Genomic DNA, 70,646 nt, shown 5'->3' with positions numbered 1-70,646 from the left:
GAGCAGAATGTTTGGGAGTCTCGGTAGACTATCGTCTCTCTTTCCCACCCACTTTATACTCTTCTAACGCAGAAGTTCCAACCAAGTAGTCTTGCTAACTAGTTCCAAATAAGGCAGACTAGGATGGTTTCCTCCGCTAGAGTGGGGAGAGTGGAAAGTGGCCCCGCCCGCTTAGTCTGGTTGCTATGGCGACAGCCGCGGGGTGACCCGAGTGCTCCTCCCTCCCTCCTCCCAAACCCGGAGAGATGACGGCACCGCGCTGACTGCGCCAAATTCCAGCCAATGGGCGGCTGCTCCCGCCTTCCCTTCCGCCTGCTCTCCCTTTTCTCCCCCCCGGGAATTCGATTCACAAATCTGGACTGGGGATTTCCGGCTCCAGGCCGGGTGCAAGGGCGCTGGGCCGAGGTCGAGGGAGAGTCGCGTTCTGTCCTCTTAGGAGGGTAAATGGAAGCCGGCATCCTAGGTTATCCTGCCAGACTCCTGCAACTCGCCACCAGAAGAGACCACAACCTACTCCCCAAATTATCCGGAAAATCTAGTTGAAGCTGAGCCTGTAACTCCTCCTGCCCCTACAAGCCCCCACCCTGCCCAAGCGCGCCGGTCAGCACCACGGACAGCGAACCCGGGCCTAGTCTTTTCAGGCCTCGCGGGGTTCTGACTCCAGCTGCTTGATGTCTGGGCGGCTACTAGGGTCAGAGACGCCAGCGCTCTACTGGAGCCAGGCCTCCTCGGGCCAATGAAACTGAATGGGGCGTTTAGCCACGTGGCTAAGAAGGCAATGGAACAGGAATCTCAGGCTAAAGAGCTTACTTCTGTTCTTTCAACCCCAAAGAATGGCTCCTGTCTCCCAGACTGCCTGTGTCCTACCTAGCCTCCCTGGAGATAAGGGGCCAGGTTTGAATCTTAAGCAGGGATGGACTTCCCAAGGCTGTCCTGGGTGGGCGTGTGACTGAAACGGCCTTGAAACAACCTAGCATGATGGAAGAAGGGTGTGGAGCTGAGTGTGACAGTCAGGCCCCACCTGAGAGTGGTGAGCACAGACTTAGGCCTGACTGGACTCTAGACAGTATATATAGTGGGGAGAGGTGGAGGAAGAGAAAAACAGCAATCATAACTAGCTAGTTCTGCTTCAGTGGACTACTTTGTAAAGGGAACCACTTTTGCTGTCCTCATCACGTAATCCCTAAATAGCCTGTGCATTAATGAAGAGCTAGATGAGACAAGATGGAGGTGGAGTGGGTGAGGGGATTCAGCTTTATCACCAGGCCTCAACCTTTGGCTACTTTACTCTCTGTAAAATGGAAGCCAATGCGGGGGGCGAGGGGACGGAAAGAGTAACAGTTCTCAGGTACCCACCTTCCCCACGAGGCCCGTGGGGGTCCTCCTGCCGTTCCTGTGACAGTTTCACTCCTGCTCCCGCTCCCTCCCTCCTGGGGCCCAAAGAAAGGCCGGCGCAAAACCATCTGCAGGCGCTTCCAGCGCTTTATAGTTCTCTCCGGGACAGACGGACAGACAGACAGTGCAGCCCGCGCCGTCGGCCCGCATCATTGGCACCTTGGACACGGCACCAGGCCCAACCCAGTCCCTGGTACCCTCCCGGGAGGATTCCGGTCCGGCCTCAAATCAGCACCTCAGACAGCTCCCAGCCCAACACCCATCCCTCCCCCCTCCCTCTGGAAACAACCAAATAAATTAAAAGGTGGGGGGAACAAAAACACCTAAGGATAAGGAAGAGGAGGTGCCCCTCCCCCAGTGTAAGAAGAGTTTCTGTCTCCTCCCATCCTTCCGCTGAGGCGCCGCCGCCGCCGGGGTGGCCTCCTAGGTTGATTTTGCTCCCAAACCTCAGCCTCTTGAAGCCGGCATCTCCCCCACCCCCCAACTCCCGGCATGCAACACGTTGGAAAAGGTAGGGAGAGGAGGTGGGGGTGGGGCGAAGGACCATCCAGGTGGTTGTCTGGGCTCCTAGGGCTGCAGTTTCTCGCCGCACCTCAGTCCGTTCAAATCAAGAATTAATAGTCCCTTTGGTCTGGGAAGAGGGATATGAGGGCTCAGTCGGGGGAAGAAATGCAAGCTGACATAGGTGGGGGTGGGGGGGAGCAGACAGGAGGGAAGATGGTGACACATGCCAGAAGGGAGGGAAAAAAGAGAACAAGAAGGGGAGCTGGGGACACAGGTGCAGAAAGAGAAACGGGAGCAATGAGAGATAGTCAGGTGGGGGGTAAGATGGAGACGGAAATACACACCCAAGGTACCGAAAATGGAGAGGCAGAGAGGGAGATGGGAAGGCAGACCGGAGGATGAAGGTAGAGGAAGAAGGCCGGGAAATGGTCAAGACCAAGGGACATGGACTTAGAGACGCACACAGAAAGGAAGGAGGAGACCCAGGTAGAATTGAAGACGTGGGGCACAGGCAGACAGAAAGGGTGAGGTTGGGGGTTCCCCTCCCACGCGCATCCCCCACCCTATGCCTAGCATATTCAGAGCCGCGGCCTCTGGCGTCCTGGCCTCCACCTTCCCCTGCGGGACAGGGGCGGCTCCTCCTCCGGCCGCGGCGCGGAGCGGCGATAACAGCGGCGGCGGCTTGATGGTCCCGGGGGCTCCGAGTGCGTGTCAGGGGCTGGGATGGGGGTGGGGGGCGGGCGCGGCCCTGGGAATCCCTTAGCGGTCCAGGTTCATAGTCCAGTGCTTGGCTCCGGTCGCGCAGCTGTCCCTGGCGGCGGAGGAGGAGGAGGGGGCCGCGGGCGCGCCCCCGCTGGGTGGACCCCCGGCGCCGGCGGCGGCCTCGCCCTCGTTCTTGAGGTCTTGAAAGACCTGCGTGAAGAAGTGGGGGTCGGCGTTGAGCCGCAGCATCTGGGGGCTGAGCCGCTGGATGAGGCGCAGGCAGCGTTGCCAGAAGCGCTCCTTGTCGGGCTCCACGAGGAAGGGCTTGAGCGGGTATGAGATCTCGTTGCCCATGTAGGAGTAGGCGAGGTAGAGGCAGGTGAGGAAGGCGGCCTGCAGCTCGGCGGCCGACGCCAGCTCATCCCCGCGCAACGACTCGCGGCACAGCAGGTACACGAACACCAGGTTGGCGGGCGTAATGAAGGCCTGGTCTTGCCAGCCCTGCAGCAGCAGCGAGCGGTCCACTCCGCGGAACCAGCCCACCAGCTCGCCCGGGCTCAGCTCCTTGAGGCGGTAGCAGCGTCGGCACACGAAATCGCCCAGGCAGCGCAGCAGCTCGCCGGTGGACGCCTGCACGATGACCCGCCGCGGCGAGCCGCCAGGCACCGGCGGCGCCGCCTGCGGGGCTGGGGGTGGCGGCGGTGGAGGCTTGCCCCCACCGGAACCCGGCGGCGGGGCGGCCCCGCTGCCCCCCGACGGCGGCTCGCAGGTGGCAGCGGCCGCGGGCACGGTGGGCACCGGCACCGCCAGTGGCTTGGTGGCGCCGCCGCCGTCGGGGGGATCCCGACCCTTGCGGAGAAGGTTCTCGCGGTTGCGTTGCTGGACCAGGGGGTCAGGGCCAGTGGATGCCGGCTTGGGCGTCACCTTCTTGCTGCCTTTCTTCTTCTTGGCAGATGCGGCCACCAGGCGCTTCCAGGTCAGCGCCGAGATGAGCACTGACGGCCGCTTGAGCCGGCTCTCGCCTTTGCCGCCCTTGCCTGCTGGCGGCGCCCCGTAGCCCCCCAGCGCCTCGTCCCCCGCGGGCGGCGCTTTCTTCTTCTCTTCGGGCAGCCCGCCGGGCCTCCGGCCCTTGGCCGAAGAGGCGGGGGATAGAGACAGCACCGTGCCCATCCTGCAGAGCGGGGCCGGCGCCCGGGCCCCGGCGGGAACCGCGGGCGGCGCCGCTGTCGCCGCCGCCGCTACTGCAGCCCCCGGAGACCCGGCGGTTGGGGGCCTAGCCCCGGCCCGGGCGCGGGAACGGGCAGGGGAAGGTGGTTGCTTGGCTGCTCCGCGGCGGTTGCTCGGGGTCTGAGCTGCGCCAGCTGCAGCGTCAGCCCCACCCCTTGGGCCCGGTCTTTAGCAGCGCCGCGCCCCGCGTCACGCAGCCAATCCTCGCCCGAATTGCCCTTGTGACCGGCAGCTCCTCTGACCAATAGAACTCGCATGCCTATCTCAAGTCCCGCCCCACCCCCTACCCTCTGTCTCTGGTCCTTTCCCTTCACCAGAAAGGGGAACGGAGGAGAAGGTGGCCCTGGTTCCAAGGGCCTCCTCAGGGTCAGAGCTGGGGAGAGGGGACTGGCTGCTCTCCCCCGCCCCAAGTCCTAAGGCCCTGGGTCAGCTTGTTTTAATGCAATGGATCGTGGTAGCAGAGAAGCAGTGGGAAGAGACTCTCCACGCTGTTGATTATGTGTTGGGGGGGCAGGGTGGGCAGTGAGTACCTTAAGGCGCCCGGGCACCTGCTGGGTCGAACTGCTCTGGCTTCCCCAATCTGGCCATGGGTAGATTATCTCTTCGCTGTCCTCCCCTGCCTTTGTCCCATGAAGCCACCACCGGGGAGGTTGTGGAGGAGTGCAGCAGGTGCATTCTTGCTCTGCCTGTGATGGGGTGCTAGCAGGGCCCCGACCTTCCAGCAGGTCACAATCCCCTCCTTGGGGGCCTTTGCTCTGGGGATGGCAAGACCCTCAGATATATATTCCTGAGTCTGCTGTTTGCTGGCCTGATTGTCTGCAGCTGAGTCTGTGGGGAGAGGCCCTAGGCTTCGGTCCCTGGGTGGCTCCTCTTGTGTTCTTCTCCCTCACCAACACACCCTGATCCCACATTTGGGTGGGTGATGAATGATTGGTTCCTGGGGTAAATGCTAGAAATTGGATAGATTGGTCTCCTCGGGCTCAGACAGCAGACAGCGCCTCCTGTGTAGAGGGAGGCCCAAGCCCATGAGGTTTGGCCCAACCTTCAGCCCAGCCCTGGGTCCAGGTTGAGATGGGTTTTCGTTGTTAAATTCTTCCTGCCATTCATGTCTGAGCTGTCCCCACTCTCAGCTGCAAGATATTAGGCTAGGTCCTGCCCATTGCTCTCTGGGTCTCTCTGTTTCCTCCTCAGCACCCATAAGGCCTTGTCCTCTGGGCCTTATCTGCACATCCAGGCTGGTTCTGGGTCTGTTCTGTCTGCTGTATGGGACAGTGTCCACTCTTCTCCAGGCTTGCTCCCTGTGGCTTCCCAACACAGAAGTCTTCAGTGGGCCTTGGAGGTAGGTATGATGGGGAGAGAAGCTCTTGCTTAGGGATTCAGCAAAATCCTCAGAATTATCCCTGGAATCACCTCCATGTTCTTCATAGACCACCAAAATGACTTCCAGGGACTACCGCTGTCAGGGTTTATGTGTATGAGTATGTGTGAATGTGGTTTGTTCCGTATAGGCTGTTCCAGAATCGTCTTGGGCTGCAGTTTCTGCCACCAGAGGCACTGGCTTTTCTCTGCTCTCCCACAGCCCCTGCTCACTCACACCTTCCTGGAGGCCTACGGTGTGGCTGTCTTGTTTCCCTATCTCTTTACCACCATATGTACACAGACTTGTACCCCCTTCCTGACTCAGCACCCAGTGAGCACTTTCTCAGCAGAGTCTCTCCTGCTCCCTTACATCTGATCATTATACTTTTGCAGCCCAGATGACCTACCCAACCTCTTCTTCTCCCCCTAGTTGCAGAAAAGTGTTCCCTCTTTTCAGCTTCTATAATTGGTCCCACTTCCTCCTATAAGGGCTTCCGAGTCAGCCTTTATCTGGCACCCAAGGAACAGTAGGCTCACCAGTAGTTAAGGACAGGTCCCACTGAGACTGAGTTGCCCTAGCAGAAACACGTGGATCTGAACGGCACGTGGATCCTCCCAGTTCTGCTCCCGGGAGTCCCTCATTGACGCAAGGCCTATTACTGGTGTCATGTAGGACAAGATCTTCTATGCAGCACCCACAGATGTTGCCATCATGGTGCCTCCACTCCAGGCCCGGTTGTGACTTCCTATTGTCCTCTGGGTCAGAATCAAGAATTTTCTTCCCTGCTTCAGGGTCCCCAAAACAGATGCTTTAAAAGGTCTTACTCCCTTTCTCATTTTTCACCTTGTCCTGCCTCAGACCCTCTCTCTGGCTCACACACTTTCCACCCTCCTCCTTTGGCTATCCCTCTTGAATCTCTGAGCAACTACCCCTGGGCCAGAACCCTCCCTCAAACTACTACCTTGCCTTCTTCTGACAAACTCTTGAAAATCCACCTCTTTCAAGAAGCCTTTTTGGACTGATCGGAAGGGACCTAATGCTCTTCCTGAGGTCGATCTTTCTAAACTCTTTCCCCAACAGCAACTGCTACATAACAACTTGGTTAATTAAAGGCTGAGCTCTGAGTCCTGAATCAAAGATACGCAAAATGAATATGGATGAAAAAGTTTTTAAGTTTATTTATCTTGAGAGAGAGAGAGCAGGGGAGGGGCAGAGAGAGAGGGAGAGAGAGGATCCCAAGCAGGCTCTGGGCTCCCGATGCAGAGCCTGACCGAGAGCTCAATCTCACAACTCAGAGATCAGGACCTGAGCCAAAACCAAGAGTCAGATGCTTAACTAACTGAGCCACCCAGGAGCCCCTATGGATGGAATTTTTAAAGGACAAGGAGACAAAATAATCAAAACAGATCCTAAAACAACAGCATTTCTGTTATTAAAAAAAAACAACAACATTGGGATGCCTCGGTGGCTCAGTTAACCGTCTGACTCTTGATTTCAGCTCAGGTCCTGATCTTATGGTCATGAGTTTGAGCCCAGAGTCCAGCTCACTGACAGCTCAGAGCCTGGCTGGGATTCCCTCTCTTGCCCTCTCTCTCTCTGCCCCTCCCCACTCTCTCACTCTCACTCTATCTCAAACTAAATAAATCAACTTAAAAACAAACATTTACAGAGGAGAGAAGGAGATTATGTCTCTACAGGGTGGAGGCCAAGGGGAATAGGTATAGTGAAAAGAGAAAAACTTCAGGGAGAAGATGGGCTTTATAGAAGGGTGGTGACTTTCCCACCGCATCTGCAAGTGTACTTTCTAGTTGGGTTATGTTTAGGGTCTATATTCTGTGATTGATTCAATTATCTGTATTAATATCTGTATGTCACGTCTCCTCTGTCCATTTCTCATGGATGTGGGTGCTCCTCTGGGACAGTGCTGGCTGTATTAGACTCCCAGAGATGAGAACCCCGCCTCCCCCAGACCAGGCTCCTTGTCTGTCTCCATCACTCTGTAGATTTCCTAGAACAGTGCCCTGTCCAGATAAATGGTTATTCCTGCAGCCTCTTTAAGGCAAGAACTGCAGACCTCAAAACAAGAATTGAAGGGCTTAGACCAGGGTATTAGCCTGTGTAGGAACACAGCCTTATTGATGAGGATTACCACCAATTTCACCTGAGAGATGAGCCCTTCACTGACCCCCACCCCCGGGAAGATGAGCCCCATCTTTAAGGCAACATTTCCAGGCAATGCTGCTCAGACTCTTCTACCCTTTTATCTCCTTTTCTGAGAGGCCATAGTCCAGGAGGCAGGAGGCAGTTCTGGTCATTCAGCTCTCTGGACCTCCTTTCCTTCATATTAAAATGCAGGGATTCTATATATCTTACTTTTATTATTGGACAAAAAAATGAATATTAATGAAAGGAGATAACATCTTGGGGATTGGACTTAAAAATGATTCCTAAATCCTCTTCCAATTCTACAATTCTGACTCTAAATAAAACTCATCCTCTGAATCTGTTTCATTTTCTAGCTCCAGCACTGTCTGGTTCTCCCTAGTCTGTTTCTGCCTGACGGGCTCAGTCTTTGTGTGCACAGCATCCATGTGAGGCCTGCTTTTCTGCAGTTCAGCCCAGGAGATGAAGGGGAGGTGCTCAGGCTCACAGGTCTCCCTCCCCAGATCCCTCCAAACTTTAGTGGGGCCCCTGAAAGGTTCTGAGACAAAGGGCAGGATGCCAAGGCAGTCCAGGGTCTCCCCAGTGAACATTAAGGCTGGAGGCCCCAGGACCTAAGGTCATTGCAACCTATGTCTCCAGGGGGCCCCTACAGAGAGGCTGATGGCAATAAAGTTCCTTAAAACAGCCAGGGTGGAGACTCAGCCTGGGCATCTGAATGCCTGGACCCTGCTGCCTCTGACTCATTCACCAATCCAGTGTCCCCCACCAGGGTCTCACCTCCTGAGGTGTGCAAAGGGGAAGGATATGCACCCTCCCAGCCCTCCTTCCCTCTCCTGAAGCTCTTAGTCCAGGAGAGCTCGTGTGGGGAGGAGTAAGGTCCGGGGAGGCAGCCAAGGGAAAAGACTTCCCCGGGCAACAGTGGGGAGTGGGAAAGGGGATGAGCAGAGAGGAAAGATGAACCTGACAAAGGAGGTGCTGCCAGCTGTCAGGAGGAAGACCCCACCTTCTCACCTCCTTCCCATTCCAGCAGGCCCCTTGTTAGGATCTAACTGAGGAGGCCCAAAACAGGTGTTTTAGAACAGAGAATAGGGTTGGAAAGCACAGCTGAGGAAGAAGTGCCCTGGGGCAGGGAGAGAAGGGACTGATGTCTAGATACTGGAGGCCCAAGATTGGGGTCAGGGGAGGATGTGGGTGAGCTGGGAGCTCCTTTTCCTTGCCATAAGCTCTGCTTCCTTCTTTCATAAAAGAAGGTCTCCCTTCCAGTTTACTGATGCCAGCCCTCCTCATCCTCTCACCCTCACCCCTCGATCTTCTCTCCCTAGCTCCCTGGCCCCTGCCTTCACCTCCTTTGTTGCCCCCTGAGCACAGCTCTCTGGGCCCAATCCTCCCAGCTCCCTCCAGCTTTATTTGTCAGCTCACCTTGTCCTGCCTCCACCAAGCCCTTTTCCCCCTCCTCCCTTTCATACCCACCCCAAGCATCACCCCCCACTCTATCTCCTCCCTGCCCCTGCTGGCACCCAGCATAGCACTCCAGATGTAGGAGCAGATCAAGAAGGGCGGGGGTGGTGGCTGTTGCTTTTCTGGGATATTCTTAGCCTGTCTGGGGGCTGGAGCTGGAATCAGTGTTTCCATCTCAACCAGGCAGGTGGCTGCAGGGAAGCTGCTGCTGTGGCTGGGTCTTCATCTAGTTCCATGTCCCTTTCCCTGTCCTTCTATGTCTCAAGTCCACTCTGCGAGCACAAGACCTCTGTGCCCTGGGTAGGTGCTTCTGTCTGCCCTGGCCTAGCCCCAGTGAGGTCTGAAAACTCTGCTCTTGGAGACTCTTGGGGGGAAAAGAGGGCCTTTGGGAACTCCAGATCCGATGTTCCCTTCATCTCCCTGCCCCAAGGTGTGCTTTCTTCTGCCCCAACAACCCCTGCTTGGTACTTGGTCCCTAGACTCTAGTCATGACCATGAAAGCCTTTGTTATCTCAAAACACAGGAAGCATCCAGGGGCCCTGAAGTTCTAGGAGCTGTCTCTTGAGTGAGTCAGAGCCTGGCGTCCAGGTCTCCTTTGGGATTGAATAAGGGGCTCACTGGCCAGATTCCTTTGTTAACAGACAGAGGGACCAGGGAGAGATCTGACTTGTTAATAAATAGCACAGAATATATTTGTCACCTTAAAAGAGACAGTGTAGGGATTCCTATGTGGGTTCTAGAGTCATAAAGGTCTGGATTCAAATACATCTTCTCCACTTATAAGCTGGGAGACTTGGGACAATTTCTTAATTCTTTTGAGGTCTATAAAAGTAGACCATCACAGGGTTGTTGTAAGATTTTATTGAATCTCACAATGCTTGTATACTACACGGGCATGGTGGTTGGTGTTCATAAAATGTGAATTATTACAAATTACATTGCCACCATTATTTTTACAGAGCAGGAGAGGTTTACTTGAGTTGTACCATGACCACGTTTTGTTTTGTTTTTTCCTCATTAGAACATTCTTCATTGAGGCCAAGGCAGTATCATCATTTCTTTGGTTTGGTTTTTGACATCCAAGTTTACAGCTGTCCTTTCTTTTTGGCTATTGTGCTGGCAGCTACTGCGACTCAGACTGTCCCTGGGGGCTTGTTTGATTTGATTCCTGAGGTAATGAAGACCTGACAGCATATCAGTTCCCCTTCTCTGGTCCAATGCAGGCCTTGCTAATTTTGTGAACCTCTATACACCTGCTATGTTCCAGGCACCATACTGACCCCATAGTTTGACTGTGGCTTTGAGAAAATGTCCTGCAAAATTATAAAATCCAGGGGCGTCTGGGTGGTTCAGTCAGTCGAGCATTGGTCTTTGGCTCAGGTCATGATCTTATGGTTTGTGACTTGGAGCCCCGCTTTGGGCTTGCTGCTGTCAGCATGGAGCCCACTTTGGATCGATCCCCTGTCCCCCTCTTTCTGCCCCTCCCCCACTCATGCTCTTTGTCTTTATCAAAAATAAATAAATATTTTAAAAATATAAAATCCATATTAGCAAATACTACTTGAGAAACTATAACCTACGAGGTTACAGTATAACCAACTGGGCTGGGTGCTGGGAACAGGAAAACGTGTGAGTTTGGGTTTCAGCCTTCAAAGAACATACAACAGAGATGATAGAGACGTGAGCAATAATAATAGTGGTAATTGATCAGTGTCCTATGATCAGTTACAGAGGATGGAATTGGATGATTTGGCTAATCCCGCCCATCCCCCTCCACCTTCCACCGTTGCAGCTAATCCAGCTTGTCCTGAATCCTCAAGGTTAAGCAACTACTGGCAGGGAGTTAAAATCAATTTTTAAGTAAGGTCCAGCTCCTCTGCCTTGTCTTGGGTCTCTCCAATCCATGGCCTTCCCTGTCTGACTCTAAACTGTGATGGTAGTATACACCTTTTCCAAGGCAGAGCCAGGCCTCAGCAACTCCCTGGTCGCAGTGACAGATTATTGCCCTCAGAGCAGGAGAGTTAATGAGTTACTGTGTGTGTGAAGAGCTCCTATGGGCCTGCTACCTGGTCCAACATCTTAGGAGCCACTTCTATTTATCTCCTATTTGTCCAGCATTAGGGGCAGGTGGGGGATGGGCTTTGGAATAGGTTCATTAATTTATACTTTCATCTCCTTGATCTCAAAATATAAAGATAATCCTTTATTTTCACCTCCTCTGAGTAAAAAGGCAATTCTAATGTTATAAGCTTGAGCCCCATATATACTCACTTGTGATTTTTAGTGGGGAGCAGAGTAAGAAGGTTGTCCACTAGATTAATTAGTAGTTCCTAAACTACTCTACTCAGCAGAACCACCTCAGGGAACTTTGTGAAAATACTGTTTCTGGGCTCTGCTTCAGATCTGTGGAATCATAATTTCTTCAGGTGGGCTTAAGGTGGCATCACTATCAGAAATTATTATGAGGGAAAAGAAAATGCCGGGAAACGACTAGATCCCACCTGTTCTTTCTGTTTTGCTCCCTATGGTTGCTGCTGGCCAAGCATCCTCTGATAAAAAACAGAAACAACAACAACAAAAGACCTTATTTGCCTTTGGGAAACCTGCTTCTTCCACACTCCTAATCCATGTGGTTTGCCTGCCTAGATCCAAGATAGACTCAAGCAGTTGCTGTCCTGGTCACAATGGATCAGGCACGGGCTGGGGACTAAAACCAGTCCAATGAGACTCAATTCTTGGAGCTTTTCTAGAACTACTGGGAATGAGGTGCTTTTATCGCCCTAAGCTGGTGGGAGGAAAGCCTTGAGGAGACGGTGACTCTCTGGCCCCCATATGGAGAGAGGTCATCTGAACTAATACACAGGAAAATAGAGTCAACAGATGGAGGGAGACATTCCTGATGTAATTTTAGCTGCTGTATCCAGCTGGGCTCGATGCAGGTCTATGACCCATAAATGCCCCTCCTCCCCACTTTTTTCCTAATCTTAAGGTAATTTGAGTTGCAAATCTAATATCTGCCAGCTAAAAAAATCCTGCCTAACAAGCTTCCTTCTGGAAATGCGTTGGTAACATCAGAGAAATACATGTTTAGTCTTAATGGCTGAGGAGGGTAGTCTCTCACATCCAGCTGCCAGTGAAAGGCTGAATCTGGAAGAGGTACTGTTGACCCAACGTGAATTCTGACCCCAATGCCTGTTTCCTGCTACAGTCCTCGGACCTCCCTGTCCAAAGCAGAGCTGGTGATTGGAGTTCTTCATCATGGCCCTTCCTCAAAGTAAAAGCCCTGGGACAGGAAAGCCCTTTCCCTACAGCCCACGCGACTGTCAAATCTTCTTTCTGGACTGCTGCCAGGTTGCATTCCTTAGGTATCAATTTTCTGCTGAAATAAGAAATTTGATGCTTCACCCTCCATCGTGGTTCTGAATCAAGTTTGCCTCCAACCAGTGTAAGAGGCAGCTGTGGTCACATAGAACCATTTGTTATCATCAGGGCCATTAGCACAGTGTCTCTGGAGGGCCAGGGAAGGGGTGGGCTTGAGCTTTAAGCTGCCCCAGGATTCTTGGCCAGAACTCCAGAACTTTGTCTGTCCTGCCTCTGGGGAGCTCTCTCAGGGGAGGGGCTGGGGCTCCAGTCAAACCAAAATTTTCAGTTACTGTATGACTCATGTCTGTCTTTTTAAAAAATTATTTATTTATTTATTTCCAGAGAGAGAGAGAGCGCGTGCTAGAGAAAGGGGCAGAGAAAGAGGAAGAGAATCCCAAGCAGGCTCAGTGCAGAGCCTGACTCGAGACTTGAACTCATGAACCATGACATAGATCATCACCTGAGCCCAAGTCAAGAGTCACCTGCTTAACTGACTGAGCCACCCAGGCATCCCTGTCTTTTTTTTTTTTTTTTTAACTCCAAGGTTTTTTACTTTCAAATTGTGGATTATTCTTTAATGGGACAATATTTTCCTATCCCACTCTGTGGTCCAAAAGCACAATCTTGATGGTGATTCTATGAGACTTGGGCATTCATTCATAATTCATCTCTCCATTCATTCATTTATTCATTCGCTCAACACAAATTTGAGTACACAAAATTTTTCTTCGTCTTCTTCTTCTTCTTCTTCTTTTTGTTAAATTAAATCCAACTTGTAGCATGATCCTATTGGGTGGAATGAAATTCAGTCTTAGTTGTCATGGGGACTCCATCCTACTCCCAAAGTTTATAAACCTTTCCAGAAAACAAAAGGTGTCTAGCACAGTCCTTTGGGGGAACACATTGTCCAAGCCCAAAGAGCATCTCAAAGTCTGTCATTTGTACCATTTCTAGGCTATGACTGAGGGTCAGAAATCTTTAAAATTGTTATGTGATAAGTGACACACAAAAAGTATAAAAAATAGGGGGGTCTGGGTGGCTCCGTCGGTTAAGCGCTGGGCTCCCGTCATGATCTCACGGTTCATGAATTCAAGCCCCATGTGGGGCTCTGTGCTGACAGCATGGAGCCTGCTTTGGATTCTCCGTCTCCCTCTCTCTGCCCCTCCCCCACTCACACCCACACACACACACACACACACACACACACACACACACACACATTCTCTCTCTCTCGAAAATAAACATTTAAAAGAAATTGTAAGCAAAAAAATTTTTTTCAGGTATAAAAGATAAAATAATATATCTACCCCCTAGTTCAAATAAAGTATTGCCTACACAGTTTAATCCCCTTATCTTCTCCTTCCCAATAGCCTCTTCCCTATCACCAACCACTCAAGAGAATAAACAACATTCTAAATTTGGTGTTTACCCTTTCCATGTATTTTATTCTCTTGCTACATGTGCAGGTCCTTGATTAAGCAAATGTGTGTGTGTTATTACTACATAACATTTACCACAAACTTACACATTTAGAGGCTTAAAACAACATCTATTTATTAGCTTACTTCTGTAGGATAGAAGTCCAGGCGGGCTTGGCTTGGTTTTTTACATACAATTTTATAAGGACTGAAATCAAGGGCGGTTTTCTTATCTGGAGTCTCTGGGCAAGAGTCCGCTTCGAGGCTGATTTAGGTTGTCAGCGGTACTTAGTAGTTACAGGACTGAAGTCCTCATTTCTCTGTGGGCTGTTAGCCCGAGGCTGTTCTGAGCTCCTGGAGGCTACCCACAATTGTGCATAGAATCCTTATCACACCTGGAATATCTCTTATTTCCACTTCCTTGACCAGCTGGAGAAAACTTCCTGCTTCTGAAGGGTTCGTATGATTAGGTTAGTTCACCCAGATAATCCCCCTATTTTAAAGTCAACTGATTAGTAACTTCAGTTGCATCTGCAAAAAAATCCCCTGTGCCATATAACATAGTGTATAATGTACTTACTCATGGGAGTAATGTGGAGAAGGAGGAACATGGAGGCATCTTCGAATCCTATATATCTATGTATCTATGTATTTTTCTATCTCTTGAAGGTCAGTTGTCGATATTTTAACATTATATAAGTGAAACCATACTATATTAATCTGAAACTTGTTTTTTTTTTTTTTTTTTTTTTTGCTTTATGTTAAGTTTGTAAGATTTATCCTTGTTGATGTTGGCCTTTGCCACTGCATAACATTTCACTGCATGAGTAAATTTTATTTATCCTCCTCGTGACTGCTTTTTAGGTTGTTTTCAATTGTTTATGATTACAAACAATGTTGTTATATTTTACATGTCTCTGGTGTACATGTGCAGTCATTTCTCTAGGAATATACCCAGTAGTGAAATTGCTGGGGTATTGAGCATGTACATTTTCAACTTTGCTAGACATTATTAAATTGTTCTTTTAAGTAGTTGTAATTACTCACACCACCCCCCACCAGCAATGTATGCAAGTTCCTGTAGCTCCACATTCTCATCAACTTGTGATATTGGCAGATTATGTGAAATAACTCATTGTGGTAATATATGAACTTTAGATATTCAACAAATAAATATTTATGAAGTGGCACTACCTGCCAGGCAGTGAACAAATTAGACAAGATCTTTATCCCATAGAATTGCATCCCATGGAAAAGGCAAATACACACACACACACACACACACACACAGCTCACTTGAGATCTCCACTTGGATGTGTAGCATCTTGATGCGTCAAAAACCAGCTCCTGATACCCTCTCCCAAGCTACTCCTGCTGTCACCCGTATCTCTGTTAACAGCCTTTCTAGTCTACTAATTGCTTAGGGCAAAAGTTTTGGGATTATCCTTGATTCCTCTTTTTATTTCATGCCCATATGTAATCCCCTAGCAAATCTGAATAGTTCCGTCTTCAAAATATCCAGAATTCCACTTCTCACAATCCCTCTGTCTCCACTTTGGCCCAAGCCACCATCATCTCTTGTTTGGTTTATCGCAACAGACTCCTAACTGGTCTTCCTACTTCTTCCTTCCCTACAGTTTGTTCTCAAAATGACAGCTACGGTGGTCCTGTTAAATGGAGGCCAGATCATGTTACTCCTCTGCTTAAAACCCTCTAATAATGGCTCCCTGCTTGTTCAGAGTAAAAGCCAAAGTCCTTGCTATGACCTACAAGGGCCTATGTTAAAGATGGCCACAAATTCCTTGCCACTCCTCTCATCGAGAGGTGTGTTGGTGCCCACCACCACCCCTTAAATCTAGGTGGGCTCCATTACTACTCTATTAGAACATGGCAGAAAGTGCCACTATACCCATTTCGGGGGTCAGGCCTTAAAAGACTGGCAACTTCTATTTCCTGTCTCTCAAAACATTTGCTCTTGGCACTTTGAGCCACTATGCAGGAAATCCAACTACTCTGCTGGAGACACCACATGGAAAAACCCTGAGACTACAGAGAGAGGAAAAGGGGTCCAGCTTCCAGTCATCCCCACCAAGGCACCAGACATGACAGTGGAAACATTTGGGGACCCTATGGACTGACACATCTGCTAGCTGAACACTGCTGAGTGACCTCAGTTGATGCCACATGGAACAGAAAAATCACCCAACTGAGTCCTGTCCAAATTCCTGACCTATAAGTTGTGAGATGTTTAAAAAATGATTGCTGTTTTAAGCAAATTATTTGAGATAATTTCTTATGCAGAAACAGATAACCAAAAGAGCCTAACTACCCTTGCCCCTATCCATGATCTCTATGACCTCATCTGCTACCTTTCACCTCCTTTACTCCTGTCTAGTTCTAGCTGCCTCCTTGCAGTTCTTCAAATCTTCCAGAAAAAGCCTCTGCCCAGGACATTTGCATGTGCTGTTCCCAATGTTAATTCTTCCGTATACACTTAAGTAAAGCTGGATCAAACTGTAACTACTATTTTGTATGTTTTGTGATAGATAATACTCACCTTCTTATTAGAGTAAATATCTCACCAAAACACTTAAAAAAAATTTTTTTTTTTCAATGTTTTTATTTTATTTTTGGGACAGAGAGAGACAGAGCATGAACGGGGGAGGGGCAGAGAGAGAGAGGGAGACACAGAATCGGAAACAGGCTCCAGGCTCCGAGCCATCAGCCCAGAGCCTGACGCGGGGCTCGAACTCACGGACCGCGAGATCGTGACCTGGCTGAAGTCGGACGCTTAACCGACTGCGCCACCCAGGCGCCCCGTCACCAAAACACTTTTAATGGATGCACAGTGTTTGATTATGCAGATATTTGTTTTACCAATGTTTTTTATTAAAATTTTCTAATACAGAAAAAATGAAAGAATGCTACAGTGAAAATCCACATATTTGCCATCTACTGTCTATAATTAACCTTTTACTATATTTGCTTTATCACATATTAATCCTCTATCCAACTTATTTTGTTAAATACACTTCAAAATAAGTAAGGCCAAGGCTTTTTGCTAGCTTTGTTCATTACAGTATTCCCAGCACCTAGAACAGTGCGTGGCAAACAGTAGGCATTCTATAAATATTTGGATCAATAAACTCAGGAAAACTACAAGAATTAACATACCTCAGTAAACCATCCAGTTATACAGACATAATGAGAGTCTCCAGTTAGATGTCACCCTCTCCAGGAAACCTTCCTTGAATGAGCCCTATCCCGTCAAGCTAGGCTGAGGATCCTTCCCTGTGCTCCTATAACATCTGGGACACAGAGTGCCCACCTTGTTGCATTTAAAGTATTGTATTATAATCATTTTGTATATCTATTTCCTCTATAGATGGTGAGCTTCTTGAAGGCAAGAACCATTTCTCATTTGCCTTTGTGCCCCAATGCCTAGTACAATGCCTTGCCTAGGAAATCATAAAATGGCCAGTACATATTGAATACTTACATTGGGGCATCTACTATTACATGTGTTACATGTATCATGCACTTTATATGTATCATGTTACTTAACTGGGTCAATAACCCTATGAGGTAGATAATGCTTTCATCATTCACATTTTACAGAGAGAGAAATTGGGGAACAGAAAGTTTATTTGTCTGAAGTCAACAGCCAGTCATAAAGTCGGGATTTGAACCCAGGCCATCTGGTTCTGGTGCTTGTCTTTATAACATTATACTGCCTCCTACACAGAGGTAGCTCCCCTGTAAAACTTATTAAATGTAAGCCACAGGGGTTCTCACTTGGCCAGACCCTTCCAAAGTCCTGGAGAGGCCCAATCATGTAGTCAGAGTTATATACCTTTTCTAACCCAAATTGGTTAAGACTGCTGTCTTGTGGTGCCTGGGTGGCTCAGTTGGTTAATCGTCCAACTTCAGCTCAAGTTACTATCTAGCGGTTTGTGGGTTCGAGCCCCGCATGGGGCTCTGTGCTGACAGTTTGGAGCCTGGAGCCTGCTTCAGATTCTATGTCTCCCCATCTCTCTACCCCTCCCCCGCTCCTGCTCTGTCTCTCTCTCAAAAATAAACATTAAAAATTAAAAAAGACTACTGTTTCTTTCCACTCCAACTTCGCTTCTATGTTCCCTTATGCAGAAGGTATTGAAGTTCTATGGTGGTTTTTGGGATCGAGCTAAATTTGGGACTCAGTGGCTGTTAGTTTCTTAGAACCGCTTTAAGAAATTACCACAAACTTGCTGGCTTAAAACAACAGATATTTCTCTTTTAGAGTTCAGAGTCCAGGTGTTGGCAGGTTTGATTCCTTCTGCAGACTCAGAGGGAACATCCATTCCATGCCTCTTTCCTAGCTTCCAGTAGTTGCTGGCAATACTTGGCATTCCTTGGTTTGTAGACACTTCACTTTAATCTCTGCCTCTGTCTTCACATCAACTTCTCCTCTGGCTCTGAAGTCTCCCTCTACCATTCTCTTGTAAGGACACCTGTTACTGGATTAGGGGCCCATTCAAAATCCAGGATGATCTCATCTCAAGACCCTTAACTTAATTACAACCACAAAGACCCTTTTACTAAGTAAGGTCACATTTACAGGTCTTGGAGGTTTGGATATGGACAAATCGTTTGGTGGGGGAGTTTAACCTATGCTGAACTATAGTTGTGTAATCTAAAGGCATCTCTCTGTATAGTTCATTTTTAATTCATTCTGGTGTGAGACTGTCTTCCAGAACGATGACCAGTGCCCATTCACTATGCCAACAAATTCATATGTCAGATCAGAGCTTATGTTGCAAAAAGGACATGTCCTATAGTACCTAGCACCAGAAGTGTGTAAGGAAGACAAACAAGGTTTGAAATGTGGGGACCCAGAAGTTTGCCTGTGGAAGATTCTTCCAATCAGGTGTGTAAAACTATAAATGGAGAATTCAGTTCTCAGACACCAAAATGGAACTTCCCTCTTGTCAGGAATGTATTTGACTATGTCCTGAAATCATATGGCTCATATATGAAAGAAACATGGTAGCAGTTTTTCCAAATCAGACAACAATCTTAAAAACTGACATGACAGTATCAGTTTTGAAGCCAGAGCCAATTCTTTAAAGCTATGAATAATAAAAAAATTATTTTAATCACCCATTCTAGAGGAAAGACTACATTCTTTCCAGTCTTTCTTAGACACTGATACTATAAAATTGTTGTCATGTAAACATGTGACCACAGAGTATCCAATCAAGAAATGTGGAACAAAAATATTATAGGATATTAAAATATTGTTAATTTTTCTAGATTTTGATTTGTGTCAGCTTTTTAGAATTCATAATTTGTTATGATTTTATTCTAAATATTCACTTTCCTGCCTAATATTATACTCATAATTTTATAATCTTTTTCTTAAGAAGGACTCCAAGATTATATAACCTTTAGGCCCCACCAAAATCTATCCTTGCCCCTTTAAATAAGATAATGGCATTTTCACTCCTAGGTTTATACCCAAGAAATGCACATATGTTCATGATAAGACATATATTAAGCTTAGCAGGGATACTGAAATGGCCTTATACTGGAAACTACCCTAATGCCCATTATATTAGTTATCTCTTGCTGCATTAAAAAAATCACTCTAAAACTTAGTGGCTTAAAATGATAAACATTTGTTATCTCCCAGCCTCTTAGATCAGGAATTTGGGAGTGGCTTAGCTGGATGGTCCTGATTAAGGAAGGGTCTCTTCTGAGGTTACAATGAAGGTTGCAAAGAGGGAAATGCAGTCATTTGGAGACTTGAATAGGGCTGGAAGACCCACAGCCACACTCATTTAATGTGGCTGTTGGCAGGAAGCCTCAGTTCTTTGGGGGTTTGGTCTGAGGCCTCACTGTAGGGGTGGGTGGGGAAAGGGGACACACGCATCTATCTGTTCTGGCCCTTGCCTTGATTTTCCTCCTCAGCGATTTCTATTTACTGTGCATTGAGCCTTACTTGCTTATCTTCAATATTTGTAATTTTCCTTCTTTGAATCCTTTTTCTCTTTAAAATTTCATTTCTAGGGGCACCTGGGTGGCGCAGTCGGTTAAGCGTCCAACTTCAGCCAGGTCACGATCTCGCGGTCTGTGAGTTCGAGCCCCGCGTCGGGCTCTGGGCTGATGGCTCAGAGCCTGGAGCCTGTTTCCGATTCTGTGTCTCCCTCTCTCTCTGCCCCTCCCCTGTTCATGCTCTGTCTCTCTCTGTCCCAAAAATAAATAAACGTTGAAAAAAAAAATTTAAAATTTCATTTCTATATTTAATGTTTTCTTCCTTTTCACCCTTCTACTTCTCTTAAGGTATTATCTGCTTTGTTAATTCACTCAAGCATTTTTCCAATGCAGCCTTTCCTTCTGAAATTACTTTTTTCTTTCATTTCTAATTCTTTTCTGAGTCCTATCACCTCATTTTAGAGTGTCTCTAACTTTGATTTAGGTTGCCCTTTTATGTCTTGTATTATTTTTAACGTCTTTTATCTCCTTTCTAAATAGCTATGGTTACAGTTTTTATCTGCTCTGTGGGCATGTCTTCCTGGCATGCTTTCTCTGCCTGTAGGTAGTATTGTGGTTCTGCTTCTTATTTTCTTGTAACTGTAATTGATTTGGGCCCAATACTTTTGTTGCTTATTTCTATGTGAAATTAATTTTCCTGAGCTTTTAGGGACAGCTCTTCTAACATCACAGAGTTCCCCTTCATGTTATTTTCATGTAGTAATAAAGAATATGGGGAATGCCCAGATGGCTTGGGTGCCTAGGGGCTCAGTCGGTTAAACGTCCCAACTTGTGATTTCAGCTCAGATCATGATCTTATGGTTCGTGGGTTCAAGTCCTGCATTGGGCTCTGTGCTGACAGCTCAGAGCCTGGAGACTGCTTCAGATTCTGTGTCTCCCTCGCCCTCTGCCCCTCCCCCATTCGCGCTCTGTCTCTCTCTGCCTTTCAAAAATGAATAAATGTTAAAAAAAATTTTAAATAAAGCATAGGAAGCATACTTTCTAAGATTTCTTGGCTCTCCTACCCTCCACATTTTTGTCTGATCCTTATCTTTTTATTTTATTTTAAGGAAAAAAAGAGAGTGCACAAGCTGGGCGGGGCAGAGAGAATCCCAAACAGGCTCCACACTGTGAGCGCAGAGACCAACAGGGACTCAATCCCATGAGATTCCCTGACTGTGACGTCATGATCTGAACCAAAATCAAGAGTTGGACGTTTAACCAACTGAGCCACCTAGGCGCCCCTTTATTTTTATTATATCTATCCTGCTCAATGTTGATTCTTCCCCCAGCAGTTTCTTCTTAATGTGGGATCTTATCCTGGCAGAGAGCCCTGATGACCAGTCTCGAGAGTTCACAAGGGCTACAGTGCCCCAATTATTTCAGACCTTGGCTCAAGCTGCTTGTACTCACCAACTAATAGTTAGGCAAAAACCCTCCCAATTTCTGCTGCTTTCTCAATTTGACCCATGAACACCTAGTGCTTATTTTGGTGTCCTCCTCTTCTCAGTTCCATCAGAAGCCCACGACTTTCCTCTGCTTTCTTTTGCATATATGCCAATTCCATGAAGGTCTTATTGCCTTGTCTACACCCACTTGTATTTTGGGCTTCATGAGGATATCTTGCTACCTAATTTTGTTGTATATCTTATCGTTGTGTTTTTAGTTTTACTATCTAATTGTTCTGTTTGGGCTTTTGTTGTTGTTTTCTTTTTGTTTTGGTGGGTTTTTTGGTAGAGATTTAGAGTAAAACACTATGCCTCTGCTACAACTATCTTCACAGAATTTCAGTTGTCAATATCTTCTTGTGAATGGTGGTTGAGCATATTATTCACTTTGTACAAATTTATTGAACTGTACCCTTCATATTTGTGTACTTACCTGTACATGTATTATATATCCATAGAAAGTCTACCCCTGTACTAGGGTTCTCCAGAGAAACAAATCTAATAGGATATGTGTGTATGCATATATACATAGTATGTGTATATAAATATGTATATATACATATGATATACATACACATACATAGAAACAGAGGGAGAGGGGAGAGATTTATCTTAAGGAACTGCTCATTTATCTTAAAGAAGAGTGATTATGAAGGCTGGCAAGTCCAAAGTCTCCAGGGTAGACCAGCAGGCTGGAGACCTAGAGAATAGCTGATACTACAGTTGCAGTCTGAAGGCTACCTTAAAATTAACCATACACCCCTTAAAAAGAATCTCAATATGAATTTATAGATGAGACTAAGAGAAGCTAAGTAACTTGCCCAAGATTGCAGCTACAGAAGAGTGGATTCAGAACTTAGCTCTCCCTGAGGCCAGAGTCCATGGTATTTTCCACTATACCAGGAAAAAGGTATTCCAATGGGGTCTAGTCCCATCTTCACTAATACTTTGCAAATCCAAGATATTATCCTCCTCCATAAGGAGCTGCAATGGCTTCTGAATGTTCTGTTTTTGCTTTCCACACAGCAGTCAGAGTGATTATTTCAAGATGGAAATCTGATTCCATCATCTAGAACACTTCAATGGTGTGTTACTGTCTTAGTCCATTTGGGTTGTTGTAACAAAAATACTATTGACTAGTGGCTTAAACAACAAACATGTCATTTCTCACAGTTCTGGAGGGTGAAAAGTCCAAGATCAAGGTGCTGACAGAGTCAGTGTCTGGTGAGAGCCCATTTCCTTATTCATAGAGGACCAAGTCTTCTCACTGTGTCTTCACATCACGGAAAGGTTGAGAGCTCACTAGAGTCTCTTTTGTAAGGGCACCAATCCTATTCCTGAGGGCTCTACCCTCATGATCTAATCACTTCCCAGAGGCCCTACCTCCTGATATCATTAGGAGTTAGGATTTCAACATATGAATTTTGGGGAAACAAAAAAATTCCAACCATAACAGTCTAAGAATATAGGTAAAACTTCTATATAAAGACCAAAAAGCTGTAGTTTAAACAAGTTAGAAGTTTATCAGTTTGTCAGATATACTCTAACAGTCCAGGGCTAGTATGGCTACACCATGGTGATGGGGATAGTTTTCCTCTATCTTGTTGTTTTGCTGTCCTCAGCATATGGTTTCCATCTCTTGGTCTAGGATAGCTCCACCAGTCCTGACCATCATGTCCATAGAGAAGAAAATAGGAGGAAATGGAGGCCTGCCCTTCTGCTCACAACCCATTGGTTAGATGTGGTCACATGGGCAAACCTATATGCAAAGAAATCTGGGAGATGATCTTCAACTGGATAGGCATGTACCAAGCCAAAATTCTGGGGTTCAAATATTAAAGAAATAGAGGGAAAATGGACATTGGGGGACAACTAGGACTTTATGTCATGTATGGTTTTCCATCAATCTTATAATTACATGTCTCTTGGCTTTGCCTTGCCAGGCTATAGTCTCACCTCCCAGCACACCCCCGTCATTCTCCCTCCAACCACAATGACCTTCTAGTTTTTGAGTGTTCTGCCCACCCCCCCCCCCCATCACCACCCTGGGCCTTTGCAGGAACGGCTCCTTCTGCCTGGACTGCCCTTCTCCCACATTGCCTAGTTAACCCCCACCCATTCTTCAGATGTTAGCTCAAATGTCACTTCCTCAGGCAGGCCTTCCCTGATCTCACTCTAACATAGGTACCCACTCTTACCTACCATGAACCCTTCCTCTATACTACTCAGCTGAGTTGTAATTGTGCACCTATTTGATATAAGTAGTATTCAACTAATTGCCACCCCGTCCTCTAGACTATAAATCAGTGAAGGCAAGGCCATTTCAATTTTGCTCACCATTGTATCCTCAGCACCTGGCAGAGTACAGGGGAAAAAATATTTTTCTTGGAAAAAAAAAAAAAAGGACAAGTAAGTTACTGTGAGTCCTTAAAATTGTCTGAATGATACTGACAGGACAATTTCAGTTCTCAGACCACATGGCTTGATCTAGAGACTTATCACCTCTTCAGTCACAACAGCAAGTCTGGATTATCTGGATCCTCCTGTGGGTAGAGTATGGGTTGTTCGAATTCCAGGTCATAGGTTTGATTCTAGCATCCCATGCGTTGCCATCTTGCCCCTCTGACTGCAAATAGATTCTACTAGGCTTTTAACTGTTTTGCTTTGATCAGGTTATATTAAAAAAAGTAACCAGACAGGTTGAATCCTGCCAGATTGCATCCCTGTGCAGAAACCCCCATAGCTTTATCATGGGAATGACTGCCTGCTCTGAGGTCCAGAGTTCAGAATACCCAGAGGGAAGAAGCGCCTGGGAGTTCCCACTGAAGTTAAAGTGAAGTAAACTGGAGAATTTCTGCGTATCACAGATTTAACTCCCTCTTCCACATTATTCCAGGTCTAAACACAAAGACCTCTGCAGACCTCAGAATTATGTGTCTGAATACTTTTGGCTACAAGTCACATTAGGTGTCTGAATGCTTGTAGCGTAAATTTGGCTGGCTTAAACTGTAAAGAGTTTCTCATCAAATATCACAAGAAGTCTGAAGGCAGGGAAGTCCAGGGTTCTTTATTCACTGGAACACTCCACAGAGGACTTGAATTCTTTCCATCCCCATTACATAAGAGTGGTTCTGCCCCCTTGCTGTTTTCATTTGACTATCATTCCAAACAGTACATAAACAGCTACCTTATTAGTTTTTAAAGAATGAATAGTATCTCATTTTAAAGAGATATCATAATTTAACCAACCCCCTCTTGATGAACATTTGTTTCCAGTCTTTTGATATTACAATGATGTGACACATATTTGTGCATAAGTTATTTCATGTGTGAGTGAATGCGTCTGAAGATAAATTCCTAGAAGTGAAATTGCTGGGTCACAAGATATATGCAGCATTTGTAATTTTGATATATGTTGCCAATCTGCCTTCCAAACAGGCTGTGCCAATTTATATCCCTTCGCCTAATGTGTACAGCAGGGCTTTAAGTCTTTCTGACACCATAACTTAGAGTGGAAAAACCATGGTAGATGTCTGAATGGTTTCTGGGTAGAGAAACAGTAGGAGGGTTGCTTATCAACTCAGTCATTTTAACTGGTAGCAACATAAGCCTTGATCCTCCTTTCCATAAATCGTTAATCCCTGTGGACACCCCCACCCCACCATTGCGTGTCTAGGCCTAAGTGTCCTTGCGTAGTCCATATTTTAGAACTTAGCCCTGTAACTTGCCTGTTCTATCCACAAATGACTCCTCTCTAGTTGTCTTTTCTCCCCATCTCCACCTGGCCACGTCCTAGCCTTCTCCTCCATTAAACATTATGTGACACCTCCAGGCAGAATTAGTCACTCTACTCCGCTCCTACAGAATTTTGTTCACACCTCAGGCATAGCATGAATCACCTATAACATAATTATTCACTTACCTGTCTGTCTCCCACTATGCTCCTCAAGGATAGAAACTTCACCTTCATCTTTCAACCAGCGCCCTCACACGTGGTGCCTGGCACATAAGTGGCTCACAGTAAAGGTATGCGGAAATGAAATGAGGCAAGGACACAGGCGTGTAGTACCTGGTCACAAATGTGACAGTATTTATCATTTTCCTTTGCTGATTGTGGTGATGAGAGGGTAAAAATATGGATGTTTCTGAATATTTTTATGTTTCTGGACTTCCTCCTTATTCTGGAATCTGTTCTGTTCTCTGCTCAGTGGCTAGAACAGTGCTTGGGAGAAAAGGCCTTTCATAAATAAATTGTGAAGGAACGGATATCTCTGATCAGAAAGAATGTCTACAGTGCAGCTGAGACTTTTTTTTGCTGTTTAATGTGGCCAGAAGGTATTTCTAAGTCTTTCCAAAAGCCTCAAGCTTGGCCCCTCATGTGTATTTAGGGTTGTGTATCTGGGTTTTATTTCACATCATTAATGCATGTAAAAGGGCTTAAAAACAGTGTTGGGTAATTAGTACACAATCAGTAAGAGTTGACTATGGTTCTTATTATTATCCTCACTAGCCCAAGCATGCTCTCATCAGTTCACCCCCTGTGCTGGTCCCTTCATCTCTCTCCCAGCAGATAATGTGGACTCAATCCCTGGAAAATATTCCATTAAAAGCACAGGCTTCAAGTCACCAGCTCTGTGACCTTGAACAAGTTAATGTCCCAGAGGCTCGGTTTCTTCATTTGGACAATAGGCATTATATTAATGTCTACCTCTCAGGTTGTTATGAAGATGAAATGAGACAATCATGGACCCTGCCTCATTCCATGCAGGCTTGGAGTAAGTGCTCAACTGCCTTCATCATCTTCGTCCTCGTCCTCAGTATTGTGGGCCTTTCATCCCTTCTTTCTGGAGGGACTCATTCCCACAGCTCTTCTGGTCGACTGGAAACCTTTAGTTGGTTCTGGAGTTGGGAGCATCATCAGAAGGCTTTTTTGACCATGTGTGGATGAAGTTCCTGCTCTTCCCTCAATGCCCTCCTATCTGAATATTCTATTTCATTCCCATAAAAATATTTTGTTCGGACCCATTCCTAAGAGCTGGTAGTAGGCTGTGGGAACTTCAAATCAGAAGAATAAAGTTGCCCACTCTCTGTGACCATATCCCTGCCCATGGGGAGTATTTGGCTGACACTACTAGGTGCCCCAATTTTGTCCTAATTTTCATAGATTCACTTGTACCTTTGCCCTGTAAACTTCTTCTGTGGACCTTTATCTAAGGCAGCAACTAGGCACTCTCCTTACTGATCCAATTTTGTGCATGTAACTCAGTTTTATGAAACAAAACAATATATGGGAGAGGAATACAGAGGTGTTACAAATTATAAGGATAATTGTAGATACTAGAAGATAACTAACATAGAAGACTGGTAAAGGTTGTCTCTATGGAAGGGGAAGGGGGAGATAATTGCAGAAGAGCCCACAGGGAGCATATGAGACCCTCATAATATTCTGTTTCTTAACTTGAGTTAGTGGGTACATGGAAGTTCATTGGGCTATTAATCTTTAAACTATACATATTCATGTAATACACTTAAGTGTGCATGATGCATTTCCTAATTTTTTTGATAAAGAAACACATTGTAAAGGAGAAAGGAAGAAAGAAAGAAAACAGGAAGGAAAGAAGGAAGGATGGAGGGAGGGAGGGAGGAAACTGGATCTGTTAATAGGAAAGAACATGTCAATGTCAAATTCCCATTTTTGGCTAACATCATTCAGCATCTAAGAGGATACTCTCAACAATTACTTAGTGAATCCGTTTATTTAATTTATGAACTATACATTAATTCATGCTCAAAAATCAAACATTTCTAAGCTTCTTTCCTCAGAATATCTTCCAGACCAAAATTATCGATATCATGGCTTTAGGGGATAGAATTTCCTCTGGAATCTTCACCTTCTCGTAGTTGCTCCTACAACCACACATCACAGCAGAAAAGAATCACTCTTTAGTTCTCATGTTAAAATAAACTCTTCTCCCCCTCCCTCTGCCCCCCCCAAGTTAACTATCACCTTCAATACTCCCATCTCAAACAAAAGATACTCTTGCTGACAAGTAATACAAAATATCACTCTCTCAATACCAGGATTGTTAATTTTGAATTGTTTTCAACTATATCTGTCAAACGCCTTGCTGAAACAAATTATTATCCCCCTGAAGTGGCCATGGGGTAGAATGCATGGTATGTCCATAGCCCCCAGTTTCTGAAATATGCATCTCCATCCTGGGGTGCCTGGGTGGCTCAGTCGGTTAAGCATCCAACTCTTCATTTCGGCTCAGGTCATGATCTCATGGTTAGTGGGTTCGAGCCCCGCATTTGGCTCTGCCCTGGCAGCTTGAAGCCTGCCTGGGATTCTGTCTCTCTCCCTCTCCCCTGCTCATTCTCTCTCTCTCTCAAAATGAATAAACATAAAAAAATAGATTCCCATCCTCTCACCACTCTATGACCTTGTCCTCCACTCCACACAAACATAGCTATTAGATCACGATTGGGCACCTACCTTATAGAGAGACAATCTAGAGGCTGGCTAGTGGCCTATGCATAGTTGTTAAATAAACAAATGAATGGATGACTATGATGTAGTCTGGCACAAGAGCTTTGCCCAAGAGAATCAACCATGTCTGAACTGAATCATTATCAGATTCACTCTCCTGTGGAGCTGAAATTGAGATGCAGCAGTTGAAGCTGATGACAGGCTGAGAAACTGAACACACAAAGAGATGACAGGTCACAGAGGTTTTGAAGCCACCAGGAAGCAGAAGACATGAGTAAGCAAAACCAAGAACGAACAAACAATATTCAGAGAAGAGTTTGAAGAGTTTGGCTGCCAGCAGGAGGAGTAGGAGAATCAAAAAACCAAACCACACTAAACCAAACCAAGCTGAGTTTCCATAATGGCAGGAAACTGAAGCCCTTCTGATGTTGAAGGCATTACAATTATAACCCAGTCACAAATTTTACTTAGGGTCCTAAGTCATCTTGTAGTTCTCAAATTATGTCCCAGGCTGTACAAGGATGAGCTGTTCTTGGGACACCTGGGTGGCTCAGTTGGTTAAGCGACCGACTTCGGCTCAGGTCATGATCTTGCAATCCATGAGTTTGAGCCCCTCATTGGACTCTGTGCTGACAGCTCACAGCCTGGAGTCTGCTTTGGATTCTGTGTCTCCCTCTCTTGGCCCTTCCCTTGCTTGTTCTGTTTCTCTCTCTCAAAAATAAAACATTTGAAAAAAAGTTTAAAAAGGATGAGCTGTTCTTGGTTTCTTATGAAATATATGTTCATTGATCTTCCTGCCATATGTAATTTTAGAATAAAATGTCATTGGGGCTCCTAGGTGGCTCAGTTGGTTAAGCGTCAGACTCGATTTTGGTTCAGGTCATTATCTTACGGTTCATGAGATGGAGACCCACGTTGGGCTCTGTGCTGACAGCTCAGAACCTGCTTGGGATTCTCTCTCCCCTTCTCTCTCTGCCGTGCTCCCTCTCTCTCTCAAAACTAAACTTTAAAAATAAATATACATATATATGTGTGTGTGTGTGTGTGTGTGTGTGTGTGTGTGTGTGTGCATATATCACTCTATTCTCTTCTTGCTTGCATTTGCACGATTTCCATGCTTGCATGGAAAAGTTGGATGTAATTCTTATCTTTGCTTCTCTATAAGTAAGGGGTTTGTCTGTTTTGGTTTCTTTCAGGATTTTTTCTTTATCTTTGAATTTCTGTAGTTGGAATAAAATATACTTAAACGTGGTTTTCTTTGTTATTCATCCTGCTAGGTGTTCTCTGAGTTTCCTGGATCTATGGTTTAGTGTCTGACCTTACTTAATTTGGGGAAAATTCTCAGTCATTTCTTCAAATCTCTTCTGTTCCTTTCTCTTTCTTCTTCTGGTTTCCCCTTATGTGTATATTACACCTCTTGTAGTTGTCCTACAGTTTTGGAAAGTCTGTTCTGGCTTTTGTCAGTCTTTTTGTGTTTCCTTTTTAGTTTTGGAGGTTTGCAATGAAATATCCTTAAACTCAGAGATTCCTTCTTCAGCCATGAATGTCCAGTCTACCTATAAGCCCATCAAAGGCATTCATTTCTTTCTTTTTTTGAATTATTTTTTTAATTGAAGTATAACTAACATGGCATTCTTCATTCCTATTACAATGGTGTTTTGTTTTGTTTTGTTTTGAACTCTCTAGTATTTCTTTTTGGTTCTTTCTTTGAATTTCCATCTGTTTACATTGTCCCTCTGTTCTTTCATGCTGTCTGTTTTATCCATTAGATGTCTTACCATATTAATCATAGTTGTTTTTAATTCCCAATCTGATAATTCCAACATGCCATATCTGAGTCTGGTTCTGATACTTGCTCTGTGTTTTCCAACTGTGTTTTCTTCTTTCTACTACGTCTTGGGTGCCTGGGTGGCTCAATCAGTTAAGTGTTCAACTCTTGGTTTCAGGTCAAGTCATGATCTCACTATTGTGGGATCAAGCCCTGCATTGGGCTCTATGCTGAGCATGGAGCCTGTCTGGGATTCTCTCTTTCTCTCTCCCTCTCTCTCCCTCTCTCTCCCCCACTCACCTGCACATGTGCTCTCTCTCTCCCTCTCTCTCAAAATAAATAAACATTAAAAAGGAGTCACATTACTGGACTTCAAGCTGTCTTACAAAGCTATGATCACCAAGACAGTATGGTACTGGCACAAAAACAGACACTCAGATCAATGGAACAGAATAGAAAACCCAGAAATGGACCCATGAACATATGGCCAACTAATCTTTGACAAAGCAGGAAAGAATATCCAATGGAATAAAGGGTCTCTTCAGCAAGTGGTGCTGGGAAAACTGGACCACTTTTTCACACCATACACAAAAATAAACTCAAAATAGATGAAAGACCTAAACATAAGACAGGAAGTCATCAAAATCCTCGAGGAGAAAGCAGGCAAAAATCTCTTTGACCCTCAGCCACAGCAACTTCTTACTCAACACATCTCTGGAGGCCAGGGAAACAGAAGCAAAAATGTACTATTGGGACCTCATCAAAATAAAACCTTCTGCACAGTGAAGGAAACAATCAGCACAACTAAAAGGCAACTGATGGAACGGGAGAAGATATTTGCAAACATATCAGATAAAGGGTTAGTATCCAAAATCTATAAAGAACTTATCAATCAACACCCAAAAGACCTCCAGATGGCCAACCAACGCATGAAAAAATGCTCAACATCACTCATCATCAGGGAAATTCAAATCAAAACCACAATGAGATACCACCTTACACCTGTCAGAATGGCTAACATTAACAACTCAGGCAACAACAGATGTTGGCGAGGATGCAGAGAAAGATCTCTTTTGCACTGCTGGTGGAAATGCAAATTGGTGCAGCCACTCTGGAAAACAGTATGGAGGTTCCTCAAAAAATTAAAAATAGAACCACCCTACAACCCAACAATTGCACTACTAGGTATTTATCCAAGGAGTACATAGGTATGCTGTTTCGAAGGGGCACACGCACATCCAATGTTTATAGCAACACTATCAACAATAGCCAAAGTATGGAAAGAGCCAGCAAACGTCTATTGATGGATAAATGGATAGAGATGTAGCATATACATACAATGGAGTATTACTCGACAATCAGAATGAATGAAATCTTGCCATTCGCAACTACGTGGATGGAACTAGAGGGTATTATGCTAAGGGAAACTAGTCTGTCAGAGAAAGACAAATATCATATGACTTCATTCATATGAGGACTTTAAGATACAAAACAGATGAACATAAGGGAAGGGAAGCAAAAATAATATAAAAGCAGGGAGGGGGACAAAAACATAAGAGACTTAAAAATGGAGAACGAACAGAGGGTTACTGGAGGGGCTGTGTGAGGGGGATGGGCTAAATGGGTAAGGGGCATTAAGGAATCTACTCCTGAAATCATTGTTGCACTATATGCGAACTTGGATGTAAATTAAAACAATAAATTAAATAAAAAATTTTTAAAGAGTCACATTATTAAATATATATATGTCTTATGATTTTTTTTTTTTTTTAATGGCCAGGCATGATGTACTGGGCTAAAGGAACCATTATAAACAGTTTTTAAGAATGTGGTAAATTATAGGGGGAGAGAAAGCATTCCACAGTCCTATGGTTAGGTCTCAGTCTTTTAGTGAGCTTACACCTCTGGACTGTGAACTTCACATGTGCTTCTCAGTCCCTCCTACTCCATATTAGGTGGGACAGGATGGCCAGAGGGAGCTGCGGTTAGGTATTTCCCTTCCTCCAGGTCAGTTAAGCTCTGATAAACCCTAGCAAGTTAGACTCCAGTTAAATAGTTTCTCCAGAAGCCAACCTTGCTAAGACAAACAGAATGCTCTAGTGTATTTCAAAATGGTTCCTTTTCCTCCTCCCCCTGGCAGAAGCATGCAGAAATTTTTCTATTTATTCACTGTGAGATCTGGGTTGAATTACAGAAGGTAAGGGGCTCCTGGGTGGCTCAGCCAGTTAGGCATGCAACTTCAGCTCAGGTCATGATCTCACGGCTCCTGAGTTTGAGGCCCACATGGAGCTCTCTGCTGTCAGCACAGAGCTCACTTCAGATCTTCTGTTCCCCTCTCTCTCTGCCTCTCCCCCACTCTCTCCCTCTCCCAAAAATAAATATTTTTTTTTAAATAATTTGAAAAAGTAAAGAATTACAGAAGGTAAAACTCACAAAAGCTTGGGGGCCTCTGGATGACTGTGTTCCCCCCCGGAGTTTCTAACTCTCAGAATTGGTCATACTCAGCTCTGAGCAAATCATAAGCTATAGCTCTGGTTCCCAGACCCCAGCACTGGTTCCTACAGTGGTTTCAGCTAATTGGGTTTCTGCCCACTGTCAGCTCTGATTCTCTTCATTTGCTCATTGGTTCTTGCCAATGTGGGGGGGGGGGGGGGGGGTAGTGGTTTGCCCTATGACCTCACTTCTCTTACAAATCAAAGGCTTGTTAATTTTTCAGTTTGTTTAGCTTTTTATTTGTTGTTAGGACAGAGTGGTGACTTCTAAGTCCAGAAACCGGAAGTCTAATATTTTATTATTACTGATTTCCAGCTTATTTGTCAAATTTTAATCCTGCAAGATTTGCAAAGATTTCCTTTATGGTCCAATTTAACCAAGACTTGGAAGGATCAAACTGTTACCAAGTAACTTAACTGCATCCCAGAACAAAGTTCAAACATAATTAAAGTTAACAGAAAATAACCCAGCACCCAATAAAGTAAAATTCACAATGTTTGGCACCCAAAGATTACCTGGCTTACAAAGAAGCAGAAAAATGTTATCTAAAAGGAAGAAAAAAAATTAAAACCAACCCAGAACTGATACAGATTTTAGGATTAGCAGACAAGGGCATTAAAACAGTTATAGTAACTATGGGGCGCCTGGGTGGCTCAGTCGGTTGAGCATCCGACTTCGGCTCCGGTCATGATCTTGCCGCTTGTGAGTTCAAGCCCCGCGTAGGGCTCTGTGCTGACGGCTCGCGGCCTGGAGCCTCTTCAGGTTCTTTGTCTTTCTCTCTCTCTGCCCCTCCCTCGCTCACACTCTGTCTCTCTGTCTCTCAAAAATAAACAAACATTAAAAAAATTAAAAAAAAAAAAGTTATAGTAACTATATTATAGATGTTCAACAGTTAAGTGAACACATGGAAGAAAGTTTTAAAAGACCTAAATTGGGGTGCCTGCGTGGCTCAGTTGGTTAAGCGTCCAACTTCAGCTCGGGTCATGATCTCATGGCTCATGAGTTCAAGCCCCACATTGGGCTCTGCGCTGACAGCTCAAAGCCTGGAGCCTGCTTTGGATTCTGTGTCTCCCTCTCTCTCTGCCCCTCCCCCACTCACACTCTGTCTCTCTCTCTCCCTCAAGAATAAATAAACATTAAAAAATTTTTTTAAATAAGTAAAAATAAAAGAACTAAATTAACCATCTACAAATGAAACTACAATGTGTGAGACAGAAAGAGATTAGGAACAGATTAGGCATTGCAAAAGAAAAGATTAGTGAATTTGAAGACACAGACAGTGATAAGTTCAAGATGTGTACTATAAACCTCACAGCAGCCACTAAATTAAGAAACACAGAGTTATAGCTAATAATCCAATGAAGCAAAGAGTGGAGTAACAAAAAGTACTCAATCCAAAAGGTAGAAAAGGAGGAAAAGGGAGCAAAGAACAGATAGGACAAATAGAAAACAAATAGCAAGATAATAATCAACCTAACCATATTTAAAAACCACATTAAATGTAACTGAATTAATTAGGGGCGCCCGGGCAGCTCAGTCAGTTAAGTGTCCGACTTCAGCTCAGGTCATGATCTCACGGTCCGTGAGTTTGAGCCCCGCGTCAGGCTCTGTGCTGACAGCTCAGAGCCTGATGCCTGCTTCAGATTCTGTGTCTCCCTCTCTCTCTGCCCCTCCCCTGCTCATGCTCTGTCTCTCTCTGCCTTTCAATAATAAATAAACGTTAAAAAAAATTTTTTTTTAATGTAACTGAATTAATTAAATGGCAGAGATTGTCAATTTGGATTTTTTAAAAAAGATTCAACTATGTGTCTCCTAAAAAAAAAGAAAAAGACACTTTCAACATAAAGACACAGATATTTTGATAAAAACTAAAAGGGTAGATAAAGACATATCCATGCTATCACAAAAAAAAAAAAAAAAAAGCCAAAATGGTTATATTAATACCAAAGTAGATTCAGAGAAAAAATATAACCAGGAATATAGAAGGTCATTATATAATGACAAAGGGATCAGTTCATCAGGAGAACACAAGAATCATAAGTGTTTATGCACCTGAAAGCAGAGCTCCAAGATTCATGATGCAAAAACTAATAGGACTGCAAGGGGTAATCCGGAATTATATTCAGAGGTTTCAACATCCCCCTGTCAATAAGGGATAAACAAGTAGACAAAATTCATAAGGATACAGAAGGTATAAGCAACACTATCAACCACCTTGACCTAATTGACATTGATAGAACACTCAACAACTGCAGCATACATATTCTTTACAGTCAGATAGGCAGGTCTGCAGCTTAGAAGAGCCTTCTATGTAGGAAAGAGACTTGAGAGTCATTAGCTTTAAGATGATAATCAGAGCCTTGAGCGTGGAGGCAAAGAGAGTGTGGAGGGTGAGAAGAGAGGATGAGTAAAGGAAGAAGAACTAGCAGGGCAACCTAAGGAGCAATCCAGACATAGAAGCAGGAGAGTGGGTGTAATCAAGACCACTGAAGAGTGTTTCATGCAGGTACCAGCCCATACAGTCAAGCCTGTATTTACTCATTCAATAATTCTGAGCACCTGCTACATAGCAGGCACTGTGCCGGGGACACAATGGGGAGAGAAAAAGCAGACTTCGACTCTACTGTCCTGGAGTTCACAATCTAGTGGGGAAGACAATCAAATAAATCTCACCAACAAATCTGTAGTAACAAAGATGGTTGTGAGAGCATACACCAAAGGAATGGGAGCTTCCTGAGGAAGTAACATTTGAGCAAGATGAAGACAGGCAGGCACTAGATAAAAAGCACAGGCAACAAAAGAAAAAATAGGTAAAGTGGACTTCATCAAAATTAAAATTTTTTGTGCTTCAAAGGACATCATCAAGAAAGTGTAAACACACCCTGAGCACAGGAGAAAATGTTTGCAAAACATGTATCTGAAAAAGGATTTCTAACTAGAATATATTAAGAACTCCTAAAACTCAATAATAAAAAGACAAATAATCCAATTTAAAAATGAGCAGAGGATTTGAATAGACATTATCCAAAGTCATACAAATGGCTAATAAGCATGTAAAAGTATGCTCCAGATCATTTATATTAAGGAAATGCAAATCAAAACCATAATGAGATACCGCTTCACGCCCAAAGGGATAGTCATAATGATAACTTTTAAAGTGGAAAATAACCAGTGTTGGAGAATGTATTAGTTTGCTAAAGCTACCATAACAAAGTACCATAAACTGAGTCCTTAAACAATAGAGATTTACTATCGCATAGTTTTAGACGTGTTAAAATATAAACTAAAGCGCATTAAAATTTTTAAGAGCTGGGGTCCCTGGGTGGCTCAGTTGGTTGAGTGTCAGACTCTTGATTTTGGCCCAGGGTCGTGGGATCAAGCCCCACCTCGCGCTCCGTGCTGAGAGTGGAACCTACTTAAGATTCTGTCTCAAATTACAAAAAAAAAAAAAAAAAAAGTTTATTTGAGCAAAAACTGATTTGAATCAGGCAGTATTCAATCTAGCAGACAGAAAGGACCTCTAAGGAGCTGTACAAAATGAAAGACTTTCATAGGCAGAAGGCAGTGGAATAAGGAAGTTACAGCAGCAAAAAAGGAGCTTGGTTATTGCGAGGTTACTTTCCCTTATGGGACGGCAGAGGTCTATCTAGTGCTGATCAGGTGATTCCTGATTGACTGGTTTAAGATTCCATTTCTGGGACAGTTGAAACTATAATTAAGTTAGCTCTCAGTTTGGCAATGTGGGACTTAGTATAAGTGACTCCACTGTGGGTCTGTTGTCTTGCTTTTAACAGAGGCTAGAAGTCCAAGATCAAGGTGTCAGCAGGGCCAGCTCCCTCCAAAGGGGCTAGAGAAGGATCTGTCCCAAGCCTCTGTCCCAGCTTCTGGTAGTCGCTTGGTTTGTGGCAGCCTACCTCCAGTCTTCACAGGGCATTCTCCTTGTGTGAGTCTCTGGGTCCAGATTTCTCCTTTTAATACAAGACACCAGTCATATTGGATTAGAGGCACAACCTGCTCCAATATGACTTCATCTTAACTAATTACATATGCAATGACCCTATTTCCAAGTAAGTTCACATTCTGAGGGACTCTGGGACATATGAATTTTGGAGGGACATAATTCGACCCGTAACAGCAAGGATGTGGAGAAATTGGGACTCTCATACATTGCTGGTGGGAATGTAAAATGGCGCAGCTACTCTGAAAAACAGTCTGGCGGTTTCTCAACATGTTAAACATAGAGTTACCATATGATCTAGCAGTTCCACTCCTAGCTATATATCCAAGAAAATGAAAACATATGTCCATACAAAAAATGATATACAAATATTCACAGCAGCATAACTCATAAAAGGCAAAAAGTGGAAACAAACCAAATGTCCTTCAACTGATGAATGGATGAACAAAGTGTAGGATTATCACACCACAGAACATTATTTGGCAATAAAACAAATGAAGTACTTAAACTTACAGAATATTATACGTCAATTATATCTCAATAAAAACATAAATGAAGTACTGACACATGACTCAGCATGACAGCATAAATGAACCTTGAAAACGTTATGCTAAGTGAAAGAAGCCAGTCACAAGAGGTCACATAATGTACGATTCCATTTATAAGAAATGCAGGTTTGGCAATTTTGCAGATGCAGAAAGTAGACTGGTTGCCTAGGGCGGGGGAATTTGTGGAAGGTAGGGGGAGCTGGCTATTAATGGGTACAGGTTTCTTTCCAGGGTAATAAAAAGGTTCTGAAATTGATTGTGGTGAATATGAATATTCACTATGACTATGTGAATATGTGGTGACTATGAATATACTAAGTTTAACTGTATACTTCCAGTGGGTGAATTTTATAGTATGTGAATTATAGCTTAACAAAGCTATTACTTAAAACTAATAATAGGGGCACCTGGGTGGCTCAGTCGGTTAGCATCCAACTTCAGCTCAGGTCATGATCTCACAGTCTGTGAGTTCGAGCCCCGCGTCAGGCTCTGTGCTAACAGCTCACAGCCTGGAGCCTGCTTCAGATTCTGTGTCTCCCTCTCTCTCTGCCCCTCCCCTGCTCATGATCTGCCTCTCTCTGTCTCAAAAATAAATAAGACATTAAAATTTTTTTAAAAATAAAAATAATAAATAGGAATAAATAAACTCCTTACCATGCAAGCAAAAGAGGGAGGGGGAGGAACATTCCAGTAAAAAACAATCACCAGAAGGTGAGCTCCAGAATGGCAGCAATTTTTGCCAGTTTTGTTCACTGCTGTAGTCCCAGCACCAAAACAATGTCTGGTAAGTAGTAGGTCTGGTGTGTGTATACACACACACACACATATAGTATATAATATAATGTATTATATATGTAACATGTGCAAAAGCCTTGTGGCTAGCTGTCTGTAGAGCATGTGGCTCTTGATCTTGGGTTATGAGTTCGAGCCCCAAGTTGGGGGTAGAGTTTACTTAAAAAAAAAAAAATAGAAAAAAAAATCCTGGCATCTAGAAAAGAGCACTGGCCTCTGGAGAAAAGATTCAGTGTGTGTGACTGGACGGAAGAGGCCGGGCAGACCGTGCAAGTTAGAGATTTGTATCTTAATCCTAAAAGCAATGGGGAGCCACTGAGGGATTTTTAAGTGGAGATGATCAGATTTGCATTTCAAAAGACCCCACCAATAGCAGGGGACAGTCAATTAAGGTAAGGACTGAAAAGTTGGATTTAGCAACAAAGAAGTTGTTGGTGACCTTGGACAAAATCAGTCCAGGTAGTGAGATGGAGTGACTAATTTGGGGAACTGGAAAGGAAGTAGAGCTAGCAAAATTATCCTACACTTGGTAAGACCTCTCCTTATTCTCAAGTCTCCAAGGAAACCGACCAAAAATATACTTGGCTTGGGAAATAACAAAAGACATGTTCGCATGAATATTCACACACAGCCGGTTCACCAGCTGATTCTGTTTCTGTTCAAGGATTCCACACTTCTCACCCTGACACAGACTGAGGACCTGTGGCCACAGCTCTTGGTTCCCTCTCACCAAATGCTGGCCTTTCGTTGCTGGGAGCGGTGGATGGAAGGCCACAGAGCAGGCTGCCATCATCTGAGATGTGGGGGCGCTTCGGAAACAGAACTTGTCCCCTTTTAGCTTCGCTGCACCTCTCACCTGAACTACGTACAACCCAGAACCCAAGGGCAAGCCAAGTAGATGCACTGAAGCCCTATTCACAGAAAACTAAAGGGAAAAGCTTTTGGAATAGGGCACTTGTCCATAGTGACCAGGTGTCTGAACCGAGAACCAAAAAGACTGGGTTCTAATTCTCATTCTGCCAGTCACAGTAGCAACTTAACCTCTCCAGGCTTCCATCTGCTCATCTCAGAAATTACGAGAATAAACACATGCCTTGCCCTGATCAGAGTGATTAGGAGGAAATGACAACTGCACAAGGGTGTATCTAGATTTTGTGGGGCCTGAAGTTTTTATCATTTCATAGGTCCACTTTAAGAAAAAGAATATAAAATTTTAAGAACAAAATTAGGTACAGATGTGAATATTTATAATGAGAAATTACATCAAACTACAAATTTTAAAAAGGTAATGCAAAAATTTTTCTATTTTTTTAAAATTACACATTTGTTATGTTAATTGCCTGGCATGCCACTATCCATTTTTTGTCCACTACGTTTTTTGGCTACAAATTCTTTAATGGTTTCCTCAGACAAGTTTGTAATGTTTTCTATGAAGAAGGAAGATGATTCAGTCTTTTTCTCTCACTGTTGATCAAAATTTGCTCTTTATTATTCCTAGTTCAAAAAGATTCTTCCGTCATCCCCACTTATTATTTTAAAATCATTCTCAAGTTTGGGGAAATCTCAAGTTTTTCTTTATGAGCTATACGATTTCAAGGACTTCTGCATTTTCTTGTGCAGTGATTAATCTTTTATATCTCTTCATTCTTCTGGTGCTGGACACTCTAGGAACAAAGGACCTTTGGTACCTTCAGGTCACCATGCTTGTGATTCAGCACAGTAGGGGCTAGAAGTATTCTAGAAGCCTCCACTACACTGGGAAGGTGAGCAATAACTTAACTATATACAGGAACCTAATATATGTGTCCCACTTAACTCAAATTAAGTGTATTCCCTACTCCAAAATGCCTAAAAATGCTCATGGCTACTTCAGTGCCCTCCTCCCCCGATAGGAAAGTCATAGGTGAAAAGAGACCACTAGTGGTCTTAACAGAGTTGGGTTAAAATGTCTTAGTTTGGGGGCACCTGGGTGGCTCCGTCGGTTAAGCGTCTGACTCTTGATTTCGGCTTAGGTCATGATCTCACGTTTAGTGGGTTCAAGCCCCATGTGGGGCTCTGTGCTGACAGTGCGGAGCCTGCTTGGGATTCTGTCTCCCTCTCTCTCTGCTCCTCCACCACTCGCACTCTCTCTCCCCCGAAATAATAATAATAATAATAATAATAATAATAATGCCAGGTTTTACTACCTTTATAAAAACACGACCTCTTCCATGGCCATAGAGGGGGCCTGGGAGGGTGAGGATCCAGAAAATGAAGTTGCGTCAGCACTGGGGCAAATCACCTAAGGCTACAAAGGGCTCTTTATACGGCTGAGTCGAGCCAAGAGGGAGGAAAGGTTACTCACGTTTGGAGGGAGGTTCAGCGGCCTGGCCAGCATGGCTCACAGCTCGTGGCCGGCCCAAAGCGTGCCCAGTGAAAAAAGCTGTGGCCACTGCCAGCCAAACCCCACGCAGAGGTCCCCGCCGACCCACTTGCCCCCTCCTGTGGCCGCCACTCGAGGCCCGGAGTGTCAGATGCGTCCAGCCCACCTTTAAGATCTGCATACCTCCACCTCCGGTTTCAAAAGCAGCGCGCTCCCTCGGACCCGCCCCTCACTTCCGTCCTGAAAACCCTTTCATCCCACCAGGTCTCGCGATATCACGACTTCTCGCCCGTCCCGGCTAACCCCGGAGAGCAGCCCCCGCGGGACTCCTGGTGGTGACTTTCCCTGGTGGTGACTTTCTTGGCTAGTGTTTGGGACGAGAGCTCTTCATCTGGCACGTTTTCTAGCAGCATGGACCGGGCTGTTAAGGCGCACTTAAGTCCATCAGGCCCGAGGTTCGGATCAGGAGCGGAGGGGTGGGGATCCGCCTTCAACCTGACCCTGGTCCGGTTCTGTCGTATATGGGTGATAAGGACTCAAAAATATTAATGACTGCCGGACACTGGGCTCTATACACGTCATGTCTTTTAATTCCCACAATAACCCCAAGAGGAAGGCGTGGTTTTTACCCTGGTTGTACAGATGGGGAAACAAGCTCAAAAATGGAGGAATCTGCTGAAAGTGGGAAAGGATGTGACCAGTCTGAATGTAAGGCCTCATTACGTGGTAAAGCAATCTGTCAGCAGACTCCTAGATTCCTAGAGGACACTGTAGCGCAGTGAAAAGTATTCCATCTTTGGGTTCACAAGACTCATGTTCATATGCAAATCCAGACACTTTCTATGCTGTGTGACCTTGAACAACTTGCTTAACCTTTCTGAGACTCAACTGATAGATAAGGATATTAATACTTTCACGGGATTATGAGGATTGGGTGTATATTCAGTGCCTACTCCAAAATAAGCATTCAATAAATGGAAGTTATAGCTATTAATAATCTTTTTAACCCCTTATATGTTGTGCGGTGTTCAGTGTGTAGGAGGTACTTAATTTAATAAACCATAACTGAGTGAGTGAATGAATGGAGAGAGAAATGAAATAAGTCTGGCCAGATACCAGGTAGTCCCTGCCTCCAATCCCCTAATCTCTTATCCCACTTCCCTGATACGGCTACACCTCAGAGGGCTTGAAGTAGAAAATGACTGTTCATCCTCCTTTTCCCAAACAGTTGTGTGTATGTTAACTTGTTACCAAAGTAGCGTACAGAAAAGTGCACAAATCTTAAGTGCACTTAAGTTCTTATGAAATGAACACACTGACTGGTATAACCAGCCCCATGATGAAGAAGCAAAACATTACCAGCCCCCAGAATGCCCTTCATGTTTCTTTCTAATCATACTCCCACTATGGGATAACCACTATCTTGCCTTCTAATAGCTGAAATTAATTTTGCTTGCTTTTGCACAGGATGCACCTGGAATCACACAGCATGTGCTAATCCGTAACTTCCTGGATTTCCCTGTCTCCTTGATTCTAGTGGGAATCCAAGAAGAAGCCCAGTGGGGTTGCCTCCCAGGTGGTCAGGGCTACTCCCCAATGCCACCCACCTCAACATCATGGCTAGCCTGTCTACATGCTCACTGGCCCGTGGATTCCTGTGCCCATAGACTCCTGGCACACCTCTCCCTTTCTGAGGTAAGAAAGAATCTTCTGCTGCTGCTTCTCAGCTTTTCATAAGGGTTCCCATGATAGAGGTGTATGTCCCTGGTGACCCCTGCCTGTGCTCTTATACCCCAGATCTTTCCTTCTCCCCCAGGAAGGCCCTGGGAGAGTAGAGGATGGGGATGTGCTGATTCACAAGGTGGTCATGCCCAGCTTCACACCATTCCAAGTAACACCTCTCCCCCTGCTTTGTTCAGTGTGCCCCTTCCCGCTCCATCGAAAACTGTTCCTCTCTCTGGGTGATGAACTCTCGGGGCCTCTGCTGTTCCTCCGTGCAGCCTAGCATCTGCCACATTCTCTCTGCCCACTAGACATGTTTGTTCATTCCTGAACCTCAATTGCGGGCATAGCTTTTGTCTTCTTCCAGAGGATTCCTGATGCCTTGCAGATTGAGGGATGTGGCTTAAGGGTCTTGGGCGTTCTGCCTCGAGGGGGCAGTGTCTCCTCACACCACAAGACAGCCCAGGCTTTAGCCCCGTCAAGAAGCCCCATTATACAGATATTATCATCAAACCCATGTTACATATGAGGAGGGTAAGGCTCAGAGAAGTTTAAGGGATTTGTCCAAAACTATATAGTTCATAAGTGACAACAGGTAGGCCTCAGGAATGCCAGTGATGCAGGCCTAGAAGGCTTGGTATCTGCTAAAGGCTACCGTTCACTGAAACTAAAATGAGACACATGGATATTTTGCAGATTTCATATCTTGTCCTCAAACAAATCCAGGAGAAAGGTTTTCTAATTTCCAGATGGCAGATACAGAAACTGAGGTCCAGAGAAATTAATTATTCTGCCTGAGGTCACAGGGATAGAGACAGGCTAAACTAGATTCAGCCCCTCCCATCCCACACATGGACCCGAAAGCCTGGCTCTTTCCTCTGTGCTCTGCCACACTCATCAAAAGGATTCTGACAAGTGCAGATATGAGTGGCTACATGGGTAATATAGGACAGTGGGGACTAGGCATTTACCCAAAGAATACAAAAATACTAATTCAAAGGGATACATGCACCCTGATGTTTATAACAGCATTACCAACAATAGCCAAACTATGAAAATAGCCCACATGTTCATTGACTGATGAATGGATAAAGAAGATGCGTGTATATACGCAACAGAATATTACTGAGCTATAAAAAGGAATGAAATCTTGCCATTTGGAACAACATGGAAGGGGCTGGAGAGTTATTACGCTAAGTGAAATAAGTCAGAGAAAGACAAATACCATGCGATTTCACTCATATGTGGAATTTAAGGAAAAAAATGAGCAAAGGGGAAAAAAAGAAAGAGAGGGGCAAACCAAGAAACAGGCTCTTAACTGTAGAGAGCAAACTGATGGTTACCAAAGGGGAAGTGGGGGGAGGGTGGGGGAAATAGGTGGTGGGGATTAAGGAGTGCACTTGCTGTGGTGAAACTAATATTACACTGTATGTTACCTAACTGGAATTTAAATAAAAATTAAAAAAAAAAAAAAAGGACAGTGAGGAAGCATTCTAGAGAGAGCAGAACACGGACCACCAAGGGACAAGTTTTGGTTCTCTATTAATGTGTAACAAACAGCCCGCCCCCAATTTGGTGGCTTAAAATAAAATTTTATTTTTATCTTTCACAGTCCTATGGGTTGACTCCACTCAGCTGGGCAGTTCTCACTGGGGTCTGTCATGCAGTGGCAGTCAGATTGAAGCTGGGGCTGGAGTCATCTGAAGGCTCATCTGGGCTGGATGTCCAAGATTTATTTTTTTCTTTTCAAATTTGTTGCAATTCTAGTTAGTTAACATATAGTGCAGTATTGGTTTCAGGAGTAGAATTCAGTGATTCATCCCTTACATACAATACCCAGGGTTCATCACAGCAAGTGCCCTCCTTAGTACCCATCACCCATCCAGCCCATCCCCCACCCACCTCCCTCCATCAACCCTCTGTTTGTTCTCTATTTTTAAGAGTCTCTTATGATTTGTTTCCCTGAAGCCCTCCATGATACGCCACAAGCCACCACCTCCAGTTTTTCTCCTTTGCACACCATGTTACACTGAAACCGCAGAGTCCCCCAATCAGGTTGATCCTAAGGCAAGACCTGACTGAGGTTCTGGTTCCTTAGCCTCTCTTGGTTCCTGACTATTTCCCGAGCCTGATTCTGGAGGCTTCATGTCAATTTTGTGTGTTTCCGGATATCATTCCAGGAAATTTCTCTTCTACTTAAGTGAACCAGAGTCCATTTCTGTTGTCTGCAATTAAGAACCCTAATCGGCACAAAGACCCATTGAAATCTTCAGCCAGAGGAAGTGACATGATCAGAGCACTTTATGGGCGAGAAAAAAATAGAAAAATCTGATAAAGATAGATTGAAGAGAGAAAAACAGGAATGAGAGAGGCCAGTTGGGAGGTCTTCATGACGTTTGGGGTGTATGATGAAGCACAATATTGCCAGTGCCAAAGAAGTGGGAGAAACAGCAGCTTTTGGCCACTGACTGGATATGGAAAAAAGAAGAGAAGGGAAAGTCCACGTTGACAGAGTCTTGAGTCTTAGCAACTAGGAAAACAATAATGTTACAAAGAGAAACAAGCAAGTCAGGGAAAACAGTTTGGAGGGGGAAATCTTCCATTCATTTATTCAACAACTATTAATTGCCTGCTCTATGCCAGGCACTGTTCTAGGCATTGGAAGACAGCAGTGGGGAAAACAAAGTCTCAGTTCTAAATTAATAAATACATACATGAGATAATGAACCTGCTTTAACAAAGCTTCAGTTTGTGGTGCCACAGACCCACATCAGAACATATCTAACTGGCAGCCAGAACTTCAAGAAAAATCCTAGGCTGGGCCTGAAGACAAATGGGTAGTCATTGTCATAGATGTTCATTCATTTATTCATTCACTTGTATTTATTGAGTACCTACTATGTACTCAGTACCATTCTTGCCATAGACATACAACAAAAAAAATAAAAGAGGGGCTCAGCTCTCATGGAGTTTCCATTATAGAGTACAGAGACAGACAGTAAACAAATACACAAATATGTCAGATATGTGATGTGTACTATGAAGAGAAATAAAGCAAGGGAAAAGGAAGAGGAAGTTTGCTGTTTTAGATAAGATAGGTTGTTCTGCAAAGTCCCCTCTTGTAAGGAGATATCTGAGTGAAGTCCTGAATGAAGAGAGGCAACATCCACATGGTTACTAAGGGAAACCTATTTCAGGCAGAGGGAATAGTAAGTGCAAAGGCCCTGAGGCAGGACAATTTGGTTTCCGCAAAGAACAGCCAAGAGAACAGTGTGGCTAAAGTAAATGGGTAAGGGCAGGAGTAGGAAAAGAGGTAAAGGTGGGAGTGGGAGTGGGAGCCAGATCCTGTAGGGCCTTGCAAGTCATTGCAAGTACTTTGGCTCTTGTTCTGAATGAGATAGAAAGACTTTGGAGAATTTTGAGCAGAGGAAGCACACGACATGACTAACACTTTAAAAGGATTGTTCTGGCTGCTATATATAGAGTAGACTGGGGGTGTGCAAGGGCAGAAGCAGGGAGACCAACTAGCAGACAACTGCAGTCATTCAAGGCAAGAGACCCGGGGTGGCTTGGACCAGGATGGTGATGAGGGAGGACATGACATGTGATCAGACTCTAGAAATAAACAGAAGGAGAACCGACAGGATTTTCTGATAGATTGCATGTGAGGTGTCAGAGAAATAAAGGAGTCCAATGTCTCCAGAGCTTTTAATAGGAGCAGCTAGGAGAGCAGTTGCCATTTACTGAATAGAAAGAATTGAGAATCATATCCAGAGCTTCAAGAAAGAGTAAAACTGTCCCCAGCTTTCCTGCCTGGAAGGAATAATTTGGCTCCCAAGCCATGATGGGGGCCCAAAGTAAAGCACTCCTGTGAGGGCAAGGGGCAGGGGTGCATTAGCCTAGCATAGGCTATCAAGGCCGAGATGGGAGAAGCTGAAGTCTGCAAGGGGAGTGGAGGGAGCAGCAGCAATGGCAGCGATTTACAAAGGGATTAAATAACCCTTCTAACAAGGGAGGAGGACACCACAGAAATAGAAAGGGAGAAAATGAAAATATTTAAATGTTTATTTATTTTTGAGAGAGAGAGAGAGAGTAAGGGAGGGGCAGAGACAGAGGGAGACACAGAATTTGAAGCAGGCTCCAGGCTCTGAGCTGTCAGCACAGAGCCTGATGTGGGGCTTGAACCCATGAGACGTGAGATCATGACCTGGGCCGAAGTCAGATAACCAACCGAGCCCCCCAGGCACCCCAGAAAGGGAGAAAATTAGAATAAACCTTGTGGTGTTGGACTGGAATTGAAGGTATGGTGTGCACTCTTGGCTTTCTGCATAGAGAGATTGATTGATCTATCAATAAATAGAAATGTGTGTGTGTGTGTGTGTATATATATGTGTGTGTGTATATATATATGTATATATATATGTGTGTGTGTGTGTGTGTATATCTATATATATCTATATAGATATATATAGATATTTCCTAGCACTGTCCACTGAGAGGCCCAAAAGCAGTGACACTCCAAGAACAATGAACACACCTAGCACCCAGATCTTGATTTCTAAATATCACTCTCCATTAAAAAAGAACAAAGGTGCCTTGGATAAATGGCTGGTTGCAGGGCTGGAGCAGAGAAAGTACAAGATGAGCCTGGAAGTAAGGAAGTGCTCAAAGAATTATGATAGAAGCCAGCTTGGCAGGTGGCCAAATCTGGGAAATTTTTGAGCATCAAAATAAATAACGATTCAACAAGTAAAACACTCACGCCTATAATAATGGGGCCAAAGATGCATACCCCTAATGTAATCATGAGGAAACAACAGATAAACCCAAATTGAGAGACATTCTGCAATATAATAGGTCTGCAGTCTTTTGAATTGTCCTGATCACGAAAGCAAAAGAAACCTTAGACACTGTCTCAGACTGAAGGAGTCTGGAAAGACATGATAACTGAATGTAATGAGTAATTCTGGACCTGGATCCTTTCATCATTAGGCCAATTGATGAAAGTGCAATAAGGTCTGGGTATTAGACAATATGAATGTATCAATGTTAATTTCCTCATCATGAGCATTGCATTGTTATGTAGGAGAATGTCCTTTAAAAAAATCTATTCATTTTTTGAGAGAGAGAGCGTGGGTGGGCAAGGGACAGAGAGAGAGGGAGACACAGAATCTGAAGCAGATTCCAGGCTCTGAGCTGTCAGCACAGAGCCCTACGGGAGGTGTGAATTCATGAACCTGTGAGATCATGACCTGAGCTGAAGTCAGACACTCAACCACTCAACCGACTGAGCCACCCAGGTGCCCCAAGAACGTCCTTTTTGTGTAAGACATGTACACCAAAGTATATGGAGTGATGGGACATCATGTAAGCAACTTACTCCCAAGTGGTTCAAGGAAGGGGAAAGTTCTTTGTATATTGTAATTTTTCTTTTACATCAAATAAAAATAAAAAAGACAAAGAAGGAGTGAATGAAATCCCTGAGGCAGTGGGGAGTGAGGGGGCGTGGTCAGCCAGTGCACAAAATAGTAGAATATTTCTAAGGAGAGGGCAGTTAATGATGTGTCATGTTGCAAAGAGATGGAAGAGGAGCAAGACTGAGGAAAAAAAAAAGTATTAAACTTACAAAATTGTTTCTATGTTATCAATCAGGGCAACAGCTGTTTACATATACAGCATAATGGGAGCTAAATCAGTTATTCATCACGAGAATGCTGGCTGTGCCTATGGATTTCTACAACTTCTTGGCATCCTGGGCCTTGGGATTCAGAGGCTGGAAACCTGCTTTCACTACAAACCATCACGATTTTAAGAAGAAAATCCTAATGACATAATCATATTAGCTCTTGTCAGGAGAGCAGATCTCCCTAATTCCTAGTTTTAGGTTTCTTTCTTTAGTATATTCTCATTATAGTGCAATGCTCACATTTGGGGCCAAAAATATTCTGAATATGGAATTATTGTGCCCAAGTAATACGTGTTCATTATAAACAAAAATGTGGATAAAGAACAAATTTTAAACCACCTATAATCCCATCATCCAGAAATAGTTTCCATTAGCAATTTGCTGCTTATTTTAGACTTTTAAAATTCAAATCACATCTATAAATCTTTGTTGCACTAAAGGAAGGATCCTGCCCTGTGCTATTTTGTATCTTGTACACACACACACACACACACACACACACACACACACACACCATATAGAGCAAACACTGTCTCAGTCACTAAATATGCTTCAACCACCTCACTTTTAAGGACGCTGTGAAGAATTCCATTGAGCAGATGGGCGTTGATTTATGTAATCATGTTCCTATTTGAGGACTTTTGCATTGGGCGCAGAGAGACCGCGCCTCAGAACTTGCCCACGAAGCAAGGACGACTAGGGAGGATGAGAGGTTGGGGGATAGCTAAGTCACACGGAACAAGGTTTCAAGTACACAGAGGAAAGGTCATCGAGGCCACGGCCGGCAGAATTCGAAGAGCTGAAGGAGTCAGGTTGTACCCCAGGACAAGGGGCGCCGAATGGGTGGACCTCGAGACCCGAAGAACTGAAGCGAGACCCGTGGTGGTGGCGGCGGCTGCGGGCGGCCCAGGCTCGAAAGCTAGTGCACCACCGCTCCTCACCAACAGAGGGCGCTGGGCCCACAGCAGTACGCAGTGGGCGGGTGCCAGCTGCCGGCCAGATGTGGGGAGCTGGACCGCGGGAGACGCTAGCTCAGCCCCAGCCCCTCCAGGCCTGCAGGCAGGGAGAGAGCGAAGACGGGATGCAGGGGCAAGGGTGATGGCAGAATACGCCACCATCGCTGCTCTGCAGGGTCCTAGTTTGCCTTCCCTTGTAGGGCAGAAGTGAGGAGAGAGAAGCCTCCTGCCCAGAAGGGACTCTGATTCCCACAAAAGCAAAGTATGGGCTGGCAGCCACCCTGAGGCTGGCTCAGCAAGACAGAGCCAGGTCCACCGGGTGGGGCTCCGGGCCAGGGGAGACCCACGCGACTGTCTGCGGCGGGAAAGAGAGCCGGCCTTGAGGGCTTTGAGCTTCTGGAGTACCCAGCCCTCGAGTCCAGACGTCCAACACACACACCACACACCACACCACACCACACCACACACAACCTCCCTGCACTCTTTCTGCCCGGGTGCGGTGTGCATTCAAGAAGAGAGAAATTGAGGCACAGCCGGACAGAGCACTAACTAGAACTGTCCCCCCCCCCCCCCCATGTTGCCTGCAGCGGAGAAGTTGGGCTAGAGGGCCGCAGTTCGAAGTTCCAATTAAGGATCCTGGGCCGGGGACAACCCCAGGGACCCCGCCCCCTTGGCCTGCCAGCTGTCCCCACCCCGGCTGCTTCCCTGACTCCGGAGTAATCAGCTGCTGCGCACGGCTGTAATTGACGGTGCAGGCCCGGTCTGGCAGAGGGCCGGCGGGCGGCGCAGGGGCGGGCGAGGGGCTTAATTGCAGGGCTTCAGGTCGCAGTCTGTGCTGCAGCTTCGCTTGGGGTGGGGGAAGGAAAGGGACAAACACTAAGCTCGCAGAGCCTGGTCTCAGGGGGAAGCTAAAAGACCTTCCATTCGGTAGTAGGGGATCCCTTCCCCGGAAAGTGGGGACGGAGGGGCTTGAACCCTAGCGAGAGTTTCGGAGGAGGAGCTGGACGTCTCTGGAGAGCTAGGCAGAGGGGGGTAGATTCCAAACTCCCCACCCCAACCCCAAGAAGCCCTGGTTCATCCTGTCCGAGACTCCTCCCCTCGTTATGACCCTCCCTCCACCACCACCCGCCGCTTCCCTTTCTGCCGCCCCCGTCACCCCCCCCCCCTTCTCGTATCCCCGGGGCGCTCCCACCCTGGGGAAGAATGTGCCCTCCTTGCGCACCCTTGCCATGGTAACGGCACACCCCCACCCCCGCGCACCGCAGCGGCCGGGCCTGGCCCGCAGGGCGGCGAGAAAAGGGGGAGTGGGCGCCTCCCAGCCCCGCGGACACACCTCGACTGCCCTGGTTGCCACAGTAACCGGGGAAGTTTCGAAGTGCGCAGGCGCAAAGTGGCACAGGGCTCTACTCCTGATCCTTCACCCCTCTCTAATCCACCAGCAGAGAACCCTGGCTCCTAGGAGAGACTGCCACTCATCCCCCTCCACCCCCGCGCAACTTCAAGGACAAAGTCTGGAGAGGGATCATGGGGCGTCCCAGCTTCCACGCACCTCAAGCCTAGGGAGCAAACGTGGCCAGAGGGCCCAAAGAGTCTGAAACCTGAAAAGGGATCCCCCAGTCCCCAGCCCGTCCACCTCCCCAACAGAGCCTGAGGGGGGCGCTGGCAGCAGGAAGCCCGGAATGGCCCCGGAGGCGCACAGGCCCCACAGTGGAGCGGTGATTACAGGGACCTGTCCCTCCCGCCCCCGGCTCCCACTCTCATTAAGTCATTTTTTCCCCTGTTGGAAAGTCCCCGTGCCTTGAGCGCAGGGGTTGGGGCGACCGCAGGCAGCTGCCGGCAACCACATGAGAAGGGGGGGGTGGTGGAGGGGAGGAAGGGGGCCGCGACTAGAGCCTGGCCAAACTCCAACGTGGAAGGCCCCCTGCCGGGGGCTAGCTGGGGGCGCATTGATCTGGGAAGAGGAGGGCTTGGAGAAGCTGACCTAGCTTCTCATCCTGGGTCTTCCTAGAGTTGTTAGGGCCCCTACCTCTGCCTCTTTCCTCTTATTTCAGCCCTGGGACCTTGAGTGACTGGAAAGCAGGATGCCTGGGTTCTGATCCCCACCCCGGTCTGGCTGCCGCTCCCTGACCCTTAACCTGACCACTGCCTGCTGATCTGTCCACCACCCTCATTCTCTGTTAGTTCTCCCTCTCCCTCCAGCTGGGGCCATCCAGGCTCTATCAGACCATACTAGTTTTTCCTCCTGCAAGGAGGTGACCCAGGGTCCATCAAGGTGAAAGGTATTGGGGACCAGGACAGTTCCCTTCCCCTCTAATCTACGGTCCACCATCTGTTCTTATTCCAAAATTGCAACCCTGGTCCTCTCCCAAGCTATTTGGCAAGTTCTTCCTCCCATCTACCTCCATCACCCCCAATTTCCAGTCAGCACGTTGATTTCTGTCTCGCCCTTCAGCCAGGATGCCTAAGCCCCGTGCCCCTTGGGCCCTATTTTCCTGCCCTTCATCACCTCCACATCTCCCTTTAGGACCATTGCCAGATCCTACATCCCCCTTTTCAGTTGTGGGGTCCAGCTTTTGCCCTGAGACCCTAGCCAGCTTCTGGCCCGGAGGGAGGATATGGAGTGGGTAACACCTTGTTTGTTCCTTCCCCAACTTTCACTCTCTTCCTTTACAGATCCTGCCAGCATATATCAGCTCACCAGGACTTGACTGGAACACGTCCTTCCCCCCACAACGTGGCGTCCAGCCCCTGCCCCACCCCACCACTCACTCCTCTCTGGAGGCAGCAGGCTCTGCAGTATTCCTGCTCCTACCTCATTATCCCAGCCCTGATCCTGTATCTCTCCAGTCTCTCCTCCCCCTGGCTCTGTGCTCCTTAAGCCTGGAAGGCACCGGAGGGTGAGGTCAAAGCTAATACGCAGTGGACACTGCTGGGGGTGGGAGTGCTCCCCACTCAGGCCTCTCTTCCTCACCCCCTACCTCTTTTCTCCTCCTCCCTGGGATGGGAGGGAGCAAGGGGGCGGGGAACCCAGCCCCCACAGCTCCCTCCTGGGTGAACAAGAGGAAAGGAATGAGGCAGGTGTGTCGGGCTGCTCCCGCTTACCCCTCCTCCCCGGGGGACTCTAGCCCGCCTGCCTGTGGGGCTGTCTTTTGGGGGTTGGGGAGAGAAACTCTGTCCTCCCCAGAAGCAGCGGAGCTGAGCATGTGGAAGGCCTGGCTGTCGTAGGCATGTCCAGGAGCTGCCGGGATGCAGGCAGTTGGAGGAGAGGAAGCTGAAGGCAAGCTAGTTGGGGCAAAACTCCCAACAGGGATACACCACCATGAGAGCGTCCTTTCCTTCTCACCCCTACCCTGAGGTAGGGAGACACGGGCTAAGGAAATATGGGGGTTCGTGTAGGCTGGCAATCGGGAAAAGGAACAAGACTTCATCCTTGTCTGGTTCATCCAGAAGGGTGCCATTCTGGGTAAAATGAGGCAGGAAGCAGGATCCTCAACTTGGAGCAGCAGGAGGTCTGGATGAAGTAGGTGAAGTGTTCTTTCTCTGAGATCCCGACCACTCTACCTCCCTCTCTACCACCCTCCTCCTTGAGGGTTTGGGACAAAGGAGGCCGAGGAAGGATGTCCCTTCGCCTCTGGCCTTACTTACATACTCCATCTCCCCTGCATGCACTCAGAGAGACCAGCATCCAGACAGTGAGTCTCCTAGCCCTCCCCCACCACCCTCCTCCCTGCCGCACCTTCTAGCCCCACCTGCTCCCTGGGGCGCTGGGCTGGCTGGGTTGAGCTGGGTCTTGCCCAGGATTACTCCTCACAGAGTGTCTGTCTCTGCCGAAGGGTGCTGCTGGGCACCGCCACTCGTCCTGGCTTGTGGCAGAGGGCTCAGGCACAAGGTGGACAGCTAGAGCTCCGGAATTAAGAGCTCCGGATCCAGCTTCTTGTCAACATCCCCCTTAGCCTCCATTCAGGCAGGTTCCATCTGGTTTGGAAGATGGCTGTAGTTTCCTAACTGGCCCCTTGTTGTTAACTCCTCCCCTCTTCATTCAGTTCCCCAGCACAGTGAGCCATATGGGAATCAGACCATGACACTCCCCTGTTCAAGACCCTCTGAAAGTTTCTCATTCCTCTGAAAATCCCAACTCCTTACGATGGCCCAGAGGGACATGTGATGTGACTCTTGCCTGCCCTCCGAGCTCCTCTCCTGCTAAGCTGCCCTTGATTGCTTCATCCGATCACACTGGCCTCTTGGCTGTTCCTCCTGAGGAGATCTCTCTCACCACCGACCTTTGGCATTCACATGGCCTCGGCCTGGAAAGCCCTTTCCCTCCATCTGTGTGGGGCTATCTTCGGCACACAGGTCTCAGCATGAGTAACATAACTCAGAGAGGCCTTCCCAGACCAATGACTTTATCTAAAGAGGCCACACTCCTACCTATGTGTCTTATTCATCAATACCTTGTACCTTATTCATCAATAAGTGAATCGATGAAAAAGATGTGGGGTGTGAGTGTGTGTATACATGCAGCCATAACAAAGGAGGAGATCTTGCCATGTGCAACCATATGGGTGGACCTTGTGGGTATTATGCTAAGTGTAATAAGTCTGACTAGTAAAGACAAATACCCCACGAGTTCACTCTTATGTGGACTCTAAAACACAAAACAAATGAATGAACAAACAAAAAGCAGGATCAGACCTATAAACACAGAGAACAAACTGATGGTTGCCTGAGGGGAGGTGGGCGAGGGGATGAACAAAATGGGTGAAGGGGAGTGGGAGATAATGGGCTTCCAGTTATGGAATGAATTAGTCACAGCACTACAAGGCACGGCATAGGGAATAGAGTCAATGGTATTGTAATAGCATTATATGGTGACAGATGTATAGAGATGTTGAATCGCTACGTTGTACACCTGAAACGAACGTAACATTGCGTGTCAACTGTACTCAAATAAAAACAGGCTTTTAAAATGCAAACATAAAAAATAAACACTAAAGGGACCCCACTCCCTACACATCACTCTACATCCAGCACCGTGCTTTATTTGCTTCGTGGTACAGAGCATTGTCTGAGATGACCTGGTTTGTATATTTACTTGTTTATTGTCCCTCTCTCCCAACCAGAATGTAAACTCCAAGAGGCCGATGCTGTGTCTCTCTTATTCACATCTGTCTCCCCAGCACCCATCGTCCCCTGCAGAGTGCCAGGCCACAAAGAATGCAAAATAAATATTTGTTAAATGAATGATGAGGGACAGAGGCCCTTGGGGGAGGGCATCCTAGGCCTCTACAGAATCACTTCAGCTCAGTTACGTCCATTTCTTCTTTTCTAATCATCTTTCCCCTGCCCTTCAGCTTCCAGAGTTAGAGGTGAAGGCACGAAAGGAGACAGGCCCAGAGGCTGCCTGGCTGACACTTGCCCTCCGGTGTGGGTGTCGGGCAATCCCCAGCCCAACTGAGCTGTCTAAGCTTAGGGCAAGAAGCAGGGAGGCAAATCAGGGAGCCCCCAGAAGTGAGTGGTGGGGTCCAGGCAGGCCTGGACTCTCCCCTGATTGCAGACTTGACCCTCAGAGCCGGGAGGTTCCTATCGGATCAGATGGTCCAAACTCCTCTCCCAGGAGCCAGGGCGACGCTGCTGCCGGGCCAAGACGGCAAGCCGCAGAGGGCCAGGCTCAGGGAGGGGAAGGAAGCCTTCCGCTCACTTGCAGACGCTGACCCACTCGGTGATGCGGCACTCCTCGCAGACCACGAAGCAGCACCAGTGGAAGCGGCAGTGGCAGCGCTCGCTGCGCGTCTGGCGCAGGATGTTGTGGCCGCGGCCGCAGCACATGCTACCGCAGCCGTCGGGGCCCGCGCTGCTCTTGTTGCACAGGCGGCCCACGGTGCCCGCCGAGTCCAGGCGCGGCTCGCGCTCGCAGAAGTCGGGCGACTTCTCGAAGTAGACCAGGTCGGCGGGGCTGGCCCGGCGCCGCGGCCCCGGGACGCCCGGGGCTGGCGAGGGGGCCCCCGCGGGGCCGGGCTCCAGCTGGCCACCGTTGCGGTTGTGCGGCCGGATGAGCGTGGCGCGGTGGAAGCGGCTGCGCAGCAGCGCCCCCACGGCGCGGAACTCCGGCGTCACCTGCCAGCACGTCTTGAGCTGGCAGCTGCCTGACGTGCCGTGGCACTTGCACTTCCGCCGCATGTTCTCCATCACCGCCTGCAGAGGGAGGCACGGCGAGGGGTGACGCCCGCGGTCGGCCCCACGGCCCTCCTCCCAGCGCAGGCACTGGCCTGCGAGAACCTCCTCGGAGACTTCTGAAACCGACTCCCATTGAACGGATGCAAAAGCTGAGGCCCAAAGCGGGGCAGAGTGGGGAGGCGGGCGCACAGCTCCTGAGCCAGGCCGTCGGGAGAAGAACTCCGCCTGCTCTTCTGCTGTTCTCCCATCCGCCTCCCACAAGGCCAGGTCCTGGGGGAATTCCCTCCTTCCTCCCCTCTTCTCCTTTCCCACCAGCTGCAGGGGGCCCTTGGGGCTGGAGGCTCTTGCTTCCTGAGGGGGGATCCCAGATCCTCAGGGAAATTCCCTCTCCTTCCATCCCTCAGGTGGGGGCCAGAAGCAGGGGGTTGCTGGCCCCACTGTATCCTATCCCCAAAGCCTCTGGCCTCAATCCAGGCTGTGAGTGGGGGCTGCGGGGAGGCTGAGAAAGCCCCTTTCCTTCTCTGGGCCCTGCAGCCCTTTGCAGGGAGCCTAAGGAGGGGACAGGAGCTGAGGAGTCTCCCCTTCACCCCATTATACCGGCTGGAGCTTATTCTGCCCACTGCTGAATGTCACAGTTCCTCCTAGGGAACGGTGAGCACCAACCGGGGCCCAAAAGCGCTACCTGAATACAGAATGGGAGCAGCCCCCAGAGAGCCAGACCCTCAGCCCAAAGAAAGCGAGAAGTTCCCAAGCATCCAAGGGAGGTAGTTACAGGGGTGTGGTATACCGACCCCCTGCCCAACTCTCAACCTGCCCTAGAATCTCCTCCCAAAGGACCCCTTGACATTATCCTCATTAGAGACACTGGAGACATCTTCCTTTCCCGGGACTCCATTCCAAAACACAGCTGCAGACAGGGAGACCAGTGATCTGGGGCCCTCACACCTGGGCGGTTAGGGCCAGAAGAGAGAGACCCTGCCCTCTGAGTGTTAAAGGGCTCCGCAGCTTGTAGGTGCAGCCTGTGGTGGCAACACCATGGAGGAACGAGCCCGGGGCCTCGGCTGGCCAACGGCTCCAGAACATTCGCTTCCCACAGACAGCAGCCATTAATTAACCAGTTTAACGAGGAGTAGGAGGCACTGTTGGTATGGGCCGGGATAGCATGGAAGCTTGGGAAAAGAGCTGCACTAATAGGGCAGGGCTGGGTGGAAGCTGGATGTGACCCGAGGGTGGATATGCCTCAGTTTACTTCACCTCTAAGTCAGGATGGGAAGAGCTGAATCAGCTCCGAGTCTTTGTGGAAGGAGTTGGTGAAGCACCGGGCCCAGAGGACAGGAGAAAGGGGAGTCAGGAGGCGCAGGTGCCAGGCCGGGTGAGGGGAAGCCAGAAATGAGGCCTGAGCAGGCCAGGCAGAGCCGAGAGAAGGCATAGGGGCTGAACAGCCAGAAAAGGGGGGTGCTGGGCTACCACGAAGGCTAAGGAGGCATCTTAGTGGAGGCACGCACCCAGCGCAGACGACCCTGCGGAGCGAAAGGCTCAGCTGCCTGGCGATGAATCCGCCTCTATCCCTTCCTTACCAGCTGCACCACCTTGGGCAAGCTTCTTCATCTCTCTGTACCTCACTTTCCATATTTGAACACGAGGCTGCTACTAGCACCCTCATAGGTAGTTGTAAAGATTAAAAAGGCTAATATGTGATGTGGTGTGGTGCTCCAGACGGTACCTAACACATAGTAAGCACTCAATAAATGCAAGCGATTGATTCTTTCTTTCTTTCCTTTCTTCTTCTTCTTCTTCTTCTTCTTCTTCTTCTTCTTCTTCTTCTTCTTCTTCTTTTTCATTTTTTTTAAATTTATGACCGTTGAGGGAGTACGAACATTCAAGGATAGGGAGAAAAAGGAGGAAGGTAACCATAACACAGGACCTCAGTGGCCCCAAGGAACCTCCCCTTGCAGGAATCCCTCATTCTGCACAGAAAGGCTGGGAGAACAGGTAGAGGGTCACAGCATAGGATAGCACAGAATCATGGAACGTTAGAGCTGGGCCAGGGCAGGGGAGACTAGGGAGCTGGATGACCCAGTTCAACCTTCTTGCTTTATAGGGGAGGCCACAGAGAGGCAGAGCAAGGCCAAGGCCCCGGAGGCCCTGTCTGCAGCCCTGTCCCCCCCCCCCATCCAGTGCTCACCACAAAGAAAAAAAAAAAAAAAGGGGGGGAGCAGGCTGATCCAGGACAGGGTTTTTCTCATCCCTGCATCCCAGACTAGTCCAGTGCCTGGCACACAGTAGGTATCCAATGCATGTTTGATGACTGGATTAGGCAGGGACAATGAGAGAGTTGCTGAGTAAGGGGGGAGGTCTGGGTCCCAGAGCAAGGCCTGGGGGGAAGGGAGGAGCCCTAGGCAGAGGGATCTGGAGCAGGCCCAGGCGGGTGTGGGGCTCTCACCTGCCTCCCAACTCGGTTGTTGTGGAGCCTCATGCGTGCGTGGATGTCTCTGTGAGGCTCCCGGGAGTCCAGAAAGTCCTTCGAGAAGCGCTCCCCGAAGCCCACGTCGGGGCTACAGCCGCCCCACTCCCAGGAGTCCTGCAGGCCCGGGCTGGCAGGGGGCAGGGCTGGGTGTTCCGGGACCCCGTGGCTCAGGCCCTTACCGCGCTGCAGCGCGTCCAGCTGCAGGCGGTGCAGCTTCCGACGGAAGGCCTCCTCGTCCCCGCGCCGAGAGGCGTCGCAGCCGCAGGCCCTCAGTTTGCCCAGGGCGCAGGCATTGGACACCGCGTGCACTACGCCCGCTGCAGCGATGGCGTAGGCGAAGGCACTCTCTCGGAAACCTGAGGGTGGAGATCCAGGGAAAGGACTCTCAGGGGCCTCCACGTTCATCCCTCTGCCCTCTCTGCCCAAACTTCTTACCACACAAAGGGGAAATGGAGGCGCAGTGTTGGGGGAAGGTCTGGGACAAGGACACAGATTCAAAGAGGGGCAGAAATCACATCAGAAGTCCTGCATGCAGGGTGGAGTGTGGGAGGTCTCCCCAGAGTCCTCTCTTGTACTTCACTCCCTGTTCCACTAACATCACCCTTAGCAAGCTCAGAATTCGTGTCTACCTCTCTCCTGTTGGGCATAAAGTATCTGGGAAACATTTCTTTTTCAGATCAGGGACTTCATCTGTTACCTCTCATGTGATATTTGCAATTTAAAAATAAGCCTGCGGAAAGAAGGCAAAATTTAAGCTAAAAAATAAATGACTAGAGATAGAATTCCAGGCCCCAGAAGATGTTCATGGGCAGAAGAGGAGGGTGTCCTCTGACAGCTCCCGGCCCCAAGATTGCCTGCCTGGTGCCACCCCCTTAGGCCCCACTACAGAACACTCCCTGACTGCCAGATTCAAGAGGCAGAGGAAAGAGCCAGGAGAGTTTCCCCTTTTCCTGTCCACAGGACATCCCAGAAAATCTGCTCGGAAGCGGGCGTTGCCCAGCCACGCGGCCTGCAGTGGGTCTAGGTCATCTGAAGAGGTTGTTTGAGGAATGCTGGAAATAAGCCCATTGCCCTGCAGGAGTGTTGAAAATTGAGAGGGAAGGGTGAGTTAAGGCAGACACCTTCTTTTTGATGCTCTGGAGCACAAAGCCCCTGACGACCACTTGCAGGGGCCCAGGACTTGTCTACACTACTTTTCTCCTCGGTGTTCTCAGCCCGAGCCATCCTCTGGGAAGGTCTGGGCCTGTGGCAGGGGGAGGCCTACTTACAGAGGACGGTCTGGCTCCTGGCCCCACAAGCTGCTTCTTCCTTATTCTGCATCTGAGAGGGGACCAGCTAGCAGCATTTTACAGGTTTCTGACCAGCCTCTGGAACCGAGAGAGTGTGGGCAGTGGGAGAAGAAGCCAAGAGCAATGAGAGCCTCCATATGAAGAGGAGAACTCACCTGTGCCATAGGCACCTGTCGTGGAAGCCCAGACCTGGCTGGAGATTGATGGCTTGCGGGAGGCCAGAGATTCAGAGGAAAAAAAACTCTAGATCTCTCCACCCTAGTGCTGAAGCCTGGAAGCGCATGCTCTGGGAGTTCCCGTAGCCCTCAGAGAGCCAACCAGGACTGAACAGAGACCCTAGCCCAAACCTACCCCTCACCCTCACCCTCTGCATCATAGGGTCCTGTCCTCCTTTTCTTGTCTAGCCAAAACGACGACAACGATGACAACAACAACAACAACAAAACTTGACAAAACGTGTAGTAGTTAAAAGTATGAACTCTCAAGCAGCCAGATTGTCTGGGTTCAAATCCTGGCTCTTCCACTTACTAACTGTTAATAGCTACCCAACTTTGACCAAGTGACTTGACCTCTGTGCTTCAGTTTTCTCATCTGCAAGACAAGATTGTTTTTACCTGCTTCATTTTTGTCCCAAGGATTAAATTAGTTAGTAAATTTAAAGTACTTAGAAGAGCACCTTATTCATAGTAAGTACTGCACAAACATGAGCCATTATTGAGAAGTTCTTCCTGTTGTCTGACTTCACTCACTACTGCTGTAATTTTAGGCCATTGCTTCTTGTTTTCCCCAGTCAGGGACAGAGCCCAGAAGCTCAAGACCCATTTTAGAATAAGTCACATGGGCCACTAGAAGCCCATGAAGCAGGCTGTCCCTGTCTATCTTCTCTCTCCAGCTTGTGGCATCTCCAGACCTTTTCTGTAAGGAGCCCAGCTATGAACAGACAGGAGGGGATGAGGATTGGTCTGGAGCCTTTTAAGGGGATGTTGGGAATTGGTGGGAGCCAAAGAGGAGCAGACACTGACATGGGATGTAGGGCCCAAGAGAAATGGCAGGCCTAAGTCCCTGGGGAGCACACCCTGTGTTTATCCCTTGCCTTTTAGCTGTGGAACTCTGAGCGCTTCCCTTATTGGTAGGGGAGTCATTAGCCCACTCCTAGGACAAATGGCAATACTCAGACTTCCAGAAGCAGCCCAAGCCTCAGAAATCATCTCCCCCTCCAACACACACACACACACACACACACACACACACACACACTGTGCAAAAGGGGGATGCCCAAGGTCACAGGGGTTACAGAGCAGAACCAGAGCAGGACCCAGGCCCAGCTCTCTCAGCTCCCAGGCCTGGGAACTGGCTGCTAAAGGACATTTGGCTCTAGGGAAGACATGTTCCTGAGTAAGAAACCCAGCCAGCCCAATTTCCAGTTTCCATGGCCCTATCTATGCACAGCACCAAGAAAGAGCAAGAGGCTGTTCTAGGGGGATGTGCCAGCTTAGACCAACCACCATCTTCCAGGCCAACCACCATCTTCCAGGCTCTTTACATTCAGAGGCAGGCCTGGAGGAATCTGGAAAAATGTAGTCTACAGTCTACATAGAACACCCCTACCTACCCAAGGCAGCTAAAGACACCATCCCATGGCCTCTGGCAGCTGTCACAGCCACGTTTAGTGGTGACCAGGCAGGGCTTGTGTGACCACCCTCTGCTCCAACATCCAAGATTCAGAGAAGTCCAGACTTCTGGGCCTCTGCCCCCAGCTCCCACTCAGGGCCCCAGTTTCAGTCCTGGCCCCGGCTGTCTGGGGCAGACACAGGCACTGTGCCATCTGGCCAGCTGGAGGGGGAGAGGGGTGGGGCCATGGCCAGCTGGGCTGCCTGGAGCATGGAGGGAGGGGGGGTGCTTGTTAAGACGCACAATTAGCCATCCTGCCTTTGATCTGGGACAGGGACTGCCAGCATCTAAGTGGAGTCAGCTGCTCCTTCAGGCTGCAGCCAACGGCCAGGAAGGGGCTGGGGGAGGAGGTTTGGAGGGCAGGGGAGCATGGAGGAGAGAGGATTCAGGAGCCAGTGGGAACCAGGAGGGGTCAGAGAAGCTTGAGCCCCGCCTATTTGAGTCAAAGAGGGAGGGAAGGGGAGAGATCTGGTCTCCATTCCCTCCATGCATATAATCTGTGCATGCTCATGTGCCTGGCCTGAGAGAGAGGAAGAGGTTGTGTGCATGTGGGAACACTTAGGGGTGACACTGAATGTGGCTACACGTTTGTACAAACAAAGGTAGGTATCTGTGTGTGTGTGTGTGTGTGTGTGTGTACATGTGAGTTTCATTTCTTGGAGTACTCCATTGTGCCACTCACCTCTGGACACATGGTGGGAGCTTGGGAGGCAGTATGGCAGGGGGTTGAGTGCAATCTCTAAAGACAGCTGGCCTGCGTTTGAGTCCTGGCTCTATAGCTCACTTACAAGCTGTGTGACTAATGGCAAGCTACCCAACCTCTCTTAGCTTCATTTGTAAAATGAAGATACTAATAAGACCTATCACATGGGGATTGTTCGAGGATGTTAAAGTACAGATAAAGTGCTTTAGAACAGTGCCCGACAAACAGCAAATACTTAATAAGTATTAGCGAATTCATTGGGTGCTATTAGAATAATGGAACTTTAGGTGATCCTGGGATATAATTGCCTGTGCCTCTTCTCCTCATCTGAGTGCCACCACGCACCCCACGCCTGGAGGCCTAGCCATAAAACCAAGACTCCTCAAGGATGAATGTAAAAGAGAGGTGGGAGAAGAACCAGAGCCTTGGAGAACAGAGGCCAGACTCTCAAACTGTGGGCTTCCATTGGGCTGAGAACCCTGCTTGCTATAGAGCCTCATGCCCCCTCTTTCCATCCATTCCAGATGGGTCTGGGCCCTGCCTTCCCAAGCTTGTCCACTCCAGGTGCTCAAGCGCTCTTCTCTCCTTCACTGGAATTCCATCCCTTCAGCCCAACCCATTTTCAGGGAGATGTCAGGACAATTAGATGGCAGTAACAGTATTAAGGTGGCAGGTCCCAGGGACCGCCTCCTCCCTGCAGTCTCTGAATTTTAAACATGGCAGAGTGCACCTTGAAGAGAATCCCACTGGCAGTCTGGGTTGGAAGAGCGGTCAGCAACCAGTACTCCACTTGGGGGAAACAGGTCACCTGACCCCACATGTGACAACTCATAACTTGAAAAGAAGGGGAACTGGGGGAAGGACCCCGTCCAGGGGAATGGCTGCCACCAAGAGTGGCCGCGTGGAATTCAAATTTAGGTAGTCCTCGAAGTGATGGGCCAAGACGGACAGCGACATAACCCCAGAGGAGGGTGAACACAGATACCGAGTGAGAGAGGGCTGTAATGGTGGCCCCTGGAAAGAGAAAGTGGCAATTTCTTCCAGAAGCCTAGAGTCCCCTCCGAGGAGGGACAAGTAGAAAATGGGATGTCTCAATGCAGGAGCAAAAGCCACATAGGTAGGACCGTGTTCCAAGGCCAAAGGAAAGAGCCCAGCCCCCCTGCCAGAGCCCGGCCGCAGCTGTCCCGCCCCTCCCCACGCGCTGGGCGCTGCCCCGCCCTGGCTAGCCCCGGCAAGTCTCCCCCCCTCCACCCCTAACCTCTCCCCCTACCAGTCCCCCCAGCTCACCTCCCGCTTATTAAACTGCAGGTGAACCCGGGAGCGCCTGGCACCGCGCCAACCCCGCGTGCTTCCACCGCTCTGAACTCACCCTTGAGCTTCAAAGACCCCACGTCCTCCACCAGGCCACACGGGCCTCAAGCGGGCGAAGTAATCAGGACGCGTGGGCGCGCTCTATCTAGAGGGGGCAGGAGGCCCAGAGGGGAACTGGGGACACCGTGGCCGGGAAGAGGGATGAAGAGCTTGTCTTGCCTTGCCTCATCTGGAGCGACAGGGGTGAGAACCTCAGCGCCTATTCAAACCCTCGAGAGCAAAACCCAAAGCAAGGCCTCCAGTGTCCTCACCTCCCAGGCCCGGGTGCTGGAGGGGAAACGGGGCGTCGGGGAGCGCACGGGTGACCTAGAAACCCGGAGTGGGAGCAGGCGCGCGGCGGCGGCGAGCACCGGCGGGGCCCGGCCCGGGCAGGAGAGAGGCACAGGCCTGTCACTTGGCGTGGGCGAGCGCGGGGCCGACCGGGGAGGGGCGCCCCGCCGGGGGTCCCGGGCAGCCGCAGACTGACGGCTGGCGGGGCTCGGGTGCGGCAGGGCGGGCGGGGCGGGAGCGCGGGGCAGGGGCGGGCGGGGGTGCCCCTTGGAGAGCCGCGGCCCAGGCCGGGAGCCGTCTGCCGCGGCCCGCGGGGATTAGTTCGCGGCTGCATGCCGCCACACGCGTCGGGCTGGGCTCGGCAGGGTAGAAACAGCGCCCCGGGCGCGCGGGGGAGGGAGGTGGGGAGGGCGCGCGGGGGCGGGGCGGGCGGCCTGGGGCCGGGCTGGAGGAGGCGGCGGTGGCCCCTGACTTGGGGGCCCAGGGGATGCAAGTAGGGGTCCTGGTGAAAAGGGAAAGGCCCCAGCTTGCCGAGTTCTTTCCAGAATAGGGTGCTTTAGAGTCTGACTCTCCTAGAAGCCTCTGGACCCCAAGGGCACAGAATATAGGGGTACAACTCCTCCTCCACTGGGCAAGAAAATTGGACAAGTCTCACAGAGCCAGGTCCCCACACTGTCCCACTCAAGCAGCTGAGAGGAGAGATGGATAACGCCTATCTTCCCCCAAAAGGCCTGAGGCAAGGCCTAAGGTACCAGGGCAGGAGACAGGTGGGAACAGAAATGAGTGACAAGGCCTCCTGCCATCTCCAACCCTAAGGGTTGTCAGGGTGGGCCCTGGGTCACTCAGAAGTCACAGAGGGAGGACAGGGAGCGGGCTGTGGCTTCTCTGGGCTGTGAGGGGAAGAGGGATTGGCAGGGCGGTCGGGCCTGCTGGGCAGGAGGCGGGCACACACCCAGTGCCTCTGATTCAGAGAAGGTTTTCGGGGGCGGTGAGAATGACACAGAGGCTGGTGGTGTACCTTGCCGGGAAGAGCTTCTGCAGAAGTACAGACATTTTACCTGCCCCAGCTTCCCTCACCTACCCCATTTGGCAAAAGTCCTCCGTACTGACTCTGGGTACTTTATCACGGGCTCTCCATCCCAAGTGCTGTTTACTAGAGGGTAGAGGGTAAACTGAGGAAGGTGACAGATACTTATATTTCCCAGGCTTGAGATATACAGTGTCAATGACCAGGCAGGATAACCCAGGAGTCAACTCTCGGGCACGGAACCTGCTATGGTCAGCCCACCCAGCGCAGGCTGGAGACACATCTTCCCCGTTTGGCTGGCCCCCATGGACTGTCCAAGACCAGAAAGAGCAGAGGAGCAGCATGGTTGGTAGATGGGCACCTGGGGAGGAGGTTGCCAGCTTGAGGCAGTGGGGATGGTTGGCAGATAGCTTTGGGGGTGGGGTGCTGAATGGGGTGGGCAGACGGGCAAGGGCGAGGTGCAGCTACCTCTGCTGAAGATGGGACTCTCGTAGGGGATCTTGTTTCGAGTCTCAAGACTAGAGCAGTTCCAGCGCTGGTCCCGGAACTGGTGCTGGCACTCGTGGATGGCGATCTGGATGCCCTGGATGGCTGAGGCGGCCACGTCGGGGTGGCGCACACACACTTCCATCTGCCGCCTACTCAGGCCCGGCAACGTTAGGCACACCGTGTTGGCATTGAGCACAGGCTCCGGGGGGAGGCGGAGGCCCAGAATGTCGTTGGGTGCAGACCTGCAGGTGTGGGGGTTGGGTGTGGGTGAGTGTTTTGGGGAGCTAGGAGGGCCCCATTCAGCAAGTTACACTCAGTCCCAAAGGCCACAGTTCCTCTTCTCCAACGCCTGCTTCTGAAGGTTTGGCCCATCATGCATATTCCTAAAGCATTCTCCTGTCCTTGATTCTCTCATTTCCTCCAACACCACCCAGCCAGCCGCACACCCACACAGGTTAACGTGTAAATGGACACACATCCGAAATGCCTGCGTACACGGTATTTCATAAGTACATCCCCAGGCATAGATGCTCACATACGTAGCGATCCCCAGGAGACCACTCCCAAGACACGTTTCAGACAGTCACAGTCACACAGACACACTGCTGCACACATGGAGATGGCCACCCAGACCCAGGAACACTTCCACGCATGCACGCTTCAGTCAGGCATCGTTATACACACGTACACAAAGACACTCACAAGCATACACACGTGTTCATCTTAACATACACTGATCCAGAAGCTCGCACATTCACACATATGTGGACACACAGACTGCTATTTAACAACATAGCTTGCAGGGCTCACAATATCACACACACACACACACACACACACACACACACACACACACACACACTGAGAACCCTTCCAGCTGCAGTGTCACAGTGACCCCACCTGAACTACTCCCTTCCAGCCCCCAACCCATGCCCCTGTCTGGGAGCGATCTCCAAGGAGGAGCAACGCAGTCTGAGCTTACTCCTGGGGTAGGGGTGCATTCCCCTGGCCTGGCATGGACTCCAGGTTGGCACTTGCTCCCCTCCGCACACACACCTCCTCTTCCAGTAGCCATCACTTTCCTGGGCACTGCCTTGCCTCCCTGGACTGCCCATACTCTGTCACCAGTTCAGCCCCCTCCTGTGAGGGCACTGTCTTTCATTGGGCACCAGCTCTTTTCTGAGACACTGTCCCTCCCTCCTTCCAGGGTCCCCTGCCCCAGCGGGAACACCGGAGGCCCCCGTGGCTGGGGGTCCCAGCTCTCCAGGAGGGCGGGGCGTAAGGTGAGGGCTCACCTGGGCACGGCGGCAGCCAGCAGCAGTAAGAACAGGAGCGCGCAGAGCGCGGGCCGCGGCTGGGGCCGAGGTCGGAGCCGCAGCCAGGGGCAAGGGTGGGTGCTGCCCATGGCGCGCGGGCCGTGACGGGCCAGGAGTGGGGGGCTCACAGCCCGGCGGGACCGGCGAGCCAGGGGCGACGGCGCATGATCCGCGGGGGTCGGGGCGGCTGCGACACGGAGCTCCGACTCGGGTCACGGCTCCGAGAGCAGACGGCGCCCGCCTCCCCGCTCCATGGGGCAGCGCCCCCGGGCACCGCCCTCGGGGTGGGGGGGCGGGCGGGCGCACCGGGCACCTCCTGGCACAGGGGTCCGGGGAATTTCCCGAGGCCCCCCTGCGACAACTCCCGGTGCCTCTCGAGGGTAAGGGGGGCCCCGGAGGTGCTGCGGGCTGGGGATGAGAGGCTGGGTGCCCGGAGCCCCCCAGAGCAGCGCCACGAGCCTGTGCTTCCGAGGGCGTGCGAGGAGGGCGGGGGGGGGGCGGGTGGTGTTGAAGGGGGGACGGCGCTGTTTGTGCCCGGCCCCACCGCCCAGAGAGTGAGTGACTGTCCCGGCACAGGGAGCTCTACCGCCTCCCCTTTCCTCCCCCCCCCCCCCCCCCCCCGCAGAGTGTCTCAGGGCTCTACCCCAGGTGACGTCACTACGGGGGGTGGAGGCGTGTATGGGTCCTGAGGCCACAGCGCCCTTCGGCTCCGGACTCGGGGTGGAAACGGCGGCGGTGCAGAGGGCTGGGGAAGGAGAGGTGTTGGGGTCTGTGCGCGCGTGCACGTGGAGATGCCAGTGCCGGGCGCGCTGGTTTGTGTAAGAAGGTGTGTGTTACTGCGAAGTGTGTGTGTCTGGCTGGGACACAGCTGTCGGGGAGCGGTCCTCCCCAACATACACACCTGCAGGGACTGGAGGGGAGGGGCTGGCCCCCCTGCCCACCTCTCCCACCTCAGGAGGGACTTCCCAGGCTTGGCTGGTGTAGCAGGTGTGGGGGGGGGTCCTGTAAAGGGGTTTGGAAGCCTCTGGATTTTGCTCTTCTTCCCTGTGTGACCTTAAACAGGTGCCTCGTGCTCACTGAGCCACCCTCTGCCCTTTCATGAAATGAGGTTACTGAGGCTCACCTCATCTGATCAGTGAACCAATGAAGGTCAAAGTGCTGGGACTCCAGTAAATGTCTGGGAGCAGAACTCCCTGGGGTGACACACCCTGGGAGAGGTATTAGAGAGCCTTCTAATCCCAAAAGTGTGTATTTTGTCCCCTTTTATTTCTTAAGAAAATGAGGCTCAGAGAGGGCCATGACTTACTCAAGGTCACACAGCAAATGAAGAGCTGGAATCCAACCCAGTCCTCTTGACTCTGAGCACAGCAGCAGTGGCCCCAACACTGAGCGCTGCTTGCCTGGGCCTTCCTGCAGATGCTCCAGATCTTGCCTGGCCCTTGCTACCTGTACTTGGTTCTCTGGGAGCCACCCAAAACCGGACTCCTGACTCAGGCCCACTCCTCTCTGGGATTCCTTCATGTCCTCTCGCCCCAGCTGAACACTACAGCCAGGCAAGGACCTGAGGAAACAGCAGGCTGGGGACAGAGGCTCCAGCTTCTGTTTCTGTTTCTAACCTGGGCCCTGATAGTGAATCCTATTCCCACTGTGGCCTTAGCATCCTCCTCTGTACAATGGGCACAAGCCTCTCACTCTACTACACACATACCTCCCTCCCAACCTCATTGCCCTCTCCTGGTTTAAGGACAAACTACCGGAGCCTCTGGGCTCTGAGACAAAAGGGGCCCGTTCCTGGAATTGCCCATCCCTGGGGAATTGGAGGAGAGGGGTGGGGCTTTCCCTGTCCCCAGACTGTCAGGTGGTGGGGGCAGCCCGAGCAACAGCAGGCTGACGGCATCCTCCCCCCTCCTTTCCCCCCATCTCTGCCGGCAGCCACCGCAGCTGTCAGGAATTAAGGGCTTGAGGCTGCTGGGGGTGGGGGTGGGGCAATGGGGGGAGCAGTCTGGCTGGACAGCAGGAAAACAGCCGGGGGCAGGAAGCAGTCTGCGTCAGCCAGAGCCTTGTTTGACCCCAGCCGCCCCCTGCCCTCCCCACTCTCCTTCACCGTGCTGCAGGACAGGGACAGCTTGGGACTAGAGTTTGGGGAGGGTTTGGGGTATGGGGAAGGATAGGGCAGGACCAGACTCAGCACAAGAAGGTAGGCAGGAGCCTGAGGTGGGAGAGGGGACCACAGGGACAAGCCAGGCTGTTGGGGAAACTGAGACCCAGAAAGGATTAGGAAGAGGCCCAACCTGGGACAGGGAATGGCTTCATAATCCAGCTTGCAGACCTCCTTACTCCCCAGATACAGCTCACACTAGCCTTTCCAGGCTTGATGCCTCATCATAGGTATCCCCTGGGGTACGCCATTGTGGGGAATACTGATTCCAGGTCCAATGCAGCTGAATCAGCCTGTCGGGGGGCAAGGCCTGGGGGTCTGCATTTCTAGCAGTATCCCAAGTGATTTTCATGAGGACCACATTTGGGAAATTCTGCTGACCTGCTTGAGGGACTGATTTCTTTTTCCTTTGACCTGCCTCTGCCGAGGGGAGGTCTCTTTTCTCCCCCACCCTCTAACAGCTCAAGAAATACAGAGGTGTAAAAGAGAGGGAGAAGTCCCTTTCTTTGAAAATCCCAGGAGGCAAATAACGATTCTCAAGCCTTGTTTGCACTGGGGCGTAGTTCTGGCCTGATGTCATGAGGGTCTAAAAGTACCCAAGCCTGGGGCACTTCTCAGTGCAGAGAGGAGAGGGCATATGTAGGCACAGGGGCCTTGGCATATGTGGAGATGAGGCCCAGAAAGAGTGTGTGACTGGAGCCCCAGTCCCAAATGACCCCTGCCATGGGCAAGCCCCTATCAGCAACCCCCAGACCCCACCCTGGCCCTGCCCTTGGCTCTGGCCCTCAGCCCAGCCCCAGCCCCCGCAGCCACCAGCTGAGACCACAATTACAGGGGCCACTGGGGGTGGGGGGGGGCACCAGAGATGAAAGGCAGCTCAGAGAATGGTTCCAGCTGTGGCAACCCTGGAGGAGGTTACAGGGAAGGGAGGGCTAGAGGAGGCACCAGGGTGAGAACAGGTGGGACTCTCACAGCCCCAACCCGGACCAGGCCAAGCTCAGTCCTGATGTTCTGCAAGAGAACATCTTGGTGAAGAGGAGGGGAAAGCAGCCCCAGACCGAGAAGAGAGCTTTTCATCCCATCCTTCAGGCCTCAGGGACCAGTGCCCCTCAGCAAGGTAAGGGGGAATAACTAGCTGCTTGAGTCCCCCAAACTCCTAGTGTATTTGGTCATTGGAAGGAAGGGGAAATGAGCCCTTGGCCTTAGGCTGATCCTGGGCCTTCCAGCAGCTTCCCCACCCATCTGCCTGCATTCTGGCTGTCCCTGATGTGGTCATGCACACATCTGGGGCGCCTCTGTGCTCTTCCCCCATGTCCCTGGTACCACATGTCCCCCACCACTCAGCCAGCAGGGAACCTTCATGGCTCAGACTGTGCCTGGGGCTGAGCAGCTGGGTAAGCAAGGGGGTTGGGGGGGGGGCGTATTTCTGAGCTCTGCTTCCAGCCTTCTTCCCAGGCAGCAGTGCAAGAGCACAGAGCCATCTCTGAGCTTAAAGATGACCAAAATAATGTTCAAAATGGTGCCTCTCAGGCCAAGGCTCTCACCCCTCACAGAAGGCGGTTCCCAGACTCCTGCTGAGCTTGGTCAGGGGAAATGGACCACCAACATGAGACCATCGGTTTGAAGATTGCAGTGTTCTCTTCCAGTGTACTAAAAAGCTATCAGGCACCCCCATTCCATGACAGGAGAACTGAGGCTCGGAGAAATTAATTGACTTGATCAAGGTCAAGCTGGCAAACTAGGCCTTTCCTCACTGTTATCATGTTACTTCCTCTGAATTCCTTTTCACCTGCTTGGGGTGGTGTCAGTTCATGCCACTGTCTTAGTTTCCTTCTCTGGCTCATGGGGGAGTCTAGCATCACCTACTCCACACCGCGCACCAAGACCTGGCAATAGACACTGGGACGCAGGCGTCCGCCCCTAGGTCTGGGTCAGCCCAGAGGTCGGAGACAGTCTGGAACCCTAGCAGCTTGGCCCAAGCTGGTCCATGGGTCTCCTTGCTTCCTTTCATCCTACCCTCTCCTGTCCACGGCTCTCTGAGTTCCCCAGATGCTTACAGGTCCTGTCTGTTGGTCCCTGTTAATAGGGAAGCTGGGCTCTGTGCACCCTCTTGTGGTCCCTGAGAGAAGTGCAGGAGATTTTTTTTTTTTTTTTTTTTTATTAAGTATTGAACCCAGCTCTGGGGAAGGCAGAGCCCTGAAGATAACTGTAATTTAGGAAGCTTCATTTCTCCTCCATGCTGCCCATGATGCCAGTTCCACTCCCACCCTTGGTAAGTTATCAAACCCCCTTGAGTAGAAGAGGTTCCGAGTCCAGATTCTCTGAAGTTCGGGCATTTGAAGGTTCTGAGTCCAACTTCTCTGAAGCTCGGGCGTTTGACCTAAAGGAGTCAGGATGAGGCAGGAAGGAAAATTCAGATGCCCTTCCCTTCCCACTGCAGTCTGATACCCCTCTCCATATATGCCTCACTCTGGGATCCCAAACGTGATTCTTGAGGGCTGAACCAGGCTAGGTCAAGTGGCAGATGCAGAGGCATTGTGGGGAGGGAGGACAGATACACTGAAAGCCATGGTTAAGGTCTGTTACATCCAGGGTGAGTTCCCTTTCCTTCTGTTTCACTGAAAAACTCTACTTTCTCCCTGTGCCCCCAATACCTGTGGTCTTAGCTCAGGCTGCCAGTCCCAGTCACGGTAGTACATCTTCCTGGAAAGTTATTGGTTTGGGGATGGGCAAGTGATCCCAGCTGACCAAATCAGGGTCTTCCTTAGGACTTTGGCTGGGAAAGCCATTCTTTTTTAGATCACCAGCTCTAAGAATGTGGGCATAAGGCTGACATATAGAGAAGGTCTATCTGCAGCAGGAGATAATGAAGGCAGTGTGAAAAGAAGGGCAGAGATAAGCTAGAAACCATAGATGTTGGGGGGGGCGGGTAGTGAGGGAAGAAGACAAGGGAGAAAGACCTATGACATCGTCTGGCCCTCTGGGTTCAGTTGTGCTTGAATTCAGTCTCACCCCTGCACTTCCCAGGTAATTAATTCCCTTTTAATTGTTTTCCATAGTTAATTCCCTTGACCTAAGCTAGTTTGAGTTGAGCAATCAAGGTCTGCCCAGTACCCGCAAGGCATCAGTTCTCTATTCCCACTCTCACAGAAACTACCATTTATTAAATATAAGCCTGACATAAACTATCGTGCTACATGCTATGCTAAGTGCTTTTCATGTCTCAGAAGAATCCTCCCCATGGTTCTATGAGGATGTGAATGGTCCTGATAATGGTGCCACTCTCCCAGTGAGAGATGGTGTCCCTTTCCCCTTCCCTTGAATTTTCACTGGTTCTGTGACTTGTGTCGACCAACAGGGAGTGACAGCAATGCTGCGTCACTTCCAAGGCTGGACCGTAAGGAGCTTCTGCCTTCACACTCAGCATGTCCATTTTGAAAGCCAGCCTCGGTGAGAAGTGTAACTAAACCAAGGCCCCCATGCTGTAAGGAAGCCCAAGCTAGCCACATGGAGAGGAGGAGACCCTGGAGGAGCTCTGAGGCACTACTTCGACATATGAGTCAAGCCTCTTAGACTGTTCAGCCTGGCCCAGCCACTGCAGAAGGCAGCCGGGTGAATGACCACAACCATTGGTCCCTGCCATAAGGAGCAGGGCCACCAAGCTGAACTCTGAAAAAAAATCCTAACCTAAAGGATCAGGAGAAGTAATTATTCGGGGGGGTCCTTTGTTATGCAGCAATGGATAACTGAAACATGATGGTATTCCATTATATAGACAAAGAAACTGAGGCTAACATGCCTATATTGTAAACTTCTTAGCAGCAGCTTCAAACACAGAGTGCCTGAATCCAAAGCTCATGCTTTGCCTACACACCTGGGCAGTCAT

General features: G+C 48.8%; 2 protein-coding genes and 1 long non-coding RNA gene across 4 annotated transcripts; all 3 read right to left on the bottom strand.

Annotated features, from left to right (window-relative positions):
• Window positions 1–1,464: 1,464 nt before the first annotated feature.
• CDK5R2 (cyclin dependent kinase 5 regulatory subunit 2) lies at window positions 1,465–3,970 on the bottom strand. Its single transcript, XM_011285580.4, has one exon. The coding sequence runs from the start codon at window positions 3,769–3,771 to the stop codon at window positions 2,659–2,661; it is 1,113 nt and encodes a 370-aa protein (XP_011283882.3). The 5' UTR covers window positions 3,772–3,970; the 3' UTR covers window positions 1,465–2,658.
• Window positions 3,971–26,787: 22,817 nt separating this feature from the next.
• LOC123379279 lies at window positions 26,788–39,682 on the bottom strand. Of its 2 annotated transcripts, XR_006583546.1 has the most exons (3): window positions 39,444–39,682; window positions 27,547–27,750; window positions 26,788–26,957 (listed from the first exon to the last, which is right to left on the bottom strand). It is a non-coding gene; the product is annotated as an uncharacterized LOC123379279 (long non-coding RNA). The 2 variants fall into 2 exon arrangements; XR_006583547.1 differs by having other exon boundaries at window positions 26,788–27,750.
• Window positions 39,683–52,828: 13,146 nt separating this feature from the next.
• On the bottom strand, window positions 52,829–65,079 carry WNT10A (Wnt family member 10A). The gene is made up of 4 exons (XM_003991159.5): window positions 64,582–65,079; window positions 63,266–63,528; window positions 56,443–56,822; window positions 52,829–54,017 (listed from the first exon to the last, which is right to left on the bottom strand). The coding sequence occupies exons 1-4, from the start codon at window positions 64,689–64,691 to the stop codon at window positions 53,520–53,522; spliced, it is 1,251 nt and encodes a 416-aa protein (XP_003991208.1). The 5' UTR covers window positions 64,692–65,079; the 3' UTR covers window positions 52,829–53,519.
• Between the last annotated feature and the right edge of the window lie 5,567 nt (window positions 65,080–70,646).

The sequence above is a fragment of the Felis catus genome, chromosome C1, assembly GCF_018350175.1.
Source record: "Felis catus isolate Fca126 chromosome C1, F.catus_Fca126_mat1.0, whole genome shotgun sequence".
Lineage (NCBI taxonomy): Eukaryota > Metazoa > Chordata > Mammalia > Carnivora > Felidae > Felis > Felis catus.
The sequence above is the reverse complement of the archived record's forward strand: the minus strand, read 5'-3'. Positions and strand labels throughout refer to the sequence as shown.

What these genes read in the sequence shown, in the direction of transcription:
- WNT10A (XM_003991159.5), bottom strand. Translation starts at nt 64,691, where the DNA reads ATGGGCAGCACCCACCCTTGCCCCTGGCTGCGGCTCCGACCTCGGCCC. An exon ending in CTGGCTGCCGCCGTGCCCAG is followed by an intron (nt 63,529 to 64,581) that starts GTGAGCCCTCAC and finishes CCACACCTGCAG; the next exon opens with GTCTGCACCCAACGACATTC. An exon ending in ACAACCGAGTTGGGAGGCAG is followed by an intron (nt 54,018 to 56,442) that starts GTGAGAGCCCCA and finishes CTCCCTCTGCAG; the next exon opens with GCGGTGATGGAGAACATGCG.
- CDK5R2 (XM_011285580.4), bottom strand. Translation starts at nt 3,771, where the DNA reads ATGGGCACGGTGCTGTCTCTATCCCCCGCCTCTTCGGCCAAGGGCCGG.